Source organism: Myotis yumanensis, unplaced genomic scaffold, assembly GCF_028538775.1.
Source record: "Myotis yumanensis isolate MYYU_CA2020_CCGP unplaced genomic scaffold, mMyoYum1.0.hap1 SCAF_2, whole genome shotgun sequence".
Classification (NCBI taxonomy): Eukaryota; Metazoa; Chordata; class Mammalia; order Chiroptera; family Vespertilionidae; genus Myotis; species Myotis yumanensis.
The window spans coordinates 93,729,855-93,799,223 of NW_027223753.1; the positions used below are offsets into that span (position 1 = coordinate 93,729,855).

The 69,369-nt window shown below is 42.9% G+C and overlaps 1 protein-coding gene and 1 pseudogene across 1 annotated transcript; one reads left to right on the top strand and one right to left on the bottom strand.

Moving 5' to 3' along the window:
• Positions 1-1,999: 1,999 nt before the first annotated feature.
• On the bottom strand, positions 2,000-28,585 carry LOC139003673 (serpin B6-like). The gene is made up of 7 exons (XM_070405816.1): positions 28,478-28,585; positions 14,583-14,757; positions 11,844-11,993; positions 4,345-4,462; positions 3,843-3,985; positions 2,731-2,886; positions 2,000-2,512 (listed from the first exon to the last, which is right to left on the bottom strand). Exons 2-7 carry the CDS (start codon positions 14,745-14,747, stop codon positions 2,108-2,110), a joined length of 1,137 nt encoding a protein of 378 aa, XP_070261917.1. The 5' UTR covers positions 14,748-14,757; positions 28,478-28,585; the 3' UTR covers positions 2,000-2,107.
• A 6,313-nt stretch (positions 28,586-34,898) lies between these two features.
• Positions 34,899-59,751, top strand: LOC139001974 (leukocyte elastase inhibitor-like; annotated as a pseudogene).
• The last annotated feature ends 9,618 nt before the right edge of the window (positions 59,752-69,369 follow it).

Sequence of the window (69,369 nt, forward strand, 5' to 3'; positions counted from 1 at the left end):
TCAGGGTATGCACAGAGCATGGGCTCCTGCCCCAGCCCCTTCCTCCCAGGCCCTTCCTCCCAGGCCCTGGGCCTCCACACATCCAGGTGTCAGGCACCCATCTGTCCCTGCCACCCTGGTGCCCCTCCTCTGAGAATGGTAATGGGATCAGTGGGGTCAGGCTCACAGTACCTTCCTCCCTCTGGCACTGCCCTGTGGTTCAGTTCCTAAGAGCCTCTGCTGCACTGGGCCCTAGATCTACACCCAGAGCTTTGTTCCAGGTCCAGCTCGAGACCCACCTTTCAGATGGGAAACAGCAGACTCCTATTAATACAGGAATGTTTCCTGCTCTCCCATGCTGCTTTGCTGACAACTGTCCTACTGGTGGGAGGTGTGGTCACCACTCAGCCTCTCATACAGATGCCCAGGTTAAGGCACAGACCCTCAGAAGGAAGGCGAGATTCAGTCATCAGTACTGACCGTAGACCCTGGTTCTACCCCTTTGCTAGCTTCCAGAAGTTTGTTCAGGTTAGCCCAGGGCCTCAGATCCCTCCTGGGTTTGTTTATTGTTGGGGATTAAATAAAATCATCTAGTAAAACCACTAATGCAAAGCAGGTGCTCAGGAAACATTTGTGAATGGGTGAGACAACTTTCTCCCAGCATTACCCTGGGAGGACTGTGTTTTGTAGAAACATGGCACAACATATGGGTGTGTATTCTGCTGCAATCTCATCAAAGACGTGGAAGCTTATTCAGGTGACTGTGCCTTTTAATAAAATCATGCATCAAGTGATAACTCTTCAAAGGCACTGTAACAGCCAGCTAAAGTGAAACACCTCAATGAGACCCAAATTGCCTCTTGGAGCAGAAAGTGTGTTGTTTATTCTACGCACATGTTCTTTTTTTCACAGCAAAGTTCTTACCTGTATACAGGTCTGTAACAGAACTCCTGGCTTTCATTTTCATAGCTTACCCCTGATGTGGCTGAAGCTTACAATCAAGGGAAAGGGAAGACAGACACCAGAGACCTGCATGCTGAGGGACCTGCATGCTGAGGGACTGTTGTACTACACACGACAAACACACTTAATGCTGAGTAGAGGCAGGTGACAAAACCAGCCACCCGCCTCACAACTCTTTCCTCTTCCCATCCACACACAGTGTCAATGTTTCCTCGGTCCCAGTCACTCCCAAGGTGAAGTGGCTGAGAAAGTGCACCAGCGACAGAATGCAAATACGCATCACAGCAGTTCAGGTCCAGGGAGTCCAGGCTCCTGCTGGCTGTAAGTAGGTCAGTGGGGACGTCCAGGGGCTGTCCCCAAAACATAGCAGTGCTCCCACTGAACCTCACAGGTCAACTGGTTTCTGTATCACTGAGCATAGGGATCACATTTCCAGCAAGTAGCACAAGCGGCTGCAGAAACCTTAGCCGCCTCTTTCCTAATACTTGCAGTAAAATACAGTCACTTGTATACTCATGAAATTGTCTTAAATTACATCATTGTGAACGGGTCTGTCTACCTCTGGCCCCTGGTAGCAATTTACGGTAGCTATTTCAGGGAAAGGCATGGCTGCATATTTTAACAGGTATGTGACCACAGATCACAAATGCAAGCTATGATAAGAGCAGGCGTGGGAAACGGGACTGGTTTCTCAAGGGCTCCAATTAACTGCTCTCCCAGCTCCTGTGCTGGTTCTGGGAGGCTCACAAGTTTTGGAATAGAACTCTCCCTGCTGAGGGCCTGAGACCTGCTTCCCACAGTTCCTCATGGTCTCTTTTTCAGCTGATCGTGCCAGTGTGTGCAGAAGGGGGAGGAGCGCCGCCGATCCCATGTGCCTGGAGGAGAGCAGCTCGGCCAGCGTGAGCGCAGCACTTGGCCCAAAGTGAAGATGGGAGGACACGTCTCAGAGCCAGTACTGCGCTGCCAGCGTGACCACAGACCCTCCCGAATGGCGATTTCAGGTCCTAGAAAACACTGATGTGGAACACAAATATACAAGGAGTTCTGAACAGGGAACTTCAAAACTAGGCCCTTTATTGTTGGGTTCAGGCACACTGTGAAGTGTCAGCAGAAAGTGGGTCAGCAGGAGACAGAAGAAGGGCTACAGGCAGTGTCGACCATTTTCCTAAGGGGAGGAGAATCGGCCACAGAACAGAATACCATTGGTTTTGCTGTGCTGGATAAAGAAAAGAAAGGGGTGGTCAGCACAGAACCTGGGCGTGATTCTCGCACATCGAAGGAGCATGATGGCGGCAGTGGCGGCCGCAGCCTCTGTGCCTTCCTCGTTGACCTCCACAAAGGACTTGTGAATGACCTTGGACAGACACAGGTCTCTCCCTGACGACATTCCAGAGAAGTCTGCCTTGTCCTGCTCAAAGGCATCGGTCATGCCCATAGAGTAAAGGACATCCTTCATGTCATAATTCTCCTCCAGTTTGAATCTAGGGAGGAACACTTCCACCTCTTCTTCATCCATCATATCTGGCCTGGTCCATTCTATGAATTTCTCATAGGTGAGCTGTTTTTCCACCTAGAAGAGGAGGGTTGAAGAGTTTATGATCTAGAACAGTGCTGCCCAGTGGAATCCGGGCTGCACTGTGATTGCTCTATGCTGCATGGTAGGAGATGGCAGTGATGGGAAGTTACGTAGCATTAGAAACATTTCCTGGGCAACACTCAGAACTGCTGCGCAGAGAAGCAAATGTGATCCCCTTGCCTCCCAGCACAATCAGGGCTCAGCACTCTTACCGTTTCCAGGTCAACATGTTCATCAGGAAGCATGATGATCATGTTCAGCTCTTTGCCGACATATGGCAGCACCAGAATTTTGGTGAATATTTCTCCAACATAGGTCATATTAAAGGTAGATTTTTTAAACATCATTTGCACAGGTTTCTGCTCATTCTAGAAAGGAAAGGGATAAACGTTAAGCTGAAACAAGAACCAGTTTACACGTTGGACAAATCAACAGAGCTGGCCACTCACCCTGGAGATACTTTTTTGGCTCCAGAAGACCACATCAGCTCCCTCTTTTGCCGGCTTGATTTCATTGCCTCTACCTCCAGACACCGGGGTACCCAGGGCTCAATTCTTACACTGCTTTTCCCCTGGTGACGTCATTCAGTCCTGTGACTTTAACTAGGATTCCCAAACTTATATTTCTACTGGGAACTCTCCCCTGTACTCCAAACTAATATATTTTACTGACTGCTTGACACCTGCATTTGGACATAAAGGAACTTCCAATGTCCCATGTCACACCGGGCTCCTCATATTCCCTTTCAAGTCTGTTCCATCTGTAATTTCCCCCATCTCAGCTGATATAGATGCCATTCATTCCATTGCCAAAAACCCTGGAGTACCCTTGATCCCTGTCTTTCACACCCCACATTTGACTCATTAGCTAACCATTTGATTCTACTTTTAAAATATAATGCAAATCCAACTTGTTCTTTCTACCTGCACTGCTACCAGCCTAGTGCTGCTCACTGGGATGACCTTCAAAGTGATATCCTAGGGGCTCCTCCCCCTTGTGATTTTTTAACGAGTGGCTAGAAAGATCTGGCCCTCAAATCATCAATCAGACCACATATCACTCTTTGGCCGACCACCTTTCCGTGGCTCCCCCTCACATCCAGAGACTGAAAACTGAAGTCCTTAAAACAACCTGCAATGGTGACAAGAGCTTGTCCCCCATGCCCTCTGCTCCCATCTTCCTGCACTCATCTGCTAGAGCCACAGGGCCCCTTGGTGGGTCTGTGGGCAAACCAGGCCCAGTGAGCATGCCCCCAAGTGAGAGCATGCCCCCTGGACACAGGGACAGGTTCCAGGAGCCTCCTTTGTTATTGCAAAATAGTCACCTTGCTGACTTTAAATGGTCTCTCCTTGGTTTGCTGCTTGCTAAACTGGCTGTCCCAGTTTCCTTTGAAGTAGATGGCATTCACAAGAACCAGAGGAGTACTTGGATTAACTGAATTTGGAGGCAGCAACTCTGTAATTTTACCTGAAAAGAAGAATTAAAGAACCCGTTAGCTATGAGTGTCCTGAGGTTTGGTAATACTCAGATAGGGCCATCTCCCTGTGTAGACAAGTACACAGATGAAGGAATTTATTGCCCCCCAAATATAACCATGGAAAGGGATCCTGGTCCTTAAAACAACAGCAGCAAAAAAACCCCCAAAAACAAAAATACAAAAAAAAAACAAAACAACTTTCATACATTGATAATATTTCAGAAGTGGATTTTAAAAGTTTACATTTATTTTGAGAAAAAAAATTTGTTTACATTTGATGTTCTTGTGAAGAAATTGACAGCAAGATCGATTAAAATACCATTAAAATAGAATAACAATGTATTTTCACCTTCTGTCTTGTTAGCTACCCAGGTGTTGATATGTTTTCTAGCCTCCTCTGCAGCTTTGAAGAAGTCAAGCTCTTCCATCTCCGCTTGGTAGAATTTGAGGCAGGAATCTTTGAAAGACTGGGAGAGACAACAACACAATTGCATGGCCACAAAAAAAGCAACACCACCAACTTACTTCCTCATTGTGACAAAAAGAACATATATAATTTCATGATATGTAATGTGAGGAATAAATAAATATAAGGAATAAAAATACTGAGGTGCCCTAGCCGATTTGGCTCAGTGGATGGAGCATCAGCCTGTGGACTGAAGGATCTCAGGTTCGATTTGGTAAAGGACACATGCTCAGGTTGTGGGCTTGATCCCCAGGCAGGAGGCAGCTGGTCAATGAGTCTCTCTCATCATTGATATTTCTATCTCTCTCTCCCTCTCCCCTCCTCTCTGAAATCAATAAAACATATATATTTTTTAAATTTAAAAATATTGAGGAATAAATAAATATGAGAAATAAGTAAATGAGAAATTAACCTGAAATCTAATTTCTCAATTTTCACCTACATTTGATATTCAGGCTATAACAATGGTCTGAATATCAAGTAAACACCATAAGTTGCTAGATCCTTAAGGGAGTAGCTGCGCACCAGTGAAATAAATATAAAGACACTAGATGCAGCAATGACAGTGTCACTCAAATAGCCACTGCATTTGCTAAGTGACGTCCTGCCCACAGCAAGAGCCACAGCTCCCTCTACATTTCAGAACCAGGGCCTATTGTTCCATATAATGTGGAGAAAATGTGCAATTCTACACCACCACTCCCAGCACAACTTTAGAAATGTTCCAAATCTAAGCCACAGGTGACTCCTGAGCACTTGAAATACGGCTACTTTTGCTAAGGAACTGAATATTTAACTATATTTCACTTTAATTAATTAGACTGAAATTTATTTATTTATTTTTTAAAAATATATTTTATTGATTATTTACAGAGAGGAAGGGAGAGGGATAGAGAGTTAGAAACATCAATGAGAGAGAAACATCGATCAGCTGCCTCCTGCACACCCCCCACTGGGTATGTGCCTGCAACTAAGGTACATGCCCTTGACCAGAATTAAACCTGGGACCCCTGAGCCCTCAGGCCGACTCTCTATCCACTGAGCCAAACCGGTTAGGGCAGCCGTGGGCAAACTATGGCCTGCGGGCTGGATCCGGCCCGTTTGAAATGAATAAAACTAAAAAAAAAAAAAAGACCTTTTATGTAATGATGTTTACTTTGAATTTATATTAGTTCACACAAACACTCCATCCATGCTTTTGTTCCGGCCCTCCGGTCCAGTTTAAGAACCCATTGTGGCCCTTGAGTCAAAAAGTTTGCCCACCCCTGGGTTAGGGCAATTAGACTGAAATTTAAACAGCTACATTTGTCTAGTAGCTACCATTTTGGATGGATTGTTCTAGAGCATGAGCGACTCCTCCAAAAAGTTTAAACTATATTTTGTTAATATAGTTTATGAAATGATAAATACTAATGAACACCTACATTATGCCAAATAAAAGTAGACAATTTGATGGAAAACAAATATACTGAAACAACTAATTTGTTGACAGTGTACTATGAAATGGTTCCCCAAACTTTTTTTTTAACAGTTTGCAGATAATACTTAATTCCACTTTTCAGTATTGTTTTTATATTACAGGACTTCACATTTCTCCTTCTGTATGGCATAAAAGAAGCACTGAGGTACAACAGCTTAGAACACAAGTCCCATGACTTAATAGCTGCGCACCCTTAAAAAGCCACTTAGTCTCCCTAAGCCTCCTTAACCTACCCTGTAAACGAGGCGACAGCAGTGCCTGTATCTCAGAGGGTCACTGTGAGGACCAGATGAATTATCATTAGTACTGTTTTATGTAATATTCGATTCTTAGCATGTTGTAGACACTGTATTAAATGATCTAGATATATCATTTCATTTAATATTTACATAATTCATGCTTTAACAATTTTACTGCTCTGTTGTTTTTAATTTTTCAATTACAGTTGCCATTCAATATTATATTAGTTTCAGGTGTCCAATATAATGTTTAGACATTTATATAGCTTACAAAGTGATTCCCCCATAAGTCTACTACCCATCTGACATCATACATAGTTATTATAATATTACTATGTTCCCTATGCTATACTTTATATCCCTGTGACTATTTTGTAACTGCCAATTTGTATTTATTAATCCCTTCAACTATTTCACCCATGCCCCCAACCCCCACACATCTGGTGATCATCACTTCGTTCTCTGTATCTATGTGCTTGTTTCTGTTTGTTCATTTACTGTTTTTCAGATTCCACATATATGTGCAATCATATGGTATCTGTCTTTCTGTCTGACTTATTTCACTTAGCATTATATCCTCTAAGCGCCATTCATGTTGTCTCAAAAGGCAAGGTTTCATTCTTTTTTTTTTTTATGGCTGAGTAATATTACATAGTATCTATGTACCACCTCTTCTTTATCCACTCATCTATAGATGGACACTTGAATTGCTTCCATATCTTGGCTATTGTAAATAATGCTGCAGTGAACATAGGGGAGCATATATCTTTTCAAATTAGTATTCTGAATTCCTTCAGATAAATACATAAAAGTAGAATTGTTCGGTCATATGGTAGTTCTATGTTTAAATTTTTAAACAATAACCTTCATACTGTTTCCCATAGTGACTGCACCAATTTAGAAGCCCACCAATAGTTCACAAGTGTGGAGAGTGGCTACAGTGCTTGGACAGGTTCAAGCCTTGGACTAATGAGAGGGCACTGTCCTCTCGTGGCAAAGCCACATGCAGGTCCGAGCTTGGAGGGCAAAGCCCTCCCAGCACAATTATAGCCAAAGGCTATGGTTGTAAGCTTGACCTTAGGGTCCGAACCTGTGGTCCCAGGTGGCTGAGTGATATAGGCTGCGGGAGGTGCAGCAAGTGCTGCCAAAACAAAGCTTGATAGAGTTCTCAAGTGCATGTAATTAAGTAGATTCGAAACTCGAGAGAACATTGTAAACATCTTGACCATGCCCTTGTTTGCCTCGTGGGATCTGATTATAAAATAAAGACTTGGCTTGCAGGCTGTGGCACTGTCTCTCCATCCCAGAACAGTGTCCCATCTGGCCCCAACTGTATTCTCTTGTTTGTCTTCTTTAATTTTTCACTGTCCCTCCTCAGGTTCACCCCTAGCCCTGTGGGACACAATTCACACAAGGATTCCTTTTTCTCCACATCTTCACCAACACTTGTTTGTGGATTTATTGATGAGAGCCATTCTGACAGATGTGAGGTGATATCTTACTGTGGTTTTAATTTGCATTTCCCTGATGTTTACTGATGTTGAGCATGTTTTCATATGTCTATTGGCCATCTGTATGTTCTCTTTGGAGAAATGTCTCTGTCCATTTTTAATTAGATTTTTTGTTTTGATTTGGGTTTTTTTTTTTGTATTAAGCTGTATGAGTTCCTTATATATATCAGATATTAACCCCCAATCAAATGTATCACTGGTGAATATCTTCTCCCATTTAGTTGTCTTTTCATTTTGTTGTTTCCTTTGCTGTGCAGAAGCTTTTTAGTTTGATGTAGTCTCATTTGTTTGTTTATTTTTTCTTTTGTTTCCCTTGTGCCAGGAGATGTATCCAAAAAAATATTGCCAGGAGTGATGTCAAGGAGCTCACTGCCTATGTTTTCTCCTATGTTTCTAGGAGTTATTTGGGCTTCAGGTCTTACATTTAAGTTCTTACTCCATTTTGAGTTTAGTCTTGCATGTGGTGTAAGAAAGCGATCTAGTTTCATTTTTTGTATGTATCAGTTCAGTTTTTTGTCTTTTCCCCATTGCATATTCTTGTCTCCCTTGTCATAAATTAACTGACAATATAGAAGTGGGTTTATTTCTGGGCTGTCTATTCTGTTCCTTTGATCTATGTGTCTGTTTTTATGCCAGAACCTTGCTGTTTTGATTAGTATAACCTTATAATATAGTTTGATATCAGGTAGTGAGTATGATTCCCTCCAACGTTGTTATTTTTTCTCAAGATTGCTTTGACTATTCAAGGTCTTTTGTAGTCCCATATAAATTTTAGTATTGTTTGATCTAGTTCTGTGAAAAATGCCCTTGGTATTTTCATGGGGATTGCATTGAATCTATAAATTGCTTTAGGCAGTGTGGACATTTTAACAATATTAATTATTTCTATCCATGAGAATGCAATATTTTTAGATTTATTTGTGTCTTCTTCAATTTCTTTTATCAGTGTCTTACAGCTATCAGATACAAGTCTTTTACCTCCTTGGATACATTTATTCCTAGGTATTTTGTTCTTTTTTTATGCATTTGTAAATGGAATTGTTTCTTAATCTTTCTAATCGTTTGTTTTTAGTATATAGAGATGCAATAAATTTTTGTATATTGATTTTATGTGTTCCAACTTCTTGAATTCTTTATTAGTGCTAACAGTTTTTTGGTAGAGTCTTTAGGGTTTTCTATGTAATTTTATATCATCTACAAATAGTGACAGTTTTATTTCTTCCTTTCCTAATGCCTTTTATTTCTTTTTCTTGACTAACTGCTCTGACTAGGACTTCAGGTCATTGTGTTTTCATTTTCATTGTATGAAGGTAGACTTTGATTTCTTCTCTGATCTTGTTGTTAACTGACCCATTGGTGAGTAGCATGTTATTTATCTACATGCTTGTGTGTTTTTCAGTTTCTTCTCACACCTGACTTCTAAATTCATACCATAGTGATCAGAGAAGGTGCTTGACATGATTTCAATTTTCTTAAATTTGTTGAGATTTGTTTTGTGACCTAACATGTGTTCCATCCTAAAAAATGTTCCATGTGCATTTGAAAAGAATGTATATTCTTTTGTTTTTGGCTGAAATGTCCTAAAGATATCTGTTAAGTTCATCTGGTTCATGTGTCACTTCATGGCCACTGTTTCCTTGTTAGTTTTTGGTTTGGCTGAACTATCACATGAAGTCAATGGGTGTTAAAGTCCCCTACTATGACTGTATTAATGTTGATCTCTCCCTTTAGGTCTGTCAATATTTAACATATATTAAGTACTCCTATGTTGGGTGTATAAATGTTTAAAAGTTATTGCCTCTAGTTGGATTGATCCTTTTATCATTAAGAAAATGCCCCTTTTGTCTCTTATTACAGTCTTAGTTTTAAAGTCTATTTTGTGTGATAGAAGAATTAATACCTCAACTTTTTAAAAAATTTCTATTAGTATAAAATTTTTTTTTCATTTCATTTACTTTCAGTCTGTGTATGTCTTTCAATCTGAGCCAGGTCTCTTATAATAAGCAACACATGTACAAGTCTTGTTTGTTTTTTATCCACTCAGCCACCCTAAGTCTCTTAATTGGCACATTTAGTCCATTTACATTTAAAATAATTTTTCATAAGTATGTAGGTATTGCCATTTATTTTCTGATTGTTTTTGTAGTTCTCTGTTCCTTTCTTATTCTTTTGCTCTCTTCTCTTCTATGTTAATGACTTTCTATATTGTGTTTGGATTCTTTTCTCTTTATTGCTTGTATATCACTTACAGATTTTTGGTTTGTGGTTATGATGTGCTTCATGTATACCAAGCTATGTTAATAGCAGTCCATTTTAGTTGATGGTGGCTTATGTTCTAACACGTTCTAAAATCACTATAATTTTTACTCACCCCCTCTACATTTATGTTTTTGTCATTATTTTTACTTCTTTTGATTGTGTCTGTTTGTGTGTATTCCTTAATTTGTTGTTGTAATTACACATGATCTTGGGGCCCTTTGTCTTTATTGAAAGTTTTATTTTTCTTATATCTAAAGCTCAAAAAAGGATGATAATAACCAAGGAAGTAGCTAAGACTAATAAAAGTAAGTAAAGCAGGTTACAAAAAAAAATCACACTGTGGCATGGCTACAGCATTTTGGACAGTAATTTCACAATATTCACTTAAAACTTTACTCCCTTCCTTTCTTCTACAAGTCGACAGTAGAGTATCAGAGGTATTTACTGTATGTATGGTTCAGATTGGGTCCGACCTAAATGCCCATCAATGGAAGAATGGTTACAATATATCCATATTTAATAATACCAGATAATAAAAAGAAAGAAAACAAAAAAAAGTTAAAAACTAAGAAAAAAAGCAAAAACAGAAAAAGAATACCAGATAACAGTAAAAGAGTAAGGTATATCCACATAATCTGAAATGCAAAGAATTTAAGTCATAGTGTTTAGTGAAAAGAAACAAATTACAAAAAAAGATGTATGTTATGATGATGTTATATAGGGGAAAACCCCACAAAACAAATTTCTACATGTATGGAGGGATACACTTCAAATTTCTAAAAGCTCTTATACTGGGGAGGGAGCAATGGGTTGTAGAAAAGAAACTGCAAGGGCCCTTGCTTTGCCTCCTTTAGTATCCATATATATAAAAGCCTAATATGCTAAGTGTCTGACCGTTCAAACAGTTGCTATGATGCACACTGACCACCAGGGAGCAGATGCTCCGACCAGTAGCTTAGCTTGCTGCTGGGGTCTGGCTGATCGGGACTGAGCAAGATGGGCTGGACAAGCCCTGGAGCCCTCCCGCGGCCTCTCCCCGGCCCGATCATGCACCGGTGGGGTCCCTTGGCCTGGCCTGTGCCCTCTCACAATCTGGGACCCCTTTGGGGATGTCGGAGAGCCGGTTTCGGTCTGATCCCGCAGGCCAGGCTGAGTGACCCACTGGTGCATGACTATATTCACTTACCACTTGAGTGGTTTTTAAAACATGGGAAGCATTATAGATAAAGAGAACCAATATATGTAGACAAATAAGCTCTTAAAAAAATATATTCTGTCCCTAGCTCGTTTGGCTCAGTGGATAGAGCGTCGGCCTGCAGACTGAAGGGTCCCAGGTTCGATTCCAGTCAAGGGCACATGCCTGGGTTGCGGGCTCGATTCGATCCCCAGTAGAGGGCATGCAGGAGGCAGCTGATCAGTGATTCTCTCTCATCATTGATGTTTCTATCTCTCTCTCCCTTCCTCTCTCTGAAATCAATAAAAATATATTAAAAAAAATTCTGTGTTGGAAAAAACAAAAATATTTATATGTGTAAAAATTGAACATACCTCATGCTGCACAAAAAAATTACCAATATGTAGAAAAAAGATTAGAAATATTCATTTTTATAGTTTCTTTAGCCAATTCATCTTAAATTGTACTATGCTCCATATTAGCTTTTTTTATGATAAGTCACTTAAGCTTCATAAGTATTTGGACAGTAGTTGTTATAAGGCCTATTTTACAGAGTTTAAAACTGAATGAGAGTTAAAGGAAGTGTGAGAAGTTAGTAGACCTGAGCTCATGCTTGTCTGTGTGAGTTTGTAGCCCACAAGCTTTCTGCTGTACCACATGACCCCTCCCCACTGCCTGTGGTCTTCACTTCCTTAGTGAAAACAGCAATTATGACTTACTAAGTTGAAATCAAAGGACTTTTCTCCGAAGAGCCTGTTGGCAGTTCTAAGCAAGTACTGCGTGCCAGCCCTGTTAACCTCGGCGAGGAGCGTCTGGAAGCCCTGGTGGACATCTTCACTTCTGCCACCACTTTTACTGAAATAAAGTGCCTGAAATAGAACACAGAATAAAAATGTACAACTTCAGTATGCTTTGACTTCAGGGAATTGGATAAAACACTCAACTCTGCCTAAGAACTGTACAAGTCCTCACTACAGACTAAAAGAATAGTCATCCAACTAAAGACAAAAGTATCTTGAAAGCCACTCTTCCCTCTAACACATCCTGCAAGGAGTCAGAGTCCTCCCTGCCTGTACTGGCAGGAGCAGAAATGTCCTTCGCAGACCCAACTTCTGGGTGCTCCACACTTGTTGTCTGCCTCAAAATAAGGCTGTCAGTGAAGAAAGGCCACTCCTAATATCAAAAGTTGCAGCCTCTCCCCAGTCCTTGGGTCCAGGCTGGCCCTGTGACTGTTCTGACCAACAGAGCACAGGAGAAGGGACACTGGGCCTTCAAAGGCCTGGCAGCTCCACATCTGCTCTCCTGGATCCCAGCCGCCATGGTGTAAGGAAGTCCAAGCCGTCCTGTGGCAGACACATGGAAAGCCTGGGAGAGCAACACCTCAGGGGAAGAGCTACTTGTCAAATGGCAACCTTGACCAGCAGCCAGCCTCAAGGCCCCAGGCATGTGATAGAGGCCTTTCTTGGATCATAAGTGATCCCAGCTGACACCATGGAGTCAGCCCACAAAATCTGAAAAATAATCAACCATTGTTATTTCCAATCACTAAGTTTTGGGATGGTTTGTTTTGCAGCCGTAGAAATCCACACAGTAATCTAGACATAAAGTTATGCCATAACAAAAATTCAATACGTGTATAGCACTTGCTTCGAACTTCGGTAGCTGTCAGAGGCTGGACGGAAGGAAGGGAGGAGACTGTGAGCAGAGGCTGGAAGGACAGTGAAGAAATTCTTACTGGAGGCTGGAGAAAAGGAGCTCACAGCGGACTGGCAGAATTGGACAGACTGTCATCTGCAATGATGGGAAAGCTTGGACATTTTGCCAGTGAACCCCGGATCTGGTTTGGGAGAAGTCCGGAAAGAACGTGGCTCCTTTCAGCTCGCTGGGATAAAGTACGGGAACGTAAAGGTGAGCCAAAGATCGCTTCATTTTCAAGCAGAATGTAAAGGAAATATTTCCAACCTAGGACTTGTGGGGTAGAAAATAAAAAATGTTTCTTATTCTCAGCCTCTCCAGTGGGCAAGTGATTCTAAAAGTACTAGTAAGATATGACCTCAGGGCAATTGTAAATCCAAGGGCCAGGCCTCAAGGGCAGAATAAAGTTCATTTTGTTAACACCTTAGAAAGATTAAGTGCCACACAGACCCTCCTGCTAGGCAGAGAAGCCTCTGAGCATCTTCAGGACACTGTCCCCCAGCACACAGTCCTGCCTCAAACAGGTACCCAGCACGTGCTTTTGTTCAAGGAAGCAGATTTAAGTTGACATATACAATATCCCACCACTGTTTAGAAGAACACCTGCCGACATCTTTTCTTGGACTTCCAGCTTCCAGAACTAAGAGGAAATAAATTTCTGTTGCTTCAAGCACTTAGTGTGTGGTACTTGTTATGGCAGCTTAGCAGACTAAGACACGGCCCCCACAATATGTGAAGGGTGTGTCCACTGCAGGTGTCCCACCCGCTGTCACCACTGCATATTGGGGGGTGAGAGGGCAATAATTTGTCTTTAGTTCACAAAGCTCTGCACCCAGGAACCACACCAAAGAGCCTAAATAGCCTTGTTCTTCCTAGACTTCAAGCCTGAACCTAGCCTATGATGAAATCAGACTCCGGGGCAGTGGGAGGGGTGAGTGTACTTTTCCTATGGGAGGAGCCAGCGGGCAGATTGTGGCAATCAGAGAGGGACTCCGTTAAGCTAATGCCTTAGTCTTCAGGCCCTGCACATCACTTTGGAGGCAGACTCAGGGACTGGCCATGTGACTGGCTTCAGTCATGGGGCATCAGGATATGTGACAGAGCAGAGGCTTGAAAAGCACTTGCACATTCAAGCTTGTCCTCCTGGAAGCTTGGAATTGTGCTATAAAGAAGTCCAGGCCAACCTGCCAAAGAGAGACCATGTGGGAGGCCAGGCCAAGGAAGCACGCAGGAGGCCACCTGCATGGAGGAGGCCCGAGGCCTACACCAGTGACACAGCCCCGCCAAGTGGAACAGGACCACCGTCCAGTCCACTCAGAGCAAATCTTCACCTTAAGCACTAAGTTTTTTGGGGGTATTCACTCAACAACAAAGAACTGAAACACCATTGAAAAATTTTACAGTTAAATAAGAAAATTAAAATAAAAAATTTTAACAACTGAAAAGCAGTTGACAATACCCAAAGACTATTGTGAGACTCAAGCTGACCTTGTGGCTTTATGTCTACTCACAAAGTCCTGCCACTACCAGCAGTTGGCGAAATTGATTGCTTTCCCAGGTAGAGGGTGCCACTCATCCCTAACAGATGGCACTTGCCCCAGTGCATATGCCCAGGGCTGACACATCCTTCCCCGGCAGCATTCCATCCACAGCCCTGCCACACTGATAGAGAGCAAGTACTTTGGGATTTGAAAGGTGGAAGACCAGTTAACTAACAAATTAATAGTATTTTCTGTTCCCCCGAAATGGTGTCAGACACATACCTGGACCATCTGGGCCGCAGTGTTTCCACCTGCCCCCATGAGGACCATGGCCAGGGCAGAGGAGATGCTGAAGGGCGAGAAAAACACGTTTTTCGATTTGTCTTCACCCAGCTTTTTCAAAAGGTTTATGGCAAAAGTGCCATTTGCTTCGGACAGAGTATCCATGATGGCGAGTCTGAAACGATGGATTTAACATCAGTATCACATAAACTAGGCTTACAGTTGACTGCATTTTAGGCTGTTAACAGTGACCACTGACACTCTGGTTCAGTCAGCAAACAGGTGTACATTAAAAACTCTATTCCTGAGAAACCAAGATGGCGGCATAGGTAAACACGGGAGTTTGCTGCCTCGAACAACCACTTCAAAAATACAACTAAAAGACGGAACGGACATCATCCAGAACCACAGGAAAGCTGGCTGAGTGGAAGTTCTACAACTAGGAGGAAAGAGAAAAGCATACCGAGGCTCAGAGGAGGCGCAGTGCTGAAGTAAAATACTAAGGTTAGGAGTGCATGCGGAGCGGGCTGGAGGCTGAGGGCGCAGTTGTTGTTTTCAATCGGGAGGGAGTCTCAGACTCTGAGCTCCAGTTCCGGGCGAGTCTCTAGGGACCCAGATTCATACGGGAGAAGCGGCACTGTCTGGCATCGCTCAGAACCCTAGGGCAGCTTTCTCTCCGTGGGGCTTGCAGCGACTACTGGGACACTGAGAAGCAGAGCCTCTGAGGGCAAGACTGAGAGCAGCCATAATTGCTAACCCCGCCCCGCCCAAGCCCTGCAGGGAGGCTTTTGCTGGATAGCCTCAGGCAAAGGCTAGATTAGCACCTCCCTAGAGATCCAGGAGCCAGGAAGCCCAGAGGTCAGAGTGGGACCACCCAGCTTGCAGCTCCGTGGAACCATAAAAGACACACTCAGGGGGCAGACTCAGTGAACACCAAAGCCCCATCAAAGCAAGTCTAGGCCCAGAGGGGTGTCTCCAGCACAGAAGTTCTCCCACTGCAGACACAGCTGATTCTCACAGCCAATTGGCCTGGAGGTCAATTCCTCACAGTGATAACTACAACAATCAAGGCCTAACCACAACAAGACTGTGCACAAAGCCTACAAGGGGGTGCACCAAGAGTGTCTACCTCAGGTAATTGGGACACTTAGCACAGAAAGGCACTCTATCGACACAGCGAAGCATAAAAAATGCTGAGACAAAGAAACAGGACATAAACGACAGAATTGGAGGAAAGCGAACTGTTGGATATAGAGTTCAAAACCACACTTTTAAGGTCTTTAAAGAACTGTCTAGAAGCCGCCGATAAATTGAGTATGGCCCTCGAAAAGACTGGTGAGACGCCGATAAATGTAGTGAGATCCTCAAGAAATCTAATGAGACCCTCGATGTTGTGATAAAGGACCAACTAGAAATTAAGCATACACTGACTGAAATAAAGAATATTATACAGACTCCCAACAGCAGATCAGAGGGTTGCAAGGATCAAGTCAAAGATTTGAAATACGAAGAAGCAAAAAACACCCAACTGGAAAAGCAAAATGAAAAAAGAATCCAAAAATATGAAGATAGTGTAAGGAGCTTCTGGGACAGCTTCAAGCATACCAACATCCGAATTATAGGGGTGCCAGAAGATGAGAGAGGGCAAGATATTGAAAACCTATTTGAAGAAATAATGACAGAAAACTTCCCCTACCTGGTGAAAGGAATAGACTTCCAAGTCCAGGAAGCGCAGAGAACCCCAAACAAAAGGAACCCAAAGAGGACCACACCAAGACACATCATAATTAAAATGCCAAGAGCAAAAGACAAAGAGAGAATCCTAAAAGCAGCAAGAGAAAGAAAATCAGTTACCTACAAGGGAGTACCCATACGACTGTCAGCTGATTTCTCAACAGAAACTTTGCAGGCCAGAAGGGAATGGCAAGAAATATTCAAAGTGATGAATACCAAGAACCTACAACCAAGATTACTTTATCCAGCAAAGCTATCATTCAGAATTGAAGGTCAGATAAAGAGCTTCACAGATAAGAAAAAGCTAAAGGAGTTCATCACCACCAAACCAGTATTATATGAAATGCTGAAAGGTATCCTTTAAGAAGAGGAAGAAGAAGAAAAAGGTAAAGATACAAATTATGAACAACAAATACATATCTATCAACAAGTGAATCTAAAAATCAAGTGAATAAATAATCTGATGAACTGGTGATTGTAATAGAACCAGGGACATAGAAAGGGAATGGACTGACTATTCTTGGGGGGGGAGAAAGAGGTGTGGGGGTGAGTGAAGAGATTAGACAACAATCGTGCACCTATGGATGAGGACAGTGGGTGGGGAGTGAGGGCAGAGGGTGGGGTTGGAACTGGGTAGAGGGGAGTTATGGTGGGAAAAAAGAGTAACTAATGTAATAATCTGAACAATAAAGATTTAATAAAAAAAACACACACACAAAAAAAACAAAATAAGTTATTAACAACAACAAAAAAAACAAAAAAAAAACTCTATTCCTTTGGGGGAACCTCAAAGTTATTTTGTGTTTCTAATTTTAAGTGAAAAAAATTGAAGTTATGTTTATAATACAATCCTGTTTTGTGGTGGGAAAGCAGGAGAACTTCTATCTATACACGTGTCCGTGAGCCCAGAGAAGGTGTGGACGGTACACACTCAACCTCTTACCTAGTTACTTCCTGGGAGAGACATTAGGAAAGGAGTTATTGGCTTTTGGTTCTATTTCTGCATTGTTTAGTGTGTTGTATGAACTTATATGTATCCTCTATAATAAAAGCCTAATATGCAAATCGACTGAAGGGCAGAACAACTGGTCACTATGATGTGTACTGGCCACTAGGGACAGATGCTCAATGCAGGAGCCGCCCCCTGGTGGTCAGTGTGCTCCCACAGTGGGAGTGCCGCTCAGCCAGAAGCCCTGAGCTGGGCTCACAGCTGGCGAGTGCAGTGGCGGTGGCGGGAGCCTCTCCCACTTCTGGGGCAGCGCCAAGAATGTCCGACTCCTGAGGGGAGCGGGCCTAAGCAGTCTGTTTGACATCCCCTAAAGGCTCCCGGACTACAAGAAGGCGCAGGAAGGGCTGAGGGACACCCCCCTGAGTGCACGAATTTCATGCACTGGGCCTCTAGTTACTTTATACTTTAAAATTCTTTCACAATTATACCATTGTGATTAAAAACAGAAAGGTAGCAAAGGGAAGGCCAAATATCATAGGCATATCATTGGGAAGCTTCACCAGGAAGTTAAAGCTTTACACTCCCCAGGGACCCAATGGAGGAGAGATAGACACATGCCCAGTAAAGTAGGGGTAACATGGGGAAGGTGCTTGTCTGTCAGTCACACTTGGGAACAGAGGTCATTGGCCAGAATGGGCATGGCCACTGTAAGTGCAGGAAGATTTGGAATACTTAATTTCCTGAACAAAGAAACTTCCTCTCTTGTACTCTTGGTTGCTCTTGGTGTGTTGCACTTGACTCCAGGCTTACCAAGCTCTCCCGCCCCTGCTCCCTGGCATTTGTCTACATGGCCCACACCCATGTGAACCCCCAAACACAATGCCTAATGGACCATAACTAGCCTGATGCTGAACTGGACCTGGGTGCAACATGGAAGGGAAAGTCTGGACACTGGCTTTGCTTTTACACTTCTTCTGTGACTGAAATGGGACTTTGGAAACACAGAAATATAATCTCATACAAATAAAAATCACTCATCCTCCTGTGTGAGTCTCAGAAAATTTTTTTTCTTGAGATATCGTAAGGACTCTACCCCCGACACTCAGTGGGGAAAGGGATACCCCAATTTCCCCAATAATAAAAGCAATCACAAGTTACATAAGAAAAGATGGTTGAATGTTTTTTAGTTGTTTTTTGTTTGTTTTTGTTTTTTTAAAAATATGTTTTTATTGTTTTAGAGAGAGAGGAAGGGAGAGGGATAGAGAGATAGAAACATCAATGAGAGAGACACATTGACAGGCTGCTTCCTGCATGCCCCACACTGGGGTTTTAGCCACAACCTGGGCATGTGCCCTGACTGGGAATAGAACCAAGGACCTCTTGGTTCATGAGTCGATGCTCAACCACTGAGCCATACCCGCCGGGATGGTTGAATGTTTTAATGTATAAGAGAAGACTCCATTTCAGAGATGTAAGCCATTGTGAAAGGACTGACATTAACTATAGAGAAAAGGGGTGGGAGAAACTGAAGGGGGCCAGCTCCAGGAGAGGCACAGAGTCAGAAAGGAAGGGTCATTCCTGGGAATGAGCTGTGGGCAGCAGACTGGAAAGTTGGCTCAGTTGGTTAGAGGTTTGTCCAGATATACCAAGTTTGTGGGTTTGACTCCCATTCCGGACTCATACAAGAAGCAACCAATGAACTCATAGGTAAGTGGACCAACAAATCGATGTTTCTCTCTATTTTTTTAATCCCCACCAGACGATATTTTCTCCATTGATTTTTCAGACATAGTGGGAGGGATGGACAGGGGGAGAGAGAGAGATAAATATCGATACGAGAGAGACATATTAATTGGTTGCCTTCCACATGCACCCCAACAGGGGCCAGGGATCGAATGTGCAACCGAGGTACATGCCCTTGACCAGGAACCAAACCCTCGAACCTTCAGTCCTCAGGCTGACACTCGAACCACTGAGCCTACCCGGTCAGGGCTTTCTCTCTTTCCCTTCCTCTTCCTATAAAAACAAACAAACAAAAAATAATAAATAACAAGTGGAGGCTCTTGAGGCGAGATGGGGCCTGGCTATTCTCTTTTGGATAATCTCAGAAATAGCCACCTGGAGATTAACCCTAAATTCCAACAGATACATAGGAAAATGAGCAGTCATTTGTCAGAGCTGGCACAGCTATTAACAGGCCCACTGTTCTCTCTCTCACTCTATGACTGCTGTCATTTTAATTTAGAATATCTCAAAATATTTTCTTGTCACAAGCTAAGGAACAGACAGGCTCAACTCAGGGCTAATGCCCTGTCTTTGGACTGCTGCCCTAAAAGCCATTACTTGAGGAAGGGCCTGAAGAGTGTGTTGGGAGGAGCCAGGTGAGAGGACAGAGGCAGTGAAGGGCCCAGGCAGTCCAGAGTTGCAGGTGCAGCAGAGCAGGCCAGGAAGGAGGGGCTCTGTGGGGAGCAGCTCGAATTAAAACATTGACCAACTCATATTTCCCAGTCAGCGGTTGAGGAAATTACTCATCTGAGCAGTGGGTGGGGCTGGACAGACCAGGAGAGAGGAAGGCAAGAGCAGCTGTTTCCAGAGAGTGGAGGGTGAAGGCTGGAGACATCTGGCTGAAAGGCCTGTGGAGGTTGCAGAGTCAGCCATTCTTCCCAGCAGGTCTTGACAGTTACAACTGTGGGCATGAATATGGCTCCAAAGCTGTGAAGGGGACCAGAGTTCTGCCACCCAGAAGCTGCCTTTTGGGATATTGATTTTAAGCTGGTTATTAAGAAACAAAAGACTCAAAAAGAACCTTTGACCTCCCCCTTTTCTGCCTAAGAGATTCAGATGGAAAGGTTGCATCAAAGAGGGAAACTCAGGGTGTTCACCTCAGCCTAATCTGAATTAAATACGATGTATAGGAAGGCACCAAATAGGGGCCTGGAAGCTAGATCACCCCAGAGTCCCTCTGAGGCGAAAATTTGCCTACTATGTGTGTTCTCTTCCTCAACTACCTGTAAATTCTCACATCTGATATTTCCTCTTTTTTCCTTTGTCCAAAATGACATATATACCAAATTTTGTCCCATTTTGGAAGTTCCACGCCTATGTGAATTCCTCATGGATATGTATTAAAACTTTGATTTTCTCCTGCTAATTTGTCTTTGTTAACTTGATTATTAGCCCACCTAGAAGAACTTAGAAGGTGGGAGGAAAGTATTACTTTTTTTAGCTCCTAGGTAAATTGAGAAAGGACAGAGTTTTAGGGCCCTGTGCATATTAGGTTTGTTGCAAGTTCAACTGGCCAAGGAAAGATCCCACAGGTCCCCTCATTACCCCATCCAAGAGGAATTTCACTAAAGTGTACTGATGAAAATACTGTTAGCATAGGCAGCTAAGAGTTAGCAAAAGAGAAGAGAGCTAGACTGGCTAGGCCCGATTGAGTCTGGAAGTTACACTTAATCAGGCTTAAATCTGAAGTCACAGTTTCAGACTCCCCAGGAGGTAGCCAAATCTCTGCCAAGGGGATTAACACCCCTCCTGCTTTTCAATATCCCCAGGAGTCAACTGGCCCAGTAGCAGAGACTGCCAAGGGGGAGGGATAAAACAGCAAAGGAAATTCCTTTACCAGATATGAGCACAGTAGAGGCCAAGATGGTGAAGCAGATCTTTGGGGCATGTGCAGTGGGAGCCAAAATGGTGACACAGAGGGGTGGAGTCTAGCCTGGGAAAAGGATCAGAGGAGATGAGGGCAAGGAACCCCAGAGGATCCAGGAAAGAGGACTGATTGGAGTGAGGGCCCAACACAAGCCGGAGAAACCCAGGAAGTATATTGGATAGTTTGCAAGCAAGCCTACTCATTCCCGAAAACCAAGAAAATCTATGGAGCATTATAAGGACTCTCAGAGCAGCTGCTACTAGAGCCTGCCCCTCCTCTACATTCCCAAGGGCGTATTATTTCCCTTCAACCCAATAAAGCTTGCCACTATGCTTAAACCTCTCCCACTCGTGTGCCCTTTGAAATTCCTTTCTCGCACACCACAAGAAACCATTTTCACTGGCAACAATACGGAGCACAAAAACAACTATTAGGTATTTCATAAGCAACAGGGGAAAAACACACCTTTAAGTGCCCCCAAACAGAGAACCACTTTAGATTTTGTCACATTCACAATAGGATATTAATGGAGATATTAATGTTTTAATATCATATTAGTATCAAATAAATACATAAAATTAATTTTAAAAGAAAATATAAAACTATAAATACAATTTCAAAATATTTTCTATGTAAATTAAATTAGGAAGAAAAGTACATGTAAGCATAATTTATAGATAGAAAATGGATAGAAATACTGTATAGCAAATGTTTCTGATTTATGAGTAAATTTTCAAGTTTTTTATATTTTTCTGCATGTTCACATTTTCTACAACATTACATACATACACTTAGTTTAAAAATTAGTGCCCATCGCCCAGCTAGTGCGGCTCAGTTGTTTGAGCATAGTTCCATGCACCAGGAGGTAGCAGGTTTGATTCCTGGTCAGATACATGCCTGGTTGTGGGCTCGATCCCCAGTAGGGAGCGTGCAGGAGACAGCCAATGGATGATTCTCTCTCATCATGAATGTTTCTATCCCTCCCTCCCTCTTCCTTCCTCTCCTCTCTGAAATCAATGAAAATATATTTTAAAAAAGCATTTTCAAAAACAAAACACAGTGCCTATAGCAATACTACAAGTAAGAACAGTTTGTCTTACCAATTGCCCTTGCCCTTCTCCCATTCGTGATTCTCTTTATAACTCAGAATGCATTTCCTTTCTTTCACTTAACACTGATTTTCCTTATGTTAAATTTGTCTCTCCCCACTCCATTTCTCTAATCTTCTATGTATCTAGGACAACTTTTCCCCAAATGTTCTACGTAACGGGCAAACCCTTTCAGTAATTTTTTTTTCACATGCTCAGATACAAGGAATAATCTACCAGCTCCCTTTTTTTTCTCTCACCCTGCTGGTGAACACAGGGGTTTTCATCCCAAAGAGAAATTTTCATAGACAGGAAATGACATTCCCTACTAAAGTACTTTGGTTAATGGTCGATTAATTGTCAGTCTGGTGAAAGTATTTTTTTCTCAAACAAATCATATTGTTTACACATAAAAAAAGGAATTATTTTTGCCATAGCCAGTTTGGCTCAGTGGATAGAACATCGGCCTGTGGACCAAAGGGTCCTAGTTTTGATTACAGTCAAGAGCATGTACCTTGGTTGCAGGCTCCTCCCGGCCCTAGCCCTGGTTAGGGCTAGTGCAGGAGGCAACCAATCGCTGTTTCTCTCACATGGATGTTTCTCTCTGTCTTTCCTTCTCTCTTCTACTCTCCCTAAAAATGAATGGAAAAATATCCTCAGGTGAGGATTAACAAAAAATAAAAAGAAATAAATTATTTTTTCTTAAAAATGTAAGCACTGGATATATATATTAATAGATCAAACTTTTCAATCCTTTAAACTAAATACCTTTTAAAGCAAACTTACAAATCTCACCAAACCTCAGTAAACACTGAAAGTTCTATAAACCTAATAAACCAAGACTTATATATCTAGTAAGCTAGAATCACATAAGACTTTCAAACATGTTTAAAAATACACAAAACAGTACAGTGGTTATTTCTACACCTGTACTTAAGTCCGGCACAAAGGTATTAATACCATGGGTTTAATTTACTTTTTCTTTATTGTCTCTTTTTATATCTTTCCTACAGTGATACTAAGACTTACTATCCCAGCTGCTTCTCCAGCCCAGCACTCATTGATGGCCACGACATTTGAGTACCTTAGGGCAGTTTTGAGCTTCCAGTTCCCCATTCAGGGAAATTTTGCAAGGTCTCAACAAAACACCAAATTTAAGTGTATTGTAACATGGTATCTTTCTTTAACATGAAGCATTATTTAAGTTTTCCTCTGTCTGGGTGTATAAGTTGGTTATATAAGTTGGCTATAACTTGTTCAGTTTAATTTTTCAGACTTTAGGATAGTTTGTATAACTACTGTGCTTATTAGGCTAGGACTGTACATGCGCGCCCGCACGTGGTATTTCGTGGAAGAGCCACACTCAAGGGGCCAAAGAGCCGCATGTGGCTCGAGAGCCGCAGTTTGCCGACCACTGGCTAGGAAACTGGAATAACGAAACTTTTTACATAGCAAACATGGATGGATCACCACACAGCATTTCCTGAAACATTAGTGAAATTCTTTGGTGCCTTTTTAAAGCATATCTTATTCCCCTCATCTGAACTTATGAATAGACCCATGGCTTTTTATAAATAATTCAATTAGCTGATTTGTTTTTCCTCCTTGATTCTCAAATGGTCATAATTGGGCTGGTGGGGTTCTCTTTAATTTGTTACTTTATCTTGAGATGTAGAGATCTCAAACATCCTTGCATTACAGCAACAGCAAGGTCTTACACATCCATTTTGAATTTTTTTCCAGTCCCAAGACACAAGGTATCAAGAAACTCTCCGGGTTTCTTTTAATAGAGGGGTTGTAAAGTACAAGACCTGAATCCTCAAGGAGCCTATGTGTTTTGGTGCTGTCATTAGGCTACACCAGTGACAAAGCTAGAGAGTTTCCTTTCCAACTACCTAATATATCATGCTGTTGAGGGGGGCCAAAGTTTTGCCACCCCAAAATATGCCTTTTGGGATATTGATTTTTAAGCTGGTTATTAATAAATAAATGATTCACCCTGGCCGGTGTGGCTCACTTGGTTAAAGTGTTGGCCCATGCACCAAAAGGTCCAATTTCTGGTCAAGGCACATACCTGAGATGTGGATTTGATCCCCAGTGGGCGCACATACAGGAGGCAACCAATCAATGTTTCTCTCATTCATCAATGTTTTTCTCTCTCTCCCCCTTCTCCTCTCTCGAAAATCAGTAAAACATATCCTTGGGTTGAGAATTAAAAAAAGAAAGAAAGAAATGACTCAGAAAGAACTTCTGAACCTCTCCCTTTCACCTATATGTAGGAATTCAGATATAAAAACCTGCTTAAAAAAAAGGAACATCACCTTAGCACCACAATATAAACCAAAGGAAGAAATCCAGTAAAGCCAGTTTGTTGGGACACTCCCTGTGCTCCACTGTTTCTGGGTGGTCCAGCAAGAATTTGCTTACCATATGTTTGCTCTTTCTCATCTACATTTATTTATTCATTCATTCATTTATTTTTAAGTCCTCACTGGAGGATATTTTTTTCCATTGATCTTTTTTAGAGAGAGGAGAGGGGAGGAGAGAGGACAGAGAGAAAAACATCCATGTGAGAGAGACACATTGATGGGTTGCCTCCCAATGCACCCAACTGGGATAGAGTCTGCAACCAAGGTACCGGAATCAAACCCTCGACCAGGGGTTCCCAACGTGGGGCACATGCTCCACAGGGGGGCAATTTGATTTTTAAGGGGGGCAATTTGAGAATGAGATATTAACAGTGAAAATTTTGCATTTCTTATGGTTCTAGGGGGCCTCATATACAGTTTATAAATATATATTGTGACAAATTTATGCATTTCAGTTCTCTATTATGTTTTGAAACTTTATTTGCTATTTTTTCATATCACTTCATATTATTATTTTTTTAACAATTTCTTAGTGATTTCTTCCTCAGTACTTCAACTGTCCTTTTGTTCTTTTTTTTTCTTTCATGGATGCCATATTCTTTGAAGCTTGTTTAGACCAAGTCAATGGCCTTTTAGGCTTCCTCTAAGTGAATAGGAGTTCACTTTTTTGAATAAGAATTGTATGTCACAGGGAGGCTGAGGTGAGGCATGGCCAAAAAAAGATTGGGAAGCACTGCCCTAGACCATTTGGTCTGCAGGCCAAAGCTCTAATCACTGAGCCAAACTGGCCAGAGCTCTCATCTATCTTTAAATTGCCTACTTTCCCTTGGAAATCACAGATTCTGGCCTTTATCCTGGCCTTTATCAGGTTTTATGGCAGATAAACATGAACTGCCTAATACATCCTCAGGTCTTATACAAAGTACCTTAAAAAAACATTTATTCACAAGCATAAAAACTGGGTATTAAGGTTTTATTTTTAATGAGCAATTTTATATATGTACTAGAGGCCCAGTGCATGAAATTTGTGTACTGGGAAGGGGGGGGGGTGTCCCTCAGCCCAGCCTGCACCCTCTCCAATCTGGGACCCCTCAGGGGATATCCAATTGCTGGTTTAGGCCTGATTCCACAGGTCTATTAAAAGCCATGGGTCTATTAATAAACCGGCAGTTGGACAACTCTCTCACATTCTGGGACTGCTGCCTCCTAACCGCTCGCCTGCCTGCCTGATTGCCCTTAACCACTCTGCTTGCCAGCCTGATCACCTCCTAACCACTCCCCTGCCAGCCTGATCGATGCCTAACTGCTTCCCTGCTGACCCGATCACCCCCAACTGCCCTCCCCTGACGGCCTGGTAGCCCCTAACTGCCCTCCCCTGCCAGCCTGGTTGCCCCCAACTGCCCTCCCCTGCCAACCTGGTTGCCCCTAACTGCCATCCCCTGCCAGCCTGATCATCCACAACTTCCCTCCCCTGCCGGCCATCTTGTGACCACATGGGGGCGGCCATCTTGTGTGAGGGCATGATGGTCAATTTGCATATTACCTCTTTATTATATAGGATGTGCATATCCTCAGTACTTCAACTGTATATAAACAAGTCTAACAAATCTATCCTAGCACCATTTTTCCCTACAGCACCACTCATAACTTTGAGCAGTTTATATTCATAATTGATTTTATTCAATTGATCAAGTCTTAATAATTTTTTAAAGGTGTTACTAATTGTGCTTCTTGCCTTCTTGGATTAAGCATCCCTTAGTTTCCCACAAAACTTAACCATTCAAGGATTGGTTTAATGGAGACCTGGGCTCCTGCTTTGCCCCTTTGTTTTCTGTGTGTGTGTAACTTCTCTGAGCAGCAGTAATCTGTTAACAGAGGATGATTCCTTCTATGTCTATGTTTACTATAAACATTAAATAAATAAACTAATTCCTAACACAGTGGGTAGTAAATAAATGTTGGGTAAATTACACATTATTTTCTTTCTTCTAATGTCTAGGTTTAATTTCAGGTCCAGCAAATTTGGGAATGTAAGGTGTGTGATCATCTGGGGTCATATAATACTAGTATATGCTTGGTGTGATATAGGGTTTTCTGAGTATAAACCAGTAATTTTCAACCTCTCTCATCTCATGGCATACATAAACTAATTATTAAAATTCTGCAGCCACATCAAAAAATGTTACAAAAACTATGGGTATAATTTTGATTTACAAAAAATAACAATAATAGTAATTGTTAGGTCTGATCAAATAATTGAATCAATACCCCCTCCTTTGGGAATCGACCTTTAGGCCACTTCACAATGGACATTCCATTTGCTTAGACCACATTCCACCTGCTAAGACCATTATCTCTCCCCTCGGAGTTTCCCAGAATCTGGACCTGCACAGAGAATTCTTGGCCCAGAAAAAGCCCGCCTAGAGGTCTTTAAAACCTCTGACTCCCAGCCCCTGGGAGCTGGTGCCATTTGGGGGCTCAGCCCATCTGGTTTTCCAGATAACCTAATAAATTCATAATTCTTTACCCCCTTTGGCCTCGTGCATTCCTCCTTCGGTGACTCTAACAGTAATTACCTACCCTCTTTGCTCCAAAATGACTTTTTAAAAAAATCAGGTGCCTATATTTGTATATAGAGATTTCTAGTACCAAGAATTCACCAATTAGATGCAACCCTATTATGTGATGTGACCAGTAAGATGCAACTCTATTATATGACCTATATGTTTACGGTTCAAGACAGGGTATTCACACCACAAGGCTATTGCTGTGTTGGCAGTTGTCATTTTTTAAATTTGACATTCTAAGGGAAAAGAGGTCAATACCCCTAATATCTTCGAAAAATTCTTGGGGCACGCTGGTTGAAACTGCTGGTATAAACAGACAGCAATGGTGATTTCATTCATTCTTATTGCACTCTACTGTTACTAGCTAGAGTTAACTCTAATATGCTGAATTGTAATAAATGCCTTGGATTGGAATTGGCCTCATATAATTGTAAATACTTGGGCTACTGGCCCCAAGTCTGACTAAAATTGCACCCTTTCTCTCTGTGCTGGCATAAAGTGAAGGATGTAATTACTCACTAGTCATGACATACTGGGACACACCCCATAATACTGATAACAGCAGCCACTCATGTTATCACAGTACACATTGCCTAGCCCAGCAAGACAACCCTGCAGGATGTCAATCCAAAGGGTAGTTTTCAATCCCCATTTCACCACATAAATCCTAAACCACAGAGGGGAGGAGCAGGCAGCCCTGACTCATCCCTGTGTCATCAGGTACAACGCGACCCAGGAGGCACAGTCCCAGCGCTGACCCAGCTCGCCCCGCGGCAGCTGAGTATTCCTGGCGCCTGTGGATTTAATTTGCTAGACAGACCTCTCCTTTCCAAAGCTGAGCCTGTGCAGAGGGGCAGGCGGGGAAGGGAAGCGGCTGAAGTGTCAATTACTTCCAGCACCACAACCCCACGTATGATTACAAGTTTCCCCAAGTCCTCTTAGCCCCGAAGACACCAAAGCTAGTAATATTTTGCCCGCAGTAAGTTTAATAAAAAGCAGGGAAGTGACAAGATCTGGAATGGTCCCCACGTTTATCTACGCAGGCCTGGATGACCTCACAGGGCAAGCCACACCCGGGGGCGAGGCCGGGCCGGGCCGGAGCGGGAGCGGCGCCCCTCGGCTTCTCTACTCACCTCCCCGCGCCCGCCTTCATCAACCTGCTTCCCCCGTCCCCAGCCGGGTTCCCAACGACCCGCACCCCGCAGGACGCGTCCTCCGCCCCGCCCCGCCGCAGGGCGGGGGGGTCACCTTGTGGTCCAGGGGCGGGGGGTCGCGGGCGTCACCTGTGGCCCAGGGCCCCCGCGCAGCAGCGGGCGAGGCTCGGTGCGGTCCCCATGCCCGCCGGCCGCCTCCCCTGCGGCGGAGCCGGGCGTCTCGGTGGGACGACACTCCGCGCCCAGGGCCCGGCGGCCGCGCACCCTCACCGGGTGGAGTCACCGTCCGCAGCCGCCGGGCTAGCCCAGGGAACCCGAGCCGCCGGCTCCCCACCCCCAGGCCAGGACCGCCCCCGCCGGCGCCCTCCCCGACTCCGCTCACCGGCCTCCCGGGGGTTCTCGGACCGGAGTGCAGGCGCCTGGGGAGCGAGCAGCGGCAGGAAGCGGAGCCGCCGCGGGGCCTCATATAGCGGCGGAGGCGGGAGGGGGGCGGAGTCGGCCGCGAGTCAGCGCGAAGTCCGCGGCCCCTCCCGGTCCGAGCGGCAGGGATGCGGGCAGGTGACCAGGGGAGCGCAGGTGCCCGGGAGCCGCACCCAGCCGCCCGAGGCTGGCGGCTCCGCACGCGCTCCCCCTGCCGGAGGGGCCGCTGCGGGAGGGGCGCGTGCCCTTCCTGCGCTGGTTGTAGTCACCTCGCCCGCTGAGCCACCAGAGACAATAATCAAACCAAGGCCCGGCTCTTCCGGGGATTTCAATCGGGAGACCACAGTGCGAGATCCACCAGCGTGGTGTGGCTTTGCAGAAACTCAGTTATGTCCTCGGTGACCAGAAAAGTGCCGGCTCCTCCTACACAGACTAAGTTTTGACCGCGCAGAACAAGTTTAAAAGGAGCAAACCCCACCCGATGCTGTGCATTCAAGGACTCCCACACTCCTCTGGCCTGTGAATTAGCTTCCAGGGGACGGAAATATTATACAAATGCTATGAAATCCTGGCTTGTCCTTGAGTCTCATTATTTTGGGGCTCCTATAGTTTGAAATCAAATTTGGTTTGATCTGGTTAAGCTGCTGGGGACAAAAAGGAGCCACATACTAGACTGACAACCTCAGGGGAGGCTTGTCTGGTGGCCGTTCAAACTCAGAAACCTAAAATCACCACAAAGAATGGTCTGAAATGAAAACTTTATATGGTGGGTAGTCATGTCCTCGGCCTGTATCTTCCCTGACAAAGGTTAATCTTTACCTTGAATTTCATGTAACCAAGTCGAGTCTTCTCTTTTGATTGTAATGTATAAAATAAAGGGCAAAACTGCCATTCTCTTGACCATTGTTTCAGTTACTTGAGATTTTGCTTCCAGGCAATTGTTGACAGTTTGGCTGACAGAAATTCTTCACGGGTTTGAATGTTTCTTACTTTGACATTTACTTGATGTAGGCAGAATTCCAAAGAAGCTCACCCAGGGGAGATTAAAAGCTTCTGAAATTTTGGCTACTTGAATTTTGATTATACTTTTAGCTACGTTACCCCAGTCCAGAACACTGGGGATGACAAGCACAAGGGAAAGGCTGTAGTGTAGCCCAAATGTACACATGGGTTTTATTATTTGCCCAGGGAAATTGGTCTCTCAGTCACTATGTAATTCAGAGGGAATTACAAAAATAAACGAATTACAAAATAATTCATTGGGAATTATTTTTACTTATAGCAATTTACCAACCCTTAAGGCTGTTGTTCCCCAGCAGGGAATGCCTTAACTGGGAGAAAACATACAAATCATCACTAATATATATATTTGTATTCATGAAATGGTGGCATTGGGATAAAATCCAGTTGCCATACCTCAAACGGACCTAAAGGAAGTAGGAAATGTCCTTGGGATCCATGGCGTGGCTTTCTGGGTTACATTTTGGACAGTTAGAACATCTGTAGTGCACTTTATGAGCTACTGTAGGAGAAGGCGTCCAGTAATATTGTTTACTCCATGAGATCATCTTTCAGGATCCCAATGCGTTAGTTCATATACAGGTTGAAGTACAGGGAATTGGGACTCTAGAGGTAAAATAGATTTCTGATTGGTTCTAAGGCATATCTGTCTGTCTGGGTCAAAGGTGCCCCCTTTTTGTCGCCATAGTATTTTTTCATAGCTGTCTATTGAAAATGGAAAAGATCGTCTTTTTTTAATTTAACGAAAGTAAAGAACTTTCTTAGGTTTGGATAACTTGACTGTTCAGTGCTGCCTGCTTAGCTGCAGCATTTGCAAAATGATTTCCTTTTGCTTTCATGGTGATAACTTTAGAACGTCCTGGGATTTGATCATTGTCCATTGTTTGGTATTTAAAAATTCTGCAACTAGTTTTCCATTTTTTATGGACTTTCCTGAGGAAGTTAAGAAGCCTCACTGTCTGCATAACATTCCAAAGTCATAAGCTAATGTTCCTATTTATTTTTCAGATAAGATTTATCTGTGAACCAAATTAACTCAGTATTATCAATAAGAGTTTCCTGAAAATCATTCCTAGGACCAAGAAGTGGTTAGTAAACTAAATACAATTCTGGGTGACTTTTTTTGGTAAAGAGGGTAACAAAGTTTTGTAGGGTTAAGGCAATTACACTGAGTTAAAACAATGTAATGTGTAGAAGTTAGGAGCATTTTATGAGAAGCCAATCGACTGACAGAGAAGTGTTGAGTGTGATGAGAGTTCAGTGAAGGTTCGACAGAATGCGGAACATAAATAGTTAAAGGAGAGCCCATGAATACATCTTCGCTCTATTTATGTAATATAGCTGTAGTAGAGATCACCCTTTTACAGGAATGGAGCCTTTTCCTACTGAATGTAGTTGCTGACTATAATATCCCGTAGGTCTATGATGATCTCCATGTTTCTGAATTAGGACTCCTAAAGCATTTCCTTTACTTTCATGTGTGAAAAGGAAGGAGGGAAGTTTATGATTTGGATGTCCCAGAGCAGGAGTTTTAGACAATACTTCCTTTAGAGCCTCACAGCTTGTTTCCCTCTGGTGTTTTATTTAATTGATTAGGTTGATTTGACTTTATATATATTTTTTATTGATTTCAGGGAGAAGGGAGAGGGAGACAGAGACAAAAATATCAATGATGAGAAAGAATCATTGATTGGCTGCCTCCTGCAGGCTCCCTACTGGGAATCAAGCCTGAAACCTAGGAATGTGCCCAAACCTAGAATTGAACTGACAACATCTTGGTGCATGGGATGATGCTCAACCAACTGAGCCACACTGGCTAGGGCCATAGCAGCATTATTCACAATAGCCAAGAGGTAGAAGCAACTCATTATCCATGGATGGATGAATGAATGAACAAAATGTGATTTATACATACAATGGAACATTGTTCCACCTTAAAAAAGAAGGAATTTTTGACATATGCTCTTCATAGATGAAACTTGAGGATATTTTTCTAAGTGAAATAAGTCTGTTGCAAAAGGGTAAACACTAGATGATTCTATGTATATCAGGTTCCTAGGGTAGGCAAATTCAGAGACAGAAAGTCTCTGCCAGAAGCTGGGGAAAGGAGATGGGCCTCACTGTTTAATGGCACAGAGTTTCAGTTTTGCAAGGTGAAAAGAGTTCTGTGGATGGATGGTCCCACAGTAGAACAACAATCGGAAGATACTTTTTTTTTTTTTTTTTTTTTTTAAATATATTTTATTGATTTTTTACAGAGAGGAAGGGAGAGAGATAGAAAGTTAGAAACATCGATGAGAGAGAAACATCGACCAGCTGCCTCCTGCACATCTCCCACTGGGGATGTGCCCGCAACCCAGGTACATGCCCTTGACCAGAATCGAACCCGGGACCCTTGAGTCCGCAGGCCGACGCTCTATTCACTGAGCCAAACCGGTTTCGGCGATACTTTTTTTTTTTTTTTTAAATATATTTTATTGATTTTTTACAGAGAGGAAGGGAGAGAGATAGAGAGTTAGAAACATCGATGAGAGAGAAACATCGATCAGCTGCCTCCTGCACATCTCTCACTGGGGATGTGCCCGCAACCCAGGTACATGCCCTTGACCGGAATCGAACCTGGGACCCTTCAGTCCGCAGGCCGACGCTCTATCCACTGAGCCAAACCGGTTTCGGCAACAATCGGAAGATACTTAATGCATAGTGTTTCAAACTGTACACTTAAGTGTTTAATTCCATGTTATGTCTGTATTACCACAGTAAACAAAGGAGCTGTGCATGATGACTCTTATCTTTGGGTGGAGTTTCCAGTAACTTTGTTTTGCTTATTTTCTAATTTCCCAAACTGGTATATATATTTATTATGTGCTTTTAAATTCTTTGAGCTAAAAACATACATGCATATAAGAAAGGATAAAATAATAGAGAAAAATAGCTTCCAGAGTTATGCAATTATAGATGACTTGTCTTTTCTTTCCCAAAATGACCTCAATTGTAACAGCAAAGTGACTCTGGGAAACAGAAGTTTAGTAATAAACTTAAATTTTTTACTTGGCAGTAGCCCAGCCAATAAAATAACCATAGTTTTATTGAATAAGGTTTAAAAGAAATAAAACAATGCTAAACTTATAATAATTTGCTAAAATTTTAAGAAGCAATGGTGACCTATAAAAGTTTTCATTCAGTAATAAGCCTTCTTTGAGGGTCATCTTTTCTTCTCTTTTCCTACTTTCCAGGGTGCATGTGGATGGATCTGCTGCTCCTTTCCTGGGGGGATGCATTTTATAGCAGCCACGAGAGAGGCGAGGCTTTGGTGCCCAGTGCCCACTGGGTGACAGCAGATTCCAGCTGTGTGTTTTCTGTCTGTGCCATAGGCCCTCTTGATGACTCTCCAGCTAAGTCTCAGTTGGTGAATTTCTTTGGAGTCCCCCTGATTCAAAAAGAAATTTTTTCTTTTCCATGTAGCCCCTATTTTAGGTCAGACTATCTCAAACCAACCCCCCTGATTTGGTGAGATCTGCCAGCTATTTTCACAAGACATGGTGACCAAAATGTAATGTTTATTTATAGAGAATTATATTCTTTATTCATAGAACATGGTTTACAACTTACAGTCAAACTTTGGTTCCCGAACAACTCCAATCTTGAACAATTCAGTTTTCAAGCAAGTTGTTCACAGAAAAAAATATCTCAGTTGTTCAAGCAAAACTTTAGTTGTTGACCCAACAGCCTTTTATGCTGATACTTCAACATGACAAAAAGTGTCTTTCAGGAGACCAAAGAGAGACTGCTCAAGTATGAGTCAGTTTATGGCTAACCCTCAAGTTGTCAACATCTCAGGAAACTGTGCTATCTCTCTCTCTCTCTCTCTCTCTCTCTCTCTCTCTCTCTCTCTCTATCTCTCTCTCTCTCTCTCTATATATATATATATAGCTTTTCTTGGTGGCAAAATTGAAGATTAACAAAATTTTAAGACATGAAGAGGCCATCAATGTTGTTAAGGGTGTGAAAGGGCTCATGAAACAATGATCACAAGCAATTGAAGAGGAAGAAAAATGGTTGATTTGTATAAACGAAAAGCAGTTAGCTGCTCACAGCATTTCAGATGCAGTGATATGTGAAAAGCGAAGATGCTGCATTCTGACTTCCTGAAAGACACCCTGGAATCAGTGTTGAAAATGATTCCTTTAAGGCTAGTAAAGTTTGGTTTCATAAATTTAAGAAAAGAAGTGTTTATTTATAGATTAAACAGTACTTTAGATATGTACTGTGTGTGAGAAAGGTTAAAATGAAATCATTTGGGGGTCTGGAACAGATTAATTCAATTTACATTGTCTCTAATGGGAAAAAATGATTTGGTTTTCAAACAAATTGCTTCTCAAACTAGAATGAATTAAATTGGAGAACTGACGTTCCACTGTGTATTAGACACACAACATGTAGGGAGAACCAGCAGCAGGCTTCAGGCTCTGGAATCATACTGCCAATTCTAGTCCTGACTTCATCAATGACAACTGCCTGTTGGATCTGGAATAAGCTCAGTGATCCTAAAGTGAGGTAGTAACTGTTCTGACCCCAGCATGTTGTGATGAGGCTTAAATGAGGGAATGTATATGAAGTGCTGCAAGCAGTGCCTGGCACAGAGAGGTGCAGCAGGCAGGTCCTGGAGTGGGTCTGGGAGCCTGCCCTGATCTTGTTGCTCAGGGTCAGTGGTCATGATCACAGGCAGATAGAATTGGCTGCTTTGTGAATAAACCAATGTATTAGTTTCCTATTGCTTCTATAACAAATTACCACTAACTTAGTGGCTGAAAACAGTCGAGGTATTTGATCTTACAATTCTGGGTGTCGGGAGTCCAGGAACAAGTAGGAGGGCTGGTTCTATCTGGAGGCTCTGGGGGGAAATCCATTTCCTTGACTTTATCAATTTTAGAGGCCACATGAAATCCTTGGCTTTTGGCCCTGCACTACTCTGACCTTTGCTTCTGTCCTCCCACCTTTTTCTCTGATGTTAACCCTCCTGCTTCTGTCTTATAAAAGCCATATGATTCCATTGAGGCCACCCAGATAGTCCAGGATAGCCTCCCTAAATCAAGAGCCTAAACTTCATCTCATTTGTAAAGTCTTTTTCGGCCACGTCACAGTCTCAGGTTCCGGGGATTAGGATGTGGACATCTTTGTGGAGCTATTATTCTGCTGACCATATCCAGTGTGTACTGATGGGGCACTGACACCCAGGTGACTGAAGGAGGGCTTGGTTGATGTGCTTCTGTGTTGAGCTTTAGATCCAGACTTTCCCTGATGATCCTTTAGACCACAGACTTGCTTGTGTAGCAGGAAATGTGTTTTTCTTGACCCTGAGCATGTCCTCTGCCCTGGCCATGGTCTTCATGGGAACAAAAGGAAACAGTACTGCTCAGGTGGCCCAGCTATGGCAGCTGTCACATAGGAAGAACAATGGAATATGTTTTTTTCCCACTTATTCCATAGACCTGATCTTTTCACACCTTCACACCAGCTGATGGAAGTCAATGTGGCCCTTATATGGCACAAGGGCCACTGTAGTGATGAAGAAAGGACTGACATGGGTAGAAAGGTGACCTTGTAGGCCAGGGAATTTCCCATAGTGTTCATGAGAGAAATCAAGTGATAAGGTTATTTTCTCTAGACAAAAGCAACACTATATTATGGCAAAATTGCATCTTTGATAAGTAAGATCAAACTATAACACTATTTCACAAAAAATCAAAGCATTTCAAATTTGTTTTATTTTAAGTTTTTTTTTTTGCTAAAACTCTATGTAAAACTGAAGTGCAGCTATAAAATTAACTTCTTATAAAGTGGATTGTTTTAGTGTGAGATTATGCATAGTGAAAGAAGAATAGAACACAGATGAGCACTTTTACTTTCTGAACATGTAACATTTAGCAGGAACATGCAATGATTGTTCCCAAATGAGCCATGTATGACAAATGGACAGACGAGGTAGTGGGTAATACTGGGGGGCAGTAGTCTTAGGCTCTTTGTGTCTTTGATTTCTTTGATAATCTGGCAAAAGTGTCCCAGACATTGCCATATGCACAGTATTTCGCAAGTAATACCAGGGAGAGTATGGATGTTACACTGAGGTGCACCCATGGACCCCAGTTGGGGTTCCCCTGGTTCTTTCTTCTAGCTCACTGGAAGTGGGAGCCATAGGCTTGGGGTGGAGGGGAGGAGGAAGGAGATACAAGAAGGAAAAAGCTTAATTCTCATTCTGACTTGACATTTAAATCACTACCTGGTCTGGAAACATGTAAAATTGCTGGTGAAACACTTTGATTGTTACTTCTGCTCTTTCTTGTATTTCTTGTGGCTATGTTAGATTAAATCCCAAAGAATTACTTTATTAACATATTAACATATCATGCCTTTTAGCATACACAAATCTCTTACATTGCTTCTCAGCTGGGGGCATTGGGACACCTCCTAACACATTTGTGGTTGTCCTAACTGAGGAAGTGCTACTGGCATCTGGTGGGTGGTGGCTGGGAATGGCGATGCTGCTGATCATGCTACAATCACAGGACAGCCCCTCAATGAAGGGCCATCTGACCCAATGTCAACAGTGCTGCGGTTGATAAACCCTGGGCTAGGATTAAATCAAACTCCTTTTTCATATGTAACCCTCATAATTTTCAATCAGGCATTTGTTTGGAGGTCACTCCAGGGTATTAGAATGCATTGCTCAAAGTTGGGGGTGTTGTTTTTTGGTAACAGGCACTTTCTGTAAGCACAGGTGGGTTGTTCACCAAGGTTCCAGTCTCTTCTCAAGGAAGTTAACAAACATGGCATGTAGTGTTCTTAGAAGTGCTGACAAACACCTTGGAGAACAAAAGTGGCATTTCCTTTCATTAAGTAGTATTAACACATTGATGAAAATAAAATAAAAGGGAAACTACAGAAGGGCACACAGTGAGTTATAGCTCTCCTGCCTTAAAAATGGGCTTACAAATACAGTTTTATACTTTTGAATTTTATTTTATTTTTTTAAAAATATATTTTATTGATTTTTCACAGAGAGGAAGGGAGAGAGATAGAGAGTTAGAAACATCGATGAGAGAGAAACATCGATCAGCTAGCTGCCTCCTGCACATCTCCTACTGGGGATGTGCCCACAACCCAGGTACATGCCCTTGGCCGGAATCGAACCCAGGATCTTTAAGTCCACAGGCTGACGCTCTATCCACTGAGCCAAACCGGTTTCGGCAGTATACTTTTGAATTTTAATATGCTTCATAATCATGTTGCTTTTCATTGTTTCTGAAATATTTCTCCCTGGTGTGAGTCCCAATATGTCCATTCGCTGCACCCTAACCTGCCTCTGCCCAGTGACTCCCCATTTTGCATCGTGATGCAGAGGCAGAAAATCAGCCCTCCTGGGTCCTCCACGGTCTCCTCTCTGGATGTTGGGCTGGTTCCCTCTCAAGGTTCTTAACTTTGCCCCTCGTCTGAGTTATCCTGCTATTGTCTGGGTTTGGAGTCTCACCCTATCTTCTCCACTTTAACCGCTTCTTAACTGGTCTCTCCAAGTCCAGCCTGGTCCTTTCCTCTGTCTCATAAATCCTCACCACTGACAGAATAGCCTTTCCAAGTAAAATCTGTTTGTGAAACCAAGGTGTTTTTGTTTTGTTTTGTTAATCCTCCCTCACTTGAGGATATTTTTCCATTTTTCATTTAGAGAGAGTGAAAGACTGAGAGAAACATTGATGTGTGAGAAGCACATCAATTGGTTGCCTCTGGCACACACCCTGACCAGGGCCCGGGCCAAGGAAAAGACTGCAACTGAGGTACATGCCCTTGACCGGAATTTAACTCGGGACTTTCTGGTCCACAGGCCGAAGCTCTATACAATGAGCAAAACCAGGTAGGGCTGAAACCAAGGTTTTAAATTTGTGTCCCTTCTACAAAATTCTTCGGTCCAGAAAAGCCCTTCCATAAGTGAAATCCAAAACCATTCTACTACTTAATATGCAGGGTGATGTTTTTGTGAGGTGAATGAACTGATGGCATGATCCTGGCCATGTGACTGGCTGTCAGTGCCAGGCGCTCTTCTGGAAGACTCAGTACATCCTCCTCATCACTGCTGCGGTTGCCACCCCATGGAGGCTGCCCGCTCTGGGCTTAGACCGCATTGGGGATGATTCTGGGTCTTTTTGCTGGTTGGGTCTCCCAGGATAAGCACTGGGAATTTAAAAATCGTTCTGGTTATTTAATATTAATGTTTAACATCAGCCTGATATTTTAATATTGGAAAATATTGGGGATACAGGAAACCATCTGTCATCTTTCTTCGTTGTTTGGCTTCTCTCCTTTCTCCTTCCTCTTTCTTCTAGAGAAGGTAAAATGTTTGGGAATGTGAGGTGAGTGCAGAATGGGAGACAATTGCCAAACACTTTGTATCTGAAAGCAAGTAATTGTGTTTAGAAAAATTACAAGTGGGTTTTAGAGTATTGGGTACAGGCGCTTCCTTATGTGATCCCAGCTTACATTTTAAGGCCTATGTGTTCTCCCTAATGCTTCCCTTTCTCACGCACACACACACACAGACACACACACGCACACAAAGCGCTCACACACACACACACACACGCACACACACCCCACTCTGCAGAACTATCCCAGTCCATTCCCAGAGGACCTTCTTTGCTTTCTGTTCTCCTAAGTTACCATCAGGATCCAGATCTAAAATGCTGTTTCTCACCATGCTGCACACTTGAAAGTGATACAAAACAATATCCAATGTAAACTGTAATTGAAAAATAAAATTTAAAAACAAAACTATACAAAACAAAAAAATACAAACAAAAAGTAAAATGCTGTTATCATCTTTATTTAATTGGAGAGCTATAATATTTTTTGATATTCACATCTCACCATGAAGCCTCTCTGTCACTCAGCAAATCTGTTTCACCACTTGTTGATGGTACTCATACAGAAATAGTGAAGGAGAAGTGGGCCGTGCTAAGGCTTACAGTCCAGTAGGGAACACAGAAGATTGAACTGAAAGCTAACACGGAAGTTAAGAGTCTGACCAGGATGTTGTTGGAAAGTTTGGAGCGTGGCTGTGAACCCTTAAAGGTACCTCTGTGCACTTTTGGTCTCATCAGACTGTGTGCCACCTCATACAGAGATCACATCTTCAGCTTGGTGCCAGGGCCAGGCCCATGGCTGGAGTCAGTACATTTTTGTTGACTTAGTTTATGAGTCTTAAATGGAGCATGACCTGTGTAAGCATTTATGGTAGAAACATGTTAAGAGGAAAAAAATGTTTTCAAAATTGTGGGAACCTTTGCATCATAGGACCCACCTTGAGATTTGCTCTTTGCAAGCCTGCAGGAATCCTGTTAGAGTTCCCTCAGGCACAGCTGGAGGCATGTCCTTTGCTAAAGGCACAATGTGAGTGGTCAGCCTCAGCCCACTTAGAGTTAGGAAGGCAGGACTGAGCGAGGTGGGGAGCCGCCCCCTCAGGGTTGGCCCTGTGACCTGGTTAGAGGAGACCTGCTTGTGTGTGTACTTCCTGGGTTCAGGCATCCCACAATTCTGTTTTCACTCTTGAGCTAATCAGATCATGAAATTAATCAGTGAATTGAACATTTCAGGATTAGGATATGGAGGTGGAGGGGTCCATGGAGGTCATTCCTCCAGTTTTTCTTTTTGCTCCTCTTTAGGAGTGGAGTGTGCAAGGGGAGGAGGTTTATCCTCCTTAGCTTCTCTAAAAGGCTCTAGCAAATGCAATACCGTGTTCCACAAGGAGAAACAGTTTGGAGGCAAGTTTTCCCCTGCTGCTGTGCTTTTTTCAAGTTTTGACCCACTCTTTCCCAACATTCAAGATCTAATGTACCTTCTTCAGGAAACCAGGGATTATGTTCTATAATAATATGCAAAAACTGTAAGAGAATACCTTCTGACACTTTAATTCCTTTATCCCTGAGTATGCAAACCAAAAGTTTGCAATAAGGCTTCTCCCTTTTTAACCAAATTCTGCCCCATTAGCCTGGCTAAAAAAAGATGTTCCTACCCTACTTACAGATCGTGACTTCTGCAGCTGGCTGTTGGCTTTGCATGTGGTGAATTTCCCCACCTTTTCAGTGAATTCTCTTTTCCCACCTATCTAGTGAATTTTCCCCACCTATCCGGTGAACTTCGTTTTTTGCTCTAAGCAAAATCTTCTCCTCCAGACATCCCTGTTTGGGCAACAGATGTGTGAGTCACATCCCACATAGTTCAAGGTTTGGGATCTGGAGAAGGGCTATGAACAAATGACAGAGATGAGAGAAGAAATAATAATTTGGAAATTGGGGGGCCAGGTGGAGAGTCCAATGTGAGAGGAAGGACTTCACTGGTGCCCAGGCCTTGCAAATCTTTTATTCAATTTTGGATACACATATAGCCCTTAGTTAGGCAGGCAATTGTGGTAACAGACTATCTTAAAGGTCAGTAAATATTAGTAAAGATTTACTCTGAGACTATTTGGTCAGGAAATTGCTTGAGCTACCATTGTCTCAACTAAACAATCGGTGCATAGCTCTGGCCCTTGCCAGGGCTCAAGGTTCACCAGCATTCTGGGCTTCTTATCTACACTTCTCTGATAGTGAAGACAATGGGTAGCTTCCAACATGCTTCCTTGTTCTCCCGCCTGGTGCAGTGTTTTTCCTTGAGTGATGCAGAAGACTTTCACCGCCATCAACTCTGTGGATGTTCCTGGAGCACTGGTGATCATGAATGCACCTCGTATGCATTGTTTTTCATTTCTGAATGTAACAATGCAAACTCTGCAAATATGAAAATGAATGTTTGGCTTTTGACTAATAATCAAGGACCTGCCAATAAATGTTATCAGGGTTTATTCATCATGCCTTTATAAAAATGAATGGGATATATTTTTTCCTTTTCCCAAAAGGTAAAATTCCTAACCTGTTACCAGACAACTCTATTAAAAAAGAGACCAGGCTGCTTCTTGTCAACGCCATGTACTTCAAAGGAAGATGGAATGTACCCTTCCTGAGAACTTGCACAAAGGAAATGCCTTTTAAAACAAGCCAGGTGGGGAAGCTTTCAAAAACCCTGCTAGTTTGATGAAAAAATTGAATGGAAAATTTTAGTTTTCTGAAAGCATGAATGGTTGGTTAAAATAGTCAGAAACAACACATTTCTGAAAGGAATTTTAAACTCAGTAGAAAAGAACTAAAGGAAAGAAAAAAATAGATATATTTTTACATTTCATTCCTCCTCCTATTGCCTCTGTTAATTTTTATACATTCATTGCTGCCACCTATTTCTGGAAACTTAAAATATTTCTTCATCTGCAAGTTGTTAAATAGAAAGCAAACAACAACAACACACAGGGGTTAGGGAAATGTGATACTTGTGTGCATTGGAGGTATAGAGGGAGTGAATGTGAAATCATTTATTAAATCATGTATTTTAAAACTTACGTATAGACTTGACTTGCTGTTAATTAATGTATCATTATTTGTAAATATTTATAAATTGTTAATATTAAAACAACTAAGACCTTAGTCTTGACATTGAGGTATAACTTCGATATAGGCAGACATTGAAATAGTTTTCCAATCCTGCAATCCATGAACAATACCATTTCAAAATATTGGAAACTTATACAGTTACTATCTCCCTGTTTTATTTTTTGGATAAGGTGTACTTTAAATAATCAGCTCTCTTGTTGCAACACAAGGAGTGGAAAACTTTTTTAGCATTGACTTTAGAAACTATGCTAATTTTTATAGTGGATGGTCTGTAGCAACTTTAAAAATTCAGTTTAATAAGTCTAATATGTCCACTAACTTCTGCATGCATATACCTTTCAATAATTTAGAAATCACCTCCTGGTAGTAGACTATCAGACTGGGGAAAATTGAATGTAAATGCATGAAGACACACCTGGGTCTTGTACGAGATGACAGGGCAGGTCCATCTTACTGCAGTCACACTGCTGTGAAACTAGAAGTTTTTCCCCACTTTTTCATAAACCCTTTTTCTAATTAGCTAGAATCCTTTGATCACATTGTTTCTTTAAATACATTTGCAGAGCATATTTTACATGAGGAAAATCTGGCTTGTTCCTCTGGAAAATGCAGTTTCACACTGATCTTGCTGAATTACACATCTCCTCATGGTGCTGCCACACCTGCTCACAGCAGATGCTGTGCCCTCATGACGGAAGGAGTGGTGGACTTCCCGAAGTGCGCCCTAGAGCAGGAATATTGTTTCCACCACAGCTGCTAAGCACTCTCCTGGAGTCACTGCGCTCCTCTGGAAAGGTCATTGCCTTTTCCACCCTGTGCTTTCCTTCAGGCTCCTCTGTTTGTTCCCCTCAGGAGGAGCAGAGGCCCGCGCAGATGATGTTCCAGGAGGCCACGGTCAACATCGCCTACATAAGGGAGGTGAAGGCCCAGGTGCTGGAGCTGCCCTACGCGGGCAAGGAGCTGAGCATGCTCATTCTGTGTTTAGGCAAACACAACGTGGACCTCAGCCAGGTGAGGTGAGCCCAGGGATACCTTCTGTGCCCTTCCTCATAGGATAGAGCTCTCACTGATTGTGTCTGCCCTTTAAGCTGGTGACATGGGCCACAGGCTGTGGAGCACAGCATGCAGTACGCAGGCTTTGGACTCAAGACCCACTTCTCCAGTATGACCTCTCCCAATTATTACCTCACCCCGACTCCCCTTTTCTCCTCTCTGAACTGGGGATAACAAGAACATCTGCCTGAATGTTTTGATGAGGATAAAATGGGGGTGACCCATGGACGAGCTTAGCACATTACCTCGTACTATAAGCCCACTTTAAATGGGGTCCTTGTTACTGTCCTGATCAGTTAGTTGTTAGTGGTATATTTTAAAGAGTAAGAGCCTTGTCTTTATGCAGAACCTGAAGCAGTGGGTGGGAACAAGCTTAGGCATTAACCTAAGGAGGGAGAGGCAAGGAGGATGGGGCCAGCCCTCAGGGCACAGAGCCAGGAACAGCCCCCACTGGCACTCACCACCCTGACCCCCTCTTGTTTTCTGTGAGCATGGGTCCTCGGGTGAGAGGATCTACTGCTGCCAATAGGCTCTGGCCCAGCACCTGGGCGGCCGATGTCCCGTGTCCTGAGGGCTGAGTGATGGGGTCTGCAGCCCTTGGCTCTGCCTGTGTCCATCTCCTGTGAAGCTGCTTCTCCACAAGGATGTGGATTCCCTGAACTGACCTTTCCCTCTTGGGGCTGTACTGTGAGCACTTTATTTGTTAATCTTGTTACTTTGTAGCAATGTCTTCTCATCTTCAAGAATAAGCACACGTCCAGCCAGTGTGACTCAGTGGTTGAGCGTCGGCCTGCGGACTCAAGGGTCCCAGGTTCGATTCTGGACAAGGGCATGTACCTTGGTTGCGGGCACATCCCCAGTGGGGGGCGTGCAGGAGGCAGCTGATCAATGTTTCTCTCTCATTGATGTTTCTGGCTCTCTATCCCTCTCTCTTCCTCTCTGTAAAAAATCAATAAAATATATTTAGAAAAAAAATGTCCTGTAGTTTTCTGAGTACAAGTCTTTTACCTCCTTGGTTAAGTTTATTCCTAACTATCTTATTTTTATTGTTGTTGCAATAGTAAATGGGATTGTTTGTTTAGTTTCTCTTCCTGAGAATTCATTATTGGTGTGTTAAAAAAAGATCACATTTAGGATATTGATTTTGTATCTTGATACATTGTCAAATTCATTTATTAAATCTAGAGTTCTTTGGTAGAATCTTTAAAATTTTCTATGGACAATATCATGTCATCTGGAAATAATGGAGTTGTACTTCCTCTTTTCCAATTTGGATGCATCCTATTTCTTCTTGTCTGATTGTTATGGCTAGAAATTCCAGTACTAGAGACTAAAAATGTTGAATAAGAGTGGTGAAAGGGGATATCCCTGGCTTGTTCCTGTTCTTAGGAGAAATGGTTTTAGTTTTTGCCCATTGAGTATGATGTTGGCTAAAGGTTTGTCATATATGGCCGTTATTATGTTGAGATATACTCCCTCGAATCCCACTTTGCTGAGAGTTTTTATAAAAACTGTGTGCTGGATGTTGTCTAATGCTTTTCCTACATCTATTGATATAATCATGTGATTTTTTTAAATTTCAATTTTTTTATGTGATGTATCACATTTATTGATTTGTGAATATTGTACCAGCCTTGCATTCCTGTAATAAATCCCACTTGGTCATGGTGTATGATCTTTTCAATATATTGTTGGATCTGATTTGCTAATATTTTGTTGAACATAACATTTATGTTTATCAGGGATATTGGCCTATAATTCTCTTTCTTTGCAGTGTCTTTATCTGGTTTTGAAATTAGGATAAAGCTGGGCTAATCAAAAGTGGTTGGAAGCGTTCCTTCCTTTTGGATTTTTTTGGAACAGTTTGAGGAGGATAGGTATTAGTTCTTTGAATGTCTGGTAAAACTACCCAGTGAAGCCATCTGGACCTGGGCTTTGTTGGCTAGGAGCTTTTTCATTACTGCTTCAATTTCATCAGTCATTATTGGCCTACTCAGGTTTTCTGATTTTTCCTGATGCGGTTTTGGAAGATTGTATTTTTCTTGGAATTTGTCCATTTCATCCACATTTTCAAACTTAGCATGTCAGTTGCTCATAGTATTTTTTTTATAATCCTTTGTATTTCTTTGCTGTCAGTGGTTACTTCTCCACTTCTGTTTCTGATTTTATTTATTTGGACCTATCTCTCTGTTTCTTGATGAGTCTGGCTAATGGTTCATCAATCTTGTTTATCCTTTCAAAGAACCAGCTCTTGGTTTCATTGATCTTTTTTATTGTCTTTTTATTCTCTATGTCCTTTATTTCTACTCTAATCTTTATTATTTCCTTCCTTCTACTTACTCTGGCTTTTCTTGTTGTTTTTTTTTCTATTTTTTTTTAAAGTTGCAGGGTTAAATAGTCTATTATTAATTTTCTTGTGTTTTTTTTTTTTTATGTAGACCTGCAATGCTATGAACTTCTCTCTCAGGACTGCTTTTGCTGTGTCACAAAGATTTTGGGTTGTTGTGTTTTCATTTTCATTTGTTTCCAGGATGTTTTTTATTTCTTCTTTGATCTCATTGGTAACCCTTTATTATTTAATAGCATGCTATTTATCCTCCATGTGTTTGAATGTTTTTGAGTATTTTAACTGTAGCTGATTTCTAATTTTATTCCATTGTGATCTGAAAAGATGCTTGATTTACTACCATTTTTTCTTGTTTTTTGAGATAGGCCAGTAGGGCTATAAACTTCCCTCTCAAGACTGCTTTCATTGTGTCCCATAGGTTTTGGATTGTTGTGTTTGCATTGTCATTAGTTTCCAGGATGTTTTTAATTTCTTCTTTGATCTCATTGGTAACCCAATCAATATTTAATAACATGCTATTCAGCTTCCAATTGTTTGAGTATTTTGGGTTGTTTTTATTGTAGTTTATTTCTAATATTATGCCATTGTGATCTGAGAAGATGCTTGGTATGATTTCAATTTTCTTGAATTTGGGGAGACTTTGTGACCCAATATGTGGTCTATTTTTTAAAATATCCCATGTGCACTTGAGAAGAACGTATATTCCGTGGCTTTGGGGTGAAATGTTCTGAAGATGTCAATTAAGTCCATCTGATCTAGCGAGTCATTTAGGATTGCTGTTTCTTTGCTGGTTTTTTGTCTAGAGGATTTATCCAGTGATGTCAGTGGTGTGTTTAAGTCCCCTACTATGATTGTGTTGTTGTCGATCTCTCCTTTGATATCTTCCAGGAGTTTTTTTTTATGAATTTGGGTGCTCCTGCATTGGGTGCATATATGTTTATCAGGGTTATATCTTCTTGTTGTATCGATCCCTTTAGTATTATGAAGTGGTCTTCCTTATCTCTTGTTATGGCCTTCACTTTGATGTCTATTTTGTCTGATATAAGTATTGCTACCCCAGCTTTTTTTTCATTTCCATTTGCCTGAAAGATATTTTTCCATCCCTTCACTTTCAGTCTGTGTGAGTCCCTTCTTCTGAGGTGGGTCTCTTGTAGACAGCAAATATATGGGTCATGTTGTTTTATCCATTCAGCCACTCGATGTATTTTGATTGGAGCATTTAGTCCATTTACATTTAAAGTTATTGAAAGGTACATATTTGTAGCCATTTCTATTTTTTGTGCCTGTTTTCTTTCTTAGCTTTTTTTAAAGGGTTTAAACCACTTTATTCCAAAAATGCCAACACATTAAGCCTCAATTGTAAATATTAACAGTGTTCTTGTCATTTAAAGGCTTTATACACAAATTCTGAGCTCTATAAACAGGAATTCTTTTTTTTATCCTTTTATCCAACCCAGACTTTATTTTTTTAAATTCTTTATTAGTTAAGGTATTACAAATGTGTCCTTATCTCCCCCCATTAAACCCCATCCTTCCCCCCTGCTAACTCATGCTCTCATCCCCCTGTTGTCCATGTCCATTGGTTGGGCTTATATGCATGCATACAAGTCCTTTGGTTGATCTCTTCCCCTGACCCCCTCCCTCCCCTACTTTCCCTCTGGGGATTGATAGTCTGATCGCTGTTTCTCTGTCCTTGGATCTGTCCCTGTTCATCAGTCTATGTTGTTCTCTATAATCCACAAATGATTGAGATCATGTGGTATTTATCTTTCTCTGACTGGCTTATTTCACTTAGCATAATGCTCTCCAGTTCCATCCATGCTGTTGCAAATGGTAAGAGTTCCTTCTTTTTTACAGCAGCATAGTATTCCATTGTGTAGATGTACCACTGTTTTCTAATCCACTCATCTGCTGATGGGTACTTAGGCTGTTTCCAGATCTTAGCTATGGTGAATTGTGCTGCTATGAACATAGGGGTGCATATATCCTTTCTGATTGGTGTTTCTGGTTTTTTGGGACATATTCCTAGAAGTGGGATCACTGGGTCAAATGGGAGTTCCATTTTCAGGTTTTTGAGGAAGCTCCATACTGTTCTCCACAGTGGCTGCACCAGTCTGCATTCCCAACAGCAGTGCAGAAGGGTTCCTTTTTCTCCACATCCTCTCCAACACTTGTTGTTTGTTGATTTATTGATGATAGCCATTCTGACAGGTGTGAGATGATACCGCACTGTCGTTTTGATTTGCATCTCTCGTATAATTAGTGACTTTGAGCATGTTTTCATATGTCTTTCGGCCTTCTTTTCGGTCCTCTTTTGAAAAGTGTCTATCTAGGACTGTTGCCCATTTTTTGATTGGATTGTTTGTCTTCCTATTGTTAAGTTTCATGAGTACCCTGTAAATGTTGGAGATTAAACCCTTATCGGTGATATCATTGGCAAATATGTTCTCCCATGTAGTGGGTCTTCTTGTTGTTTTATTGATGGTTTCCTTTGCTGTCCAAAAGCTTTTTATTTTGATGTAGTCCCATTTGTTTATTTTCTCTTTACTTTCCATTGCCCTAGGAGCATTATCAGAGAAGAAATTCCTTCACTTTATTAGCTTTTTATCTCTTCTTTTTACACCAGTCACTTTAGCATTTCTTGCATTGCTGGCTTGGTGGTGACAAACTCCCTTAACCTTTTTTTGTCTGTGACGCTTCTTATTTCCCCTTCAATTTTGAATGATAGCCTTGCTGAATAGAGAATTCTTGGATTCAGTCCTTTGCTTTGCATCACTTTGTAAATTTCCGTCCATTCTTTTCTGGCCTGATGTGTTTCTGTTGAGAAATCATTTGATAATCTTATGGGAAATCCCTTGTATGTAACTTTCTGTTTCTCTCTTGCAGCCTTTAAGATTCTCTCTTTGTCCTGAACATTTGCCATAGTAATTATGATGTGTCTTGGCATGGGTCTTTCTGGGTTCATCTTGTTTGGGACTCTCTGTGCTTGTGTGACTTTTTTCTTCCCCACCTCAGGGAAGTTTTCTGATATTATTTCTTTGAGTAGATTTTCTAACCCTTGTTCCTCTTTCTGTTGTTCTGGCACCCCTATTATTCATATGTTGTTTCATGTCATGTTGTCCCATAGCTCCCTTAGGCTCTCCTCCTGTCTTTTAATTTTTTTCTCTAATAGCAGTTCAGTTTGAGTGTGTTTTGTTTCCCTGTCTTCTAATTCGCTAATTCAGTCCTAGGTTCTCCTAGTCTATGTTGAAACTTTCAATGGTGTTTTTTACTGCAGCTATATCACTCTTCATTTCTTCTTGGTTCTTACATAAGTTATTGATTTTTTTCATCCATTTCTTTTTGATTCTTACATAAGTTGTTGATTTTTTCATCTGTGTCTTCTTGATTCTTGCATAAGTTGTTGACTTTTTCCTCCATCCGGTTTATGCACTCTAGGACCCTATATCTGAATTATTTTTCTGACATGTTGCATGCCTCTGTTTCACTTAGCTGCTTTTCTATCAAGTCCTCCTCTTCTTTCCTTTGGGGTTTCTTTGTCTACCCATGTTTGATAGATCTCACCGACAGATCTAGATGTTGAGTCATTCAGGGGTTGCTCCTTGGGTGGTTGTGGCTCCTCAGGCTGCGGTTGCTCCTGGGGCAGTTGTAGTAGCAGTTGCTCCTCAGTTGGCAGCAGCTCCTCTGGTTGGTGCTGTTCACAGCCTCAGTGGCTCCTCTGGCTGGTGGGGGGAGGCTTCTCACACAGCTGCTATTCCTCAGACAGAAGGTGTGCTGATCACGAGGCTGCTGTTCCTTGGATGGGAGTGGGCTACCCATGCAGTTGCTACTCCTTGAACTGGGGCAGACTGCTCATGTGGCTGCTGTTCCTTGATGTGGGACTGGCTGCTCACTGCTGTTGTTCCTCTGATGTGGTGGGCTGATTGTGGGACTACTGCTCCTTGGACTTGGACAGGTTGATTGCAAGTCTGCTGCTCCTTGGATGGGAGTGGGCTGCTTGCACGGCTGCTGCTCTTTGGACGGGAATGAGCTGTACATGTCGCTGCTCCTCCTCTCCAGGTGTCTGGTTATGTGGCTTGCTATCAAGCACTTTAGCCAGGCAGGATAAAATTCAGCTTAACAAGACATGACTCAAGGGGAACAAAGCATGAATGTACTCACGACAGCGATAACCCCTATATAAGTGACCACCTGAGAAAAGAGAATTAAGGGAGAGAAAAGAGAGTACAAATGATATCTAAGAGAGAGAGAGAAAAAAAAGAAAGAAAAAGATAGGAGAGAAAAGAAAAAGGAGTATATATATATATATATATATATATACATATATATATATATTTAGAGAGAGAGAGAGAGAGAGAGAGAGAGAGAAACACCACAGAACCAATAGATAAACCAAACAAATACAAACACCCAGTAAAGAGGGTGGGGGCATAATCTGTAGAGGCTGAGCTGATATACAGGAAATAAGGTTAAGAATTGGATCAATATGGTGAGGACCTCACTTCAGTATAGCAGATATATAGTAGAAAAGGGCTGAGTGGATAAGAAGAGACAGAAAGGGAACAAAATAATATATTTACAAAAAATTGATTTAAAAAATGGTATAAAAATAGAAAATAACAAGTAAAAATAAAATAAAATTGAATGATGAAAAAATAATGTGAAAAGAAGTAGAAAATAAAGCAACAAACAAAAAAAGGGAAACAAAGAAAAAAGCCCCCCAAAAGCTAATAAAATAATAATAAAAAAATAAAATTGAAAAATTGAAATGTCATTCGCCATTTATATTTTAAATTCACAAGGAGAACACTCCAATGTTTTTTGACAGAACAGTTACTTTGCCTGTTCTGTCAAATAGACAGAATAAATGTATTGATTGATTGATGTATAATGATCAATTTTGTCTGAACCTTATGTACAGTATACACATTGACATAGGAAATAGCTTTGTTTTCTATTTAACCCAGATTGCTAACTCCAGGTAAGCACAAATACAACATGGCAGGAAAAAAAATAAAATTCAGAAAACTTGTTCTTCAATTAACGTGTCTCAGCTTTTAATTTAAGAAGTTCTCAGAGCAGCCTCTCTTTCTTCACTTTCTCACATTGACCTCTTTGAAGAAGCCAGTGAGTGGTGCTCTGATTCTGTGAGAAATGGTGGAGAGCTTACCAGATCTGATCAAACCATTTATTTAGCAATAAGTGGCTTTCAATAAGTGTTGGTTTCTTTATTTAATAAACTGTAAATCAGTCTAAAATCTTAATTATTAAACTCTTCCTGATTAAAAGAAAATCTATGGAGTGTATTTTTATCTCTCATTACTGGACCTTCCTTGACCCTTTTCATGAGAAACAAATTCTCAGCGAAAACAAACAAACAAACAAACAAACAAATAACAAAAGCAAAGAAAAATCTACAATCCCTTTCACACTATATTATCCATACTTACACACACACACACACACACACACAAATGTGACTTTTTCTTTGTTGCTGTTTCATGTTGAGATTTGTAAGAAAACAAGGGAGTAGTTTCATGAATGCAGAATTATTTCAGACACTCAACCACTATAAATTTTGGTGAAGTTAAATTCCCAGGTATTTAAAGTGGGAAACAAACAAACGACCCACAGAAATAGTGGTATAGCCATCACTGTGAGAAGAATATGGGGAACATTCATTTTGATTTCTAAAGATAGTGACATCAAGGTTGTTGTATGCAACTGGGGATCCTTAGAAAAAAGATACCTACCAAGAAGGACTCCGGCTGGCTAAATAGACTCAAATTTATAAGACAGACCCTTGCAGCCATTTCTATGGGATGAGGGGAGGGGAGAGGGGCTCACCAGGAGGGCACTTCAAGGAGAAAACTGCACTGAGCTGCCTGCCTGCACTGTGTTCCTGCATCTGAGCCACCCCTTAGAAAGGAGTCCCAAGAATATATTTCAGTCTTTAAGATTGAGGCTTTCCCCATGTAATTGGAACTGTGCACTTATATCCTTATCAGCATTTTCACTAACCAATCAGAGCAACTCCATTCTGACCAATCAGGACAGTGCTTTTTGGAGCAATGAAACTTTGAGGACTTGGAGTCTTCCTTTGCATAAGGATGGACCAATCAGAGACCAGGGGTGGGGACTTCTCTCTATTTAAGCCAGCTTCTTTCTGGCTCTGGGAGCACACTTTCTCTTTCCACTCAAGATTGTTTCCCGGAGAAACGGGAAGAGGGAGATGGGAATGGTGCAGGTGGAGCAGACCAGAGCAGAGCAGAGCTGGCTAGCCAAAGAGGGCCACCTTGCCACCTGTTGCTTCATGCTAGTAACTGAGCTGTATCACAATTGAACAGTTTGCACTGAATAAAGTTTCCTTCTTCACTGCACCCTAAATTGGGGATTCCTGGTGGCATTGCACTGGCACCAATGACCATCAGCTGACAGGACTGTTTTATCTTATACTGGAGGTCCCTCCTCACCCCACAAAACTAAAACATAGGAAAAGAAAATCATTTTGGTGTATATAAATGAGATTCAGAGGGGCTACTTTGCCTTGTAAGAGGTGATACATTATGTCATCTCAGTGATTCACACTTTGGCAAGGACTAGGCCATCAGGTCCTTGCCAGACATCTGAGTTTACCTAGACTCAAAAAGGTGCTCATCTCCTGAGTAATCCACCCTCATCTAGGATTCTACTTGCCAGTGCCCAGACTCCTGCTCTGCCTGTCCTGCTTCCCCACCCCGCTCCTTCTTCCACTGTGCCCCAGCACCCAGCCCCCAGTGCAGCCCTTCCCTCCACCCCACCCTCCCCCACCCCATTCCTCCTCCTGCAGGCCCAGAACTGCACCCACCTCAGGGACATGTTTGCACTGCAGGCATCATCAGAAAAACCCTAAGAACAGTTCATTTATATGCAGGCTTTCACTCATGATTGAGTTTATACTGAGCACATACTATGTGCCAGGCACTGTTTTTTATTTGGCTGAGGATACAGTGGTGAAGAAAGCTGTGAAAGCCCAGGTGGTGGGGTGCTTCTCTTTCAGTGGGAAAATCTTTGAAGGCATCTCCTCTCACCTCAGATTTTGCAGTTTCTGTTTTGCATGCAACCTGCTACTCATTAATAGATGCCTGCTATGTAATGTTACCTTTCAGCACAAAATGACACAGGGAATGGAGGAAGTTGGCGGTGGAGAAGTGGGCGGTGGAGAAATTGGCCGTGTTGCCCTTTTGAGGGAACAGGCCACCATGTGGTTATACAGTTGAGGCCTAGTCCTGTGCCTGGCACAAGTGCCTGTGTGGTTAGGATGGCCTGAAGCAGAGGAAGGAAGTCAGGCATGAAGGGTGCAGGGACAGGGCCAAGCCCTGGGTGGTACAGCAGGTCCCTGTTACAGGGAGAAGCAGCAGTAATGCCTGGCCTTCTACCTGGCCTTCATGGGTGTGGGGAGCACCACTGTACTGTGTGTTCTTTTTTGAATTCTGAGAAGGGAACTTTAGCTCTCCTTGAAGTAGGGGAAAGATTACATGGTTCCAGTAACTAGGGAAGGTCCTGCTTTGGATTCAAGTTTATCCATCTTTTCCAGCTGCAAATCCTCTATTTCTATACTAGAGCCTGGTGCATGAAATTAGTGTACTAGGGGGTTGAGGGATGGGGATTTTCCCTCAGCCCAGGTTGCATCCTCTCCAATCAGGGACCCCTCAGGGGATGTCTAAATGCTGGGTTTTACCCTATCCCACAGGGACAATCCTGCTCACAGTCGGGGACTGCTGCCTCCCAACCGCTAGCCTTCCTTCCTGCCTGATTTCCTCTAAATGCTTCTGCCTGCCAGACTGAATGATGCCTAACTGCTCTCCTGCCGGCCTGATTGCCCCCAACTACCCTCCCCTGCAGGCCCAATCACCCCCAACTTCCCTCCTGAACAGGCTTGGTCCCCCCCAACTGCCCTTCCCTTCCAAACTGGTCACCCCCAACTGCCATCCCCCTGCAGGCCTGGTTGTTCCTAACTTCCCTCCTATGCAGGCCTGGTCCCCCAAATTGCCCTCCTCTGCATTCCTGGTCTCCATTAACTGCCCTCCCCTGCCCAACCTATCACCCCCAACTTCCCTCCCCTGCTGGCCAGTTCGCCCCCAACTGCCCTCCCATGTTGGCCATCTTGTGACAACATGGGCGTAGCAATCTTGTGACCAATTGGGGGAGGCCAGCTTGTGCGAGGGCATGATAGTCAATTTGCATATTACCTTTGTATTATATAGAATTTTATGAAAATCCAATGATCTTTACAACTGCAGACATGAAAGCATTTTTATATTTACCAAAACCCACTTTTTATTTTATCCCATGGTAATAATAGCTAGTTGCTTCCTGTAGGGTAATGTCAGCTTCTATTTTGAGGTTTACCAGGAGACTGTATTGCCTCAGCAATACAGTTTTAAGGGTTCCCCTGCTTTTCCATTAAAGCAGATCTATCATAGCAACTGTGCAAACATTCAGTATCTTGGTGTGTAACTGGACTTTGTACATTGTGTAGATTTATTCTTTGTGTGTTAAAATAAGGAACCAGGCCAGAACTCATAAGACCATAAAGAGTTCTTGATTTGTAACATGAAAATTAAACTTTTGCTGAATGTTAAGTTTATAGGTGTTATTTTTAACTTACTAATGCTGATAGTGTAGTTTAAAAATCCCCTCAATTCTGTAATAACATTGTGCTCCCAGAAAGGGATTGAGTCTTAGTTATACTGTTTATTCCTGAGAACTTTCAGTAAAACTCTATTTGATGCAGATTTTACATATGAAGATCTCAGTTATGATTTTCTTTGGAGAAAAAGCAGACATAGATAAATATTTAATCTATTAACCACTTACATTTATGGGACTATAATTATAAAAAAGTAATATAAAAAGAACTTCTGATGTAATTATGTCTCACAAACCGATACATTTTAGATTCTTTATTCTTTTGTTTTCCAATGAAAGTTTAATAAATTATTGGGCTGGGAATTATTGATAATTAGTAATAAAAGCATTAATTTAATTTGATAGAAGCAAATGTCAAGGAATCCGTTTCAAAATAAATGCCTATAGAAGGAATCTTTTCTCTATTTTAGACTCTTCACTTTGATGCGGTTAAGGAGATTCATTCAAGTTTTCAGAGTCTGAATGCTGATATCAACAAGCGTGGAGCTCCCTTTATTCTGAGACTTGCTAATAGGTTATACGGTGAGAAATCCTATGAGTTCCTCCCGGTGAGTACTTTACACTCACATTCTACAACTCATGAAATAGTCCAGACATTTTCCAGCACAATCAAGTCACAGATGTCAGTTTTTATTTTTATAAACATTCAGAAATAGATACAGAATTTAACATATGGCAGTATCTCCATTAATGTTTCGATTTCATTTGATAGTCTTCACAGGAAAAGATTGCCCCTGGCTGTGTTACTAAAGCAAGAGTGAATTCCATAATTCACTTCCAAGAATAATTAGTGTATACTTATTTATGAAAATGTTAGCCAACAGTTAGAAAAGAATTGGTAAATTTTATGCAACACCAAAACTACTGACCTGTACACTTAAAATGATTAAGGGGGTAAATTTAATGTTATGTGTTTTTTACCATAATGCAAAAAGTATAAGGGTTAGAATTTTTTGTTACAATGAAATTTATTTCTTTTAGGACAATTTCTACTGCTTTTCATGATTTTAGGAAACCATTTCTGTATGTAGTAGGACTTATTCGTGTTTTTGTTTTGTTTTCGTTTTTTAACTTTCCTATTTTAAACAGGAGTTCTTAGCTTCAACCCAGGAAATGTATGGTGCTGAACTGGCCAGTGTAGATTTTCAGCGAGCCTCTGAAGATGCAAGAAAGGTGATAAACCAGTGGGTCAAAGGGCAGAGTGAAGGTGAGAGAGTGGGCCGAATGTAGGCATTCATTACACACTGGCCGTTCCTTTCTTCCTTCCACTTTCCCAGCCTGCAGATGATTCCCTGCCCTTTTCCTCTGCCCTCACCCTCTTGCTTGGGCAAAACTCTGCCACTGCCCAGTACCAGAAGCTTTTAAATGTGGAAATTCCTCAAAGTGGAACTTCAACATGCTTTCACTGAAGCAGCTAAATATTTTCCCCATAAATGCACCAAATGAAATTTTAACATTAAAATTAACATTGAATGTAGGATAAAAAGGATAAAGCTTTGAGGAAAAATCTACCCTGGCTCAGATTATGGAAAAGAGTCCTATCTAATAATAGACAAACATGGTAATTGACCATACCTTCGCTACACCTCCCATTGGGTAATCAGTGTGATATGCAAATTACCGCCAACAAAGATGGCAGGTAATTTGCATACTGCAGGCATGTTGGGCCAGCGAGAACCACCATCCAAGCCCCCGTGTGCCGCCTAAGCCCGCCCCCAGCAGGGACCCCTGTGTGTGGCCCGGGTGGCTGGACTCTCTGGCCGTTATCGTGATTGTGATCAGAAACCGGGCCACAGGCAAGGTGGCACCCCTGGACCCAGGAGCCACCCTGCCTGCGGCCCGTGATCCTGATCATGCTCAGAAAGCTGGGCCGCAGCCAAGGCTGCACCCCGGGACCCAAGAGCTGCCTTGCCTTCAGCCTGTAATCCTGATCGTGATTGGAAAGGTAGGCCACAGGCAAGGTGGCACCCCGGGACCCAGGAGCCGCCTTTCCTGTGGCCCGTGATGGTGATCGGAAAGCCGGGCCACAGGCAAGGTGGCCCCCTGGAACCTAGGAGCCTGTCGGCGAGGTCTGCAGGCAAAGCAGCAATCAAGCTATGAGGGGAAGGGTGGGGGCAGAAGGAGCTACAGGAGCAGCTCTGGCCAGAGACTGAAGACTCCCGCCGGAGCGAGGAGCAAAGACTGAAGGCTCCAGCTGCAGCGAAGACTGTGTCCAGAGTGAAGATGGAAGGCGGTGGCCAGAGTGAAGGTCTGGGTCCTAGGTGCCAGAGGAAAACTGGTGCTGGCAGCCAGGGGAAAGAAGGCCTATTGCACGAATCTCTTCGTGCAACTGGCCTCTAGTCCTATATAATAAAAGTCTATTATGCTAAGTGTTGGGTCATCAGGTCAGTTGTCTGTTCAACCAATCAGAAGGCAACATATTGATGATATGCTAAGGGAAGTCAACCGCTCACTATGATGTGCAATGTTCACCAGGGGGCAGACAGTTGTCCAGTCAACCAGTCGCTATGATGTGCACTGACCACCAGGGGGTAGACACTCCCACCAGTAGGTTAGCTTGCTGCTGGGGTCTGGCCAATTGCGACTGAAAGAGATGGGCCAGACATGTCCTGGCACCCTCCCACGGTCCCTTCCTGGCTGGCCAACCTCCCGCATCACTCCTGGCCGCGATCATGCACCAGTGGGGTCCCTCGGCCTGGCCTACACCCTCTCACAATCTGGGAACACTCAGGGAATGTCAGAGAGCCACTTTTGGCGCGAGCCTGCTCAACCCTGGAGCTTCCACTTGGTGGTCAGTGCACTCCAACAAGGGGAATGCCACTCAGCCAGAAGCCGGGCTCACAGCTGGCGAGCGCAACAGTGGTAGCAGGAGCCTTTCCCACCTCATCAGCAGTGCTATGGATGTCCAACTGACAACTTAGGCTGGCTCCCCACTGAAAGTTGGTGGTCCCTAAGCAAGAAGTCAGGCATCCTCCAAAGGCTCCCAGACTGCGAGAGGGTGCAGGCCGGGCTGAGGGACCCCCCCACTGAGTGCAGAAATTTCATGCACTGGACCTCTAGTCTATAAAAATAACAGCATAATATGTAATTAGACTGGACACCTTCTAGACAACCTTCAGTTCGAAGCCGTGGTGGCTGAGGCACGAATTTCATGCACTGGACCTCTAGTCTATAAGAATAAAAGCATAATATGCTAATTAGACCAGATGCCCTTCTAGACAACCTTCAGGATGAAGCTGCGGTGGTGGAGGCTGAGCCTCTGGCATGAATTTCATGCAACGGGCCTCTAATATTCTCATACCTGTGACACAAACTGCTGTGGCCATAAGTATTTTGGCATATATCTTGTCTACGCTGTCATGGGTGGCTCAGTCTCAGCTGTTTCTCCACCACCACTCTTTCTAACCTTATCTAGGTCTGAGTCAAGGCACCTCCCCAACACCTGTCTCCCATCTAAGGCATTCTTCATGGCCCTGCCGTGGTCACAGGGGTAATGGTGTTTCAGAGGAGTAATTGTCCTAGCCTTTGAATATCTGTTAAAATATTTTCTATGAGAGCAGCTTCCACTTGGAGGCTTTGAAGAAGTGACTTATTTAACAACTAGAAGTCCAGTATACAAAATTAGTGCATGGGGGGGAGGGTCCCTCAGCCTGGCCTGTATCATCTTCAATTCAGGACCACTCCGTGGATATCCAAATGCCTGTTTAGACCAGATCCCTGCAACAGTTGGGCATCCTTCTTGCAATCCAGGACTATTGGCTCCTAACTGCTCACTTGCCTGCTGGTCTGATCGCCCTACTCTTCCCTGCCACCTCATCCCCTTAACTGCACCCCCCTGCTGGCCTGATCCTCCTAACTGCTCTCTCCTGCTGGCCTAATTTCCCTAACTTCTCTCCCCTGCCTGCCTGAACCCAATAACTGCTCTCCCCTGCTGGCCTTATCCCACTAACTGCTCTCCCCTGCTCCCTGATTGCTGCTAACTGCCTCTGCCTCGGACCCGTCATCATGGTTTTCTCACGAAGAACGCCCACAAGGTCATCTGGAAGATCTTTGGTCTAATTAGCATATTACCCTTTTATTAGTATAGATCATTTTCATGAAAAAATATTTTTTATGCCTGCCAAAGAATAGCCATCAAAAAGAATGCTCATTGTTTCTCACACAATGCAGAAAAGATTGTACTGTTTTTAGCTTTTAAACCTTTTAGTTGGTTTATTTACAGTCAAAACATACTGGTAGGCCTTCCCCAACTTAACACATTAATGGGTATTAAATAAAAAGTATGAATTTGAATTGCATTTCAATGCAGTTCAAGAATGGGATGCTAATATGTGAATGTTTTTTTAAAACTTACTTTATTTCTTTAGGGAAAATTCCAGAATTGTTGGCTATAGGCGATGTTAATAATATGACTAAACTTGTGCTAGTTAATGCCATCTATTTCAAAGGAAACTGGCAGGAGACATTCAGTAAAAAGGCCACAACCGAAACACCATTCAGACTGAATAAGATGAGGTGATGTAATTATAAAATTGCTCTTTGCTCTAAGACATCTGTTCTCAACCTGTGGATCGTGACCCCTTTGGCGGTTGAACGACCCTTTTACAGGGGTCGCCTAAGACCATCCTGCATATCAGTTATTTACGTTATGATTCATAACAGTAGCAACATTACAGTTATGAAGTAGCAACAAAAATAATTTTATGGTTGGGTTACAACATGAGGAACTGTATTTAAAGGGTCAGAAGGTTGAAAACCATTGCCTAAGAGAATGCAGATAATAATGTGAGTGACTTGGTTTTTTCAACTGTTCAGAAAGACACAAAAACAGTGAAAATGATGTATCAGAAGAGCACATTACCATTTGGCTACATCAAAGACCTTAAGTGCCAGGTGCTGGAGCTGCCTTACCAAGGCAGGGACCTCAGCATGGTCATCCTGCTGCCAGATGACATCGAGGACGAGGCCACAGGTCTGAGGAAGGTAACAGCTCCCACTCTCATGCTTCATGTTTCCTTCTAACAGATCGGTTCAGACTGTGTGTGTGTTGTGTGGTAGTAGGTCATCAATGTTTGCTACTCTGAAGCCCTAAGATTAACTTTTCAGGGACTGTCAGTGAACAGTTGTGGTGGGGACATCTAAGAATCTATATAAAATTTATCATGTCTGTGGCAGCTCACAGGAATTTTCTTAAATACACTTTAGAGGAAAGTGCAGTAAAATTAGAATTGTTTTACTGAAACAAATTTACTAAAATTAAAAATCCCAAAACATTTATATTAGGTAGCTTCAACTTGTACAATGAGGTCCCATTATTACACTGCTCATTTTCATCACAATTCATAGATTGTGAATTAAATTTCTCACAGCTACGTGGTAGAAAAGACCCATATGACACACTAGCTTGAAAGCAAAGCCTATGTTCTCATATGAACTTTGTATGATGTTTCTATTTTATTTCAGTTAAAGGCAAAGACATTTTTGTCAGGCTAGGACGAGGCAAAACTGTGAAGATTATGGTTTTTCTTTAGTGTCTCTAGCCTGCTGTGTGGTTTTACTCTACCCTCTCCCTAACCAAACTTGTTATCAGGAAGAGGTCCAATATTAATTGTTGGCATATATAAAGTATGTATTAAAACCAGTATGTTCCTTTTCTTAATTGTATTTTCATATTTGTCTCTTCTCTGATTGTAAAGAGAAGTTCTCCAGCCTCATAAAAGAGATAATCAGCATCAGTAGAACAAGGGGAATGATGGGCCCATTCTAGTCCAATAGTAGTAGTAATATGGTAGTGATAATAGCTGACATTCTTGTGGCTCTTACTCGTACTGTGTGCCAAGTGCTTTGCATACATTAAACCACTTAATGCTCACAACAGTGCTATAAGATAGGTACTATCATTAACCCTCTCCCAATTTTAGATGAGTAACCTAGTCCCTTTTCTTTTTTTTACCCACAAGCTAAATCTATTAGAGATTACTTTTGCACAGTGACTGCACAGATAACCACAGTTGGTTTGGACCACACCTCTGTTCTATGATCACCACTTGCTGAAAAGAAAGGAAATCCTCCAAATGGAATATATTTTGGTACAAAACATGAAGGAAACTACTTAGGAACTGATAACATGAGTCCATTCATGTAAATAATGTTTATTGCCTTGCTTATGTGAAATAGTTCTCACCTCTTCTTTTGCCCTTTCTCATTTAAGATCGAAGAACAATTGACCCTGGAAAAACTGCATGAGTGGACCAACCCTGAGAATCTGCGTTCCATTAAAGTCAATGTCCACTGCCCTGGTTCAAGCTGGAAAAGAGCTACGACCTCAACTCTCACCTGAAAAGCCTGGGTATAGAGGATCTCTTTAATAGCAAATCTGATCTGTCTGGCATGTCAATTATATAAGAAATTATCCACAAGTCTTTTGTGGAAGTTAACGAGGAGGGCACAGAAGCAGCAACTGCCACAGCCCTCATGTCGAGGGGTTGCGCGCTTATGCCAGAAGAAAATTTTGTGGCCGACCATCCATTCATTTTTTTCATTCAAGACAATGCCTCAGCTAACATCCTGTTCTTAGGCAGTCTTTCTTCCCCTTAGAGAATGTGGAAATCCAAGGTCGAGCTTAGAGCTGTATCACTGGCCCTTTCAATGGTGATAGTTTTAATATATCTTCTGCAATAAATCTACCACCCCAAAACAAGTCTGTAACTTCCTTTGTAATGTCAGCTCTGTTTGGTGTTTACACCCATTAACTTTGGATAGGTATCTATTTTCCGTTCTTTATATTGAAAAATTTAGTGATTGCTTTTGAATGCACCAAGCAGATACGTAAACTCTTGACAGTGTAGTAAACTAAGAAACTGCTGTACTCTCTTGATAGCTATGAGAAAAATTATAGAACTGTAATTTATTTCACAGATAGACTTCTGGAAGCTATGACAGAGAGATAGTCATTGTTGAAGGGAGGCCTAAAAACAGACATTGAATTGAAATGTAGGAGAGCTGCCCAATTAAGGGTTGGATTATGAAGATAAACTTGCCTTGGCCAGTGTTTCTGACTGTTTGTTTTACAGGATTAGTATTCTATTATAGCCACTCTGATTTCAAACGATTAAAGAACATCTTTTCCTTTATCAACTTTGTTTGTAGTTTGTGGGGGATCACAAGGAGTGAAGAAGTAAGTGTCTTATCTTAAAAGATGCCATGAAACTACGAAAGAGAAGTGAAGTAGGAGAGACTGTTAAGTTAGAGGGGGTGCAAAGATCACACTGTTACCAGCTTCTTGTGTGTTTTCTGATAAGGGCTCTTGATTTCCATCATCTAGTCCAGATTGTGATAGCAATGGGATTGCTTTTTGCAATGCTGGATGGGGGAGTGGCTCTGTGATCAATATAAGCCTTACTCAAATGCACTATTTGGAATGGGGCTGGAAATGCTGCATTTTCTTGCTCCCACAAAGCTGGTGGGCTGGCTAATAACGTTTCCTAATTCTTCTAGCCAGACTGATCTCAGTCCTCTTCTTATTTGTATCTGATCTCAGAAAAGACAGGACTAATGGGGTTCTTGGACTGACAATATTGACATCCATGATGGTTGTCAGTGACTCCCTGAAAGAAAAGGAAGATTTTAGCAAATCTGTTGACAAGCTTTTCTCCTTTTTTTTCTTAAAATACTTGCTGACAACTACAATATTAAAGGTTCTATTAGCTATAGGAAAAATAAGAAAAGCAAGTCATTGCATTCTGTAATCCTTCTCTTAGGGCTCTTATGCTAAAATCTACTCAGTGATATAGAGTAAATTGTGCTAATTAGGTAGAAACTGAACTGCAGGGCCCCATACAACTCGGCTCAAATATTTCTTTTTATATATGAGGGAACAGGCTTATGGAGTATAAATGAATTATTGAAGGTTAAACAACTAGTAAATTTCGGAGAGAACCTAGAATTCAATAAATATTTTATGTGGAGAACATCTAATTCTTTACTGCAATGTGAACTAAGTAACTCAGATCTTTTAACACAACCAAAAACAACCACAACAACAAACCAAGCAAACATGAGCCAAAAGGCAAGGGAGCTGCCATGATTATGAAGAAGTACTCAACAATCCTGGGTAAATTGGTGTCTATGGAAACTGGGGCCATTTTTACTCCAGAGGCATTTCCCAATCCTACTGAGGTAAAAGGGCATGTAGCTGGTATTTTGATGATATTCAAGGCCAGGCAGGCAGAATTTCGGCCTGTCAAGTATGGATCCCCCATTGTGACCCTGTGCTTTCACATGGCAACATAAGAGCTATACTCTAGGAGTATTACTGAAGCAGCTCAGAATGTAGCCCTGATGTAAGTCATTGGAGAGTCCCCCAAATTCCAATTCCTGGAATTGGATTACATCGATTCTGGTTTGCTACTACCTAGAGCAGGGGTGGGCAAACTTTTTGACTCGAGGTCCACAATGGGTTCTTAAACTGGACCGAAGGGCTGGAACAAAAGCATGGATGGAGTGTTTGTGTGAACGAATATAAATTCAAAGTAAACATCATTACATAAAAGGGTACGGTCTTTTTTTTTTTTTTAGTTTTATTCATTTCAAATGGGCCGGATCCGGCCCGCGGGCCGTAGTTTGCCCACGGCTGACCTAGAGGCATATGGAAGAAGCAGACAAAAATTATCCCTAGGGGAAGATTACCCATAAACCTCAAATCTTACATAATAAAAGTCTAATATGCACATTGTCCCCTCGGATGGTGGTTTGGGACCAGGAGTTCGACCATTCACTATGACATGCGCTGATAACCAGGGGGCATCATGGAAAATGGTGGGTGTTGGCCATGTGATGCTGGAAGCAGGCAGCATTGGAGGGGCTACTGCCCAATGGGCTTCAAGGCAAGTAGAAGTGGGACCCCAGTGGGATTGTGGCTAGGTGAGGGAGTGCACCAGGAGAAGGTGGGCGCAACCAGCCAAGGTGGAGCGGGGTGGGGACTCCGCCCTGCTCCCAGGTAATAAGGGAGAAAGGGCAAATAGCAATCCTATCTAATAATAGACAAAGATTGAAATTAACCGTACCTCCACTACACTTCCCTTGGGCTAATCAGCGAGATATGCAAATTAACCACCAACAAAGATGGCAGCCGACAGTCACGCAGCTGAAGTGAGCAGGAGGCTTGCTTGCTCCAGTGATGGAGGAAGCCAAGCTTCCTCCCTCCTGCGGCTGGGCTCTGAGCTCCACTCTAAGCAACAAAGTTGCAATTATAGAAGCTAAACAAACCCCAGATACCTGCTTTCAGCAGGCCGTGGCCTCAGAGCTGTAGCGGCAACAAAGTTTCAATTATAGAAGGTAAATAAATCCCAGAATTAAAAAAAAGATAAAAAGGAGTGGCTGGGAGCTTCAGTCGCCAGCAGACTTGGCCAGCCTGAAAACCCTCAGCCCCTCATTCAGACTGACCAGGCACCCCTGTCAGGACTCCCACTGTGGAGGGGGTACAGGAAGCCTAAAAACAGCCATCAGCCCATCATCCAGGCTGGCCAGGCACTCCATTGGGGACCCCCACCATGAAGGGGGTGTAGTCAGTCTGAAAACAAACCATCAGCCCCTCATCCAGGCTGGCCAGGCACCCCAGTGGGGACCCCCACCCTGAAGGGGGTGTGACCAGCTGCAAACAGCCATCAGACCCTCACCCAGGCTGGCCAGGCACCCAAGCGGGACCCTCACCCTGATCCGGGACACCCTTCATGGCAAACCAGCCAGCCCCCACCCATGCACCAGGCCTCTATCCTATATACTAATAGGGTAATATGCAAACTGACCCTAACAGCAGAAAGACTGGGAATAACTGGTCACTATGACACACACTGACCACCAGAGGGCAGATGCTCAATGCAGGAGCTGCCCTCTGGTGGTCAGTGAGCTCCCACATGGGGGAGCTCTTTACAGCCACAAGCCAGGCTGATGGCTGCCAGTACAGCAGTGGTGGTGGGAGCCTCTCCTGCCTTCTAAGCAGCACTAAAGATGACTGCTGCTTAGGTCTGCTCCCCGCTGGCAAGTGGACATCCCCCAAGGGCTGCCAGGCTGCCAGGCGGATGTCTGATTGCCAGCTTAGGCCCAATCCCCCAGGGAGCAGGCCTAAGCTAGCAGGTGGACATCCCCTGAGGGGTCCCAGACTATGGGAGGGCACAGGCCAGGCTGAGGGACCTCCCAACCCCCAAGTGCACAAATTTTTGTGCACCGGGCCTCTAGTATTAAAATATTTCTTCTAATTATTTCTCTTTCAATGTGCACAAATCTGTGCACCAGGCCACTAGTTATTTTTATAATCAACTTATCTAAGTAGACTATTTCACCCATAATCTACACTAATAAAAGAGAAACATGGTAATTAGCGTACGACCGCTACCCTTTTCATTGGCTAATTAGTGAGTAAATGCAAATTAACTGTCAGCCAAGATGGCGGCCGGCAGCCAGGCACTGAAGCGAGCATGAGGCTTGCTTGCTGCAGACTCCAACGTTCCCCGCCTCACTTTCCGGCCTCTGAGTTGCAACTCTAAACAACTATGTACCATGTTGCAAATAAGAAGCTAAACAAAACACCAGAAACCAGTCAGACTGAAAGCCAGCGGACCGAAACTTTGTATAGATGTTTTCAGCAGTGAGGACTCAGAGCTAAGGCTGGCCCAGAATAAAAAAAAAAAAAGAAAAGAAAACAAGGAGCGGTTGGAAGCTTCAGTCACTCGCTTCAGGAAAACAGCCCTCAGCTCCTCACCCAGACTGGCCAGGCACCCCAGTGGGGACCCCCACCCTGATCCAGGACACCCTTCAGGGCAAACCAGCCAGCCCCCACCCATGCACCAGGCCTCTATCTTATATAGTAAAAGGGTAATATGCCTCCCGGCACCGGGATCGGCGTGACAGGGGGCAGCGCCCAAACCCCCTGATCGCCCTGTGGCTCTGTGTGTGACAGGGGGCGGGGCCACAACCTCCCCATCCGCCCTGCTCTGTTCGTGACAGGGTGCGGTGCCCCAACCCCCTGATCAGCCCTGCTCTGTGCCTGATAAGGGGGAGCTCCCCAACCCCCTGATCGCCCTGTGGCTGTGTGTGTGACAGGGTGCGGCGCCCCAACCCGCCCCCCCCCCCCCCCACGGGCCCTGCTCTGTGTGTGACAAGGTAGAGCCATAACCTCCCCATTGGCCCTGCCCTGAGTGTGACAGTAGTGCCGCCCCAACCCCCTGATCGGCCCTGCTCTGTGAGTGATAGAGGGTGGCGCCCCAACCCCCCTCCACGGGCCTTGCTCTGTGTGTGACAGGGTAGAGCCATAACCTCCCCATTGGCCCTGCCCTGAGTGTGACAGGGTGCAGCGCCCCAACCCCTTGATCCGCCCTGTTCTGTGTGTGACAGGGGGCGGTGCCCCAACTCCCCTATCGGCCCTACTCTGTGAGTGACAGGGGGGAGCTCCTCAACCCCCTAATCGGCCCTGCTCTGTGCATGACAGGGGGGAGCTCCCCAATCCCTTGATTGACCCTGCTCTGTGCGTGACAGGGTACAGAGCCCCAACCCCCCTGATGGGCCCTGCTCTGTGAGTGACAGGGGGCAGCGCCCCAATCCCCTGATTGGCCCTGCTCTGTGCATGACAGGGGGCAGCGCCCAACCTCCTGATTGGCCCTGCTCTGTGCGTGACAAGGGGTGGCGCCGCAACCTCCCCATCGACCCTGCCTTGAGTGTGACAGGGGGTGGTGCCCCAACCCCCCAATCAGCCCTACCCTGAGCGTGACTGAGGATGGCATCGCAACCTCCTGATCCGCCCTGCTCTGTGCATGACGGGGCAGCGCCCCGACTCCCCAATCGGCCCTGCTCTGAGCCTGACCAGGGGCTGCACTTAGGGATTGGGCCTGCCCTCTGCCACCCGGGAGCAGGCCTAATCCAGCAGGTCGTTATCTCCCGAGGGGTCCCAGACTGCGAGAGGGCACAGGCCAGGCTGGGGGACCCCCCTCCCCCCCTGCCCCCCGAGTGCACAAATTTTTGTGCACCGGGCCTCTAGTCAAAGATAAGTGGGATGGGTGAGAAGCTATGTATGACAACATGAATAAAAATCAGCACGAAAAAACAGATAATGCAAACCGAAGTACAAGGGCTCTAAGTATTGGAATAATCACACACAAATTATAAAACAACACTGTTTTATCAAGTTGATAAAAACCAAGGTTAAATATTTCAGCAGATAACTAAAATTTTAAAATATACTGCATATTTGAATAAAAATGAAATAGAGCCCAGCCAGGTATGGCTCAGTGGTTGAGCACTGACCTATGAACCAGGAGGTCACAGTTTGATTCTCAGTCAGGGAACATGCCTGGGTTATGGGCCCTACCCCCAGTGGGGGTGTGCAGAAGGCAGCCAATCAATGATTCTCTCTCATCATTGATTTTTCTGCCAGGGTTCTTGTCCCAGATTAAGAAGCATTCAGGAAATCTGGAGAAGGCTGTGCATAGATTAAATAGGAGTCCAAAAACGAAGCATAATTTTGAAAGGCATTTGGGGGTCAGAGGAGCAGAGCTAAAGGAGCTAAGTTCTAAGATCTTATGTTCTCAGGCCTAAGATCTCCTTGTCTCTGGACCCCATACTTTTTATTAACACAACTTGTCCTGAGGCAAGGCAAAGATACACACTTCAAAGGGTATACACAAGCATTGTCAGAATGCGGGAATTAGCCTAGGGCTGTTCAGGTGTTTGGCCAGTAGGAGGCAATAACCTATAGATTAAGATGCCCTTTAACTGTCTGGCAGCCAAGCAATAATCTCTTTTCAGGTTTGGGAAAATGCTTTCAACCAATGTGTCTCAGATTTTTATTTAACAACTTCTCAGAGCAGCTTCTCTTTCCTGACTTTCTCACATTGACCTCCTTGAAGAAGCCAGTGATTGGTGCTCTGGTTCTGTGAGAAATTGTGGAGAGCTTACCAGATCTGATCAAACCATTTGAATATAGCAATAAGTGGCTTTCAATAAGCGTTAGTTTCTTTATTTAATAAACTGTAAATCAGTCTAAAATATTCATTATTAAACTCTTCCTGATTAAAAGAAAATCTATGGAGAGTATTTTTATCCCTTGTTATTGAGCCTCCCTTGATCCTTTTCAAGATAAACAACTTCTCAGAGTAAAAAACAAACAAAAATCTACAATCCCTTTCACACTATATTATCCATACTAACACACACACACACACACACACACACACACACACAAGTGCGTGCACAAAATAGGACTTTTTCTTTCTTTTTTTAAAAAATATATTCTATTGGAAAATTACCTAACAAACTGAGGCTGGCCCAAGGCCCCACAGCAACTTGCATTGCTTCACAGCTGAGCTCCTGCTGGGTAGCCTCAGGCAGAGGCTAGATTAGCATCTCCTTAGAGATCCAGGAGTCAGTGTACCCGGTGGTGAGAGTGGGACCATCCAGATTGCACCTCCTGGGATCCATTAAGGACACACTCAGGGGGCAGACTCAGTGAGCACCAAAGCCCTACTGAAGCAAGTCTTGCCCCGGAGGGGTGTCTCCAGAACAGAAGTTCTCCCACTGCAGACACAGCTTCTCACAGCCAATTAGCCTGGAGGTCAATTCCTCCCAGTGATACCTACAACAATCAAGGCTTAACTACAACAAGACTGTGCACAAAGCCCACAAGGGGGTGCACCAAGAGTGTCCATCTCAGGTAATTGGGGAGGCTGAGCCACTGGGCCCTATAGGACACCTAGCACAGAAAGCCACTCTATCAACACAGAGAAGCATAAAAAATGCAGAGACAAAGAAACAGGACACAAATGACAGAAATGGAGGAAAGCAAACTACTGGATATAGAGTTCAAAACCACACTTTTAAGGTTTTTCAAGAATTTTATAGAAACTGCCCATAAATTTAGTGAGACCCTCAATAAGTCTAGTGAGACCGCCGATAAACTTAATGAGACCCTCAAGAAATCTAGTGAGACCCTCGAGGTTGTGAAAAAGGACCAACTAGAAATTAAGCATACACTGACTGAAATAAAGAATATTATACAGACTCCCAACAGCAGACTAGAGGATCGCAAGAATCAAGTCAAAGATTTGAAATGCGAAGAAGCAAAAAACACCCAACTGGAAAAGCAAAAAAAAAAAAAAAAAAAAAAAAAGAATCCAAAAATATGAAGATAGTGTAAGGAGCCTCTGGGACAGCTTCAAGCATACCAACATCAGAATTATGGGGGTGCCAGAAGAAGAGAGAGAGCAAGATACTGAACATCTATTTGAAGAAATAATGACAGAAAACTTCCCCTACCTGCTGAAAGAAATAGACTTACAAGCCCAGGAAGCGCAGAGAACCCCAAACAAAAGGAATCCAAAGAGGACCACACCAAGACACATCATATTTTAAATGCCAAGAACAAAAGACAAAGAGAGAATCTTAAAAGCAGCAAGAGAAAGAAACTCAGTTACCTACAAGGGAGTACCCATACGACTGTCAGCTGATTTCTCAACAGAAACTTTGCAGGCCAGAAGGGAGTGACAAGAAATATTCAAAGTGATGAATACCAAGAACCTACAACCAAGATTACTTTATCCAGCAAAGCTATCATTCAGAATTGAAGGTCAGATAAAGAGCTTCACAGATAAGGAAAAGCTAAAGGAGTTCATCACCACCAAACCAGTACTATATGAAATGCTGAAAGGTATCCTTTAAGAAGAGGAAGAAGAAAAAGGTAAAGATACAAATTATGAGCAACAAAAACATATCTATTAACAAGTGAATCTAAAAAGTAAGTGAATAAATAATCTGATGAACAGAATAAACTGGTGATTATAATAGAATCAGGGGCATAGAAAGGGAGTGGACTGACTATTCTTGGGGTGGAAAGGGATGTGGGGGATGTGGGAAGAGACTGGACAAAAACCGTACACCTATGGATGAGGACAGTGGGGAGGAGGGTAAGGGCAGAGGGTGGGGTGGGAACTGGGTGGAGGGGAGCTATGGGGGGAAAAAAGAGGAACAACTGTAATAATCTGAGCAATAAAGATTTAATTTCAAAAAATGTCACAATTGAAAACTAAATATGAATTTAAAATAGATTCTATTTGTTATTAGTAAAAATATATTTCATCTTTATCTTTCCATATTGGGCCTCAAATCTCTCCCCATCTTACGAAAAAAGAAAAATAAATAAATAAATAAATAAATATATTTTATTGATCTTTTACAGAGAGGAAGGCAAAGAGATAGAGAGTTAGAAACATTGATGAGAGAGAAACATCAATCAGCTGCCTCCTGCACACCTCCTACTGGGGATGTGCCCGCAACCAAAGTACATGCCCTTGACTGGAATTGAACCTGGGACCCTTCAGTCCACGGGCCAAAGCTCTATCCACTGAGCCAAACCAGTCAGGGCAAAATAGGACTTTTTCTTTGTTGCCGTTTCATGTTGAGATTTGTAAGAAAACAGGGGATAAGTTTCATGAATGCAGAATTATTTCAGACCCTCAACCGCTATAAATTTTGGTGAAGTTAAATTCCCATACATTTAAAGTAGGAAACAAATGACCCACGGATATAGTTGTATAGCCATCACTGTGAGAAGAATATGGGGAACATTCATTTTGGATTCTAAAGATAGTGACATCAAGTTTGTTGTGTGGAACTGGGGATCCTTAGAAAGAAGATACCTACCAAGAAGGACTCCTGCTGGCTAAATAGACTCAAATTTATAAGACAGACCCTTGCAGCCATTTCTATGGGATGAGGGGAGGGGAGGGGGCTCACTAGGAGGGCACTTCAAGGAGAAAACTGCACTGAGCTGCCTGCCTGCACTGTGTTCCTGCATCTGAGCCACCCCTTAGAAAGGAGTCCCGAGAATATGTTTCAATCTTTAAGACTGAGGCTTTCTCCATTCAATTGGAACTATGCACTTCTATCCTTATCAGCATTTTCACTAACCAATCAGAGCAGCTCCATTCCGACCAATCAGGACAGTGCTTTTTGGAGCAATGAAACTTTGAGGACTTGGAGTCCTTCTTTGCATGAGGATGGACCAATCAGAGACCAGGGGTGGGGACTTCTCTCTAAGCCAGCTTCCTCCTGGCTCTGGGAGCACACTTTCTCCTTCCACTCAAGGTTGTTTCCTGGAGAAACAGGAAGAGGGGGATGGGAATGGTGCAGGTGGAGCAGACCAGAGCAGAGCAGAGCTGGCTAGCCAAA

Bases quoted from the DNA above. Each gene is read 5' to 3' on its own strand.
- LOC139003673 (XM_070405816.1), bottom strand. From the start codon at position 14,747: ATGGATACTCTGTCCGAAGCAAATGGCACTTTTGCCATAAACCTTTTG. The intron at 11,994-14,582 runs GTATGTGTCTGA...GTTCTATTTCAG, and splicing joins CTGCGGCCCAGATGGTCCAG to GCACTTTATTTCAGTAAAAG. The intron at 4,463-11,843 runs GTAAGTCATAAT...TGTCTCTCCCAG, and splicing joins AGTCCTTTGATTTCAACTTA to TCTTTCAAAGATTCCTGCCT.